The sequence below is a fragment of the Gekko japonicus genome, unplaced genomic scaffold (assembly GCF_001447785.1).
Source record: "Gekko japonicus isolate JY-2015 unplaced genomic scaffold, Gekko_japonicus_V1.1 scaffold604, whole genome shotgun sequence".
NCBI classification, from domain to species: Eukaryota; Metazoa; Chordata; class Lepidosauria; order Squamata; family Gekkonidae; genus Gekko; species Gekko japonicus.
The window spans coordinates 541,388-604,337 of NW_015175374.1; the positions used below are offsets into that span (position 1 = coordinate 541,388).

The following is a 62,950-nucleotide window of genomic DNA, read 5'->3' on the forward strand; positions in this document are numbered from 1 at the left end:
AGGGCCAACAACAGGGCACAGAGGCCAAGGCCTTCCTAAAAACATAAGAGCACTGCTGGATCAGACCAGTGGTCCATCTAGTCCAGCATCCTGTCTCACACAGAGGCCAGCCAGTTTCTCTGGAGGGCCAGCAACAGGGCATAGAGGTCGAGGACTTCCTAAAAACATAAGAAGAACCCTGCCAGATCAGACCAGTGGTCCATCTAGTCCAGCATCCTGTCTTCTCACACAGTGGCCAGTCAGTTCCTCTGGAGGGCCAGCAACAGGGCAACCAGAAAGCAAAGCAAGCTAATCTTGCCAAAGGTCACACTAGTCACTAGCATGGTTGCAATTCTCAAATTTATCATCAAGAACCAATGAGTCAGAGGGAACGCATCCAATTCTTACATGCCTGAAGGACCAAGCTTTGCTAGTATTGTACAGGCTAAAAATGATGATTATGTTAGGAAGTCATTAAGACTACCAAATTAAACCGCTGTTCCTGCAATTTGTGGGGACAGAGATGTAAAATTTCTGGAAATGTTGAAGCCACGGGGGGGGGGGGACGTTTTAAGTTAGTTACCAGTTGGAGCCCATTTGTACTCATCAAGGTACAGAAGCAGAAATGTCTTGCTGACCAGCTGATAACTATTCAGAATGCCATTCCTAGCGCTACAGGAAACACAAGACCTTTCTCATCTCCTTAATCACGAACCAAAGCTTCGAAAACCTAAGCACAGCCTTATAAACAAGAGCATCTGGAGACAGACTCAGGGCACTTTTTAACCCACTTGGTTTCTAAGCCTTCATAACACACAGTCATTTTTTCAGTTCTTCTACTAGGAAAGTTCTATTGACGGGTTAGAAGCAAAGCTTAGATTCCAAGAGTCTTAAACTCAGGCCCGTAGCTACAGTGGGGCATTTCGGGGCCCTGCCCCCTTGATTAAAAGTTCTGTCCCACAAATAGCTGTGCCAGAAACCTTATTTTTTAGCAGAGCCCCCCCCCCCCGGCCACCTGCTACTGGCAGTGGCCAGGGTAACAGTGCCACAGCTTCCCCTCGGCCTTCTATTTCCCTCCCACTGTGGAATGTGGGGGAGGGCATCACGGGACCGGAAAAAGACAGCTCACAGGGCATTTAAATGCCTTTTGAGTTCCCTTCCACAGGGTATGAAAGCTTAGAAGGGCACTCAAGAGCGGCACCTTCAGTACATCTCCAACAATCCCCCCCTTTCTGATAGCCCAGTCCTGCTGCAGACCACCTAGGCCGTGGCCAGTCTTCCAGAAGCATTCCCCAGAGCCTTTGGGAAACATGCGAACCTAGGTGGTATACAGCAGAACTGGGCTAGCAGAAAGGGGGATTGTTGGAGATGTACTGAAGGTACCACTTCTTGAGTGCCCTTCTATGCGTTCTTGCCCCGTGGAAGGGAACTCAAGAAAGGCATTTAAATATGCCTTCTGAAGGCAATTATAGGTCCTCTGAAACGTTTTTCCTAGGAACTCCGATACTGAACATAAAACATGCATTACCACCTTCTGATTTACGTATATCTTATAGCTGAGTAGGCATATGTATATCTCATTATTGCATATGTATGCATACATATGGGCACCATGGTGACTCAGAGATTAAGATCCTGAGCTGCGGACTGGACTCTGATTTACGTATATCTTATAGCTGAGTAGGCATATGTATATCTCATTATTGCATATGTATGCATACATATGGGCACCATGGTGACTCAGAGATTAAGATGTTGAGCTGCGGACTGGAAGGTCTGTAGTTCAGCAGTTCAAGACCCAAGTGCCGCATGACAGAGTGAGCTCCCATCTCTGGCCCCAACTCCTGCCAACCTAGCAGTTCAAAAGCAAGAAATTTCAAACAGGTACCACTTCAGTGGGAAAGTAACAGTGTTATGTGCGTCTCAGCATTTAGTCATGCCGGCCACATGACCACAGACACATCTTCGGACAACCCTGGTTCTTCGGCTTGGAAACGGAGATGAGCACCGCCACCTAGAATCAGATTCGACTAGCTTTCGAGCAACGGAAAGCTTTACCGTTACCTATGCATATATAACTGACTAGGACTTGTTATTCTATGTTATTCTATGAGCAACAAGCAAGTTGGATGATAACACCAGACACTATATAGTCCTGTAAAATATTCAAAAGTGGGTGGAGTTGGCTTTTACCAGTTTCAAGGAAAGCAGTCAAATCTTTATTAAGGGACACACCGTACCAAGAGGGGATTCACATTTTTACTACTTCCTATGACAATTACTGCAACTAATGACAGTTAATTGTGCGCACAGTTTTCCAGTTCTGTAATCCTAGTTCTGAAGAAGTACCTGAAGAAGGGAGCCGTGACTCAGGAAAGCTCCTCCCCTGCCACAGATGTTGTTAGTCTTTCAGGTGCTCCTGGACTCTGGCTCTCTTCTACTGCTACAGATGGACAAACACGGCTACCCATCTTGATATGGTCCTGACACAATGCTTTATTGGACATCTCTGCTGTCTGAACTGATTTTTACATTTTGTAATCCGCCCAGAGTCTCAGCAAGAAAGATGGGCTAATAGGTAGACTACAGCAGGAGCAGTTAATATGCTCTTATCGGTTTACCCAAGCCCAGAGTCTTAGAACTGAATCCTTGTTTCCTTTTGAGTCCATCTTTGTCATTCACAGGGCTTCCTTCCCACAGTGTTCTCTGCTCATTGAAAGATGCTGGTCTTGCATTAGGGGAAGCTCCACGAACCAGAAGACCATACTCCACAGGGAAGGACTTGCCCCAGTATCTAACTCAAACAGAAGGAAGGTTGAGGATTCAAACCCAAGTTTCACATGAATTGGTCCATGATACGCTACTGGTACCTGTGGAAAAATAAGCTTCAGTCTACTTATTTTATTGGAATATGCCTGGGCCACCTTCTGCAGAGGACCTGCTTAAGACAATTTACAAAGTAAAACATACATCATACTGCGTTTGCTTACATCATTACCATGTCCATCTCTTCCCCTTACACTTTCTTCGTACTGTCAAATTTTAAATTACAGGCACCTCATGGTAGTGACCAATGTGGAGTCTTGTAAGCAAAAATTCTACTTTGTGAGCTACTGGCATTAAAGCTGTGAGTGAGCAATTTGGCCACAGCATAAATTAGTTTGTTCTGGAGCCAGCCTTCCCGAGCTAGGACAAAAATGTGTGAGCCGGAGGCTAAAAAAAATGTGAGCTAGCTCACACTAACCCAGCTTAGAGGGAACACTGGTAGTGACCTGCCTTTGATACACTGTAAACTACCATGTATATGAATGGTATCACATGAGTAATCCTGATAATAGTTCTCAAACAATTGAATTAACGGACTCTGGGCATAAAGTAGCATTTATTTATTTACGCTGCCTTCTAATCTGCCTTTCTCGCTGGGACTCAAGGCGGGTTAGGCAGAGGGAGTCAAAACAATCATCCAGATGGCACAATGAACAAAGAAATAGGATTTGGGTTGTAGAACCAACCAGACGTCTGAAAAACCGAAATGACGCATAAGTGTTCGCGTGACTAGCGATACGACTAGTAAAAACCAGAGGACCTTAAAGAAATGTAATCCATCTTTTCCCAGAATTCTTGAGATGCTTGCTTCAGATCGATCAATGATCATTCTACTGCACTATTACCACAGGGAAAGGCCCAGCTGGCAGTGGAGTTAAAAATAACCTCCCCCCCCCCGCCCCACCGCATACCCACAGCCTCATTACAGTTCTGCATTCAACAAAGTGCAAAAAGGAAAGACCGCGCTGTCTTTCAGCATCCCACAGCTAATGACAGCAGAGCAGTTTCCAGTACACAAATACTTTCGTCCGTCTTTCACAAGTGTGGCATGACGACAGCACACGGCTACCTGCAATTCTACCCCTTGTTTGTGTAAGCCACCCAACAGCATGCAAAGTGCAGTGGTGACCAATTCCAAAGCAACAGAGACCTATCTGCAGCTGAGACAAAACAGGAAATGTCTGCCCGGATTAAAAAACCATTCCCTTAAAATGTCCTAACATCCATATTTAGCTTAATAAACGTTTGACAGGATACAGCCCACTATTCTGAGGCATGCGTGTTTTAAATAGACAAATAAAAGCAGGCTCTGGGGGTAGAAGACAGAGCAATACAGACGCAATCACTCTAGGCCAGCTCACTGTGATCCGTGTATTGCTTTGAAGCACTCCTCTCGACAGCAGATTTTCCTTACCTTTTCACAGGCTCCCACCGCCAGTTTCCCTAGAAACAACACCAAGTAGTCATCCTACACTAAACCTGAAACGCTCCCATCAGCGACTGCACGGGAAAGCCAATCGACGCAGAACAAGACAGATTTCAAATCCGCCTTTCGTCAGCCCCCCGCAAAATAGGATCGGCTCTGCCACGGCGAAGGCAGAACACTGATTACATCACTCAAATCGGAAAAGCAACTTGGAGAGTTTCTTCTTCGCACGTTGCCTTTATTCCCGTTCAATAAGACCAAAAGCTCTCTCGACCCTTTCCGAAGCTAAAAGTTCATCCCTTCAGCTGCATGACGAACCAAGGCCTACCAAGACGAGTGGCTTAGAAATGTGGGCAAAGCTTGGGCTGCATTTCCCTCCCCTCTCCCCATACACTGCAGACTGACATTTTGGGAATGCGTGTCCCACCAAATTCCGCACAGCCGCTTGCTTTCCTGCATCAATCAGATACTCAAGTTAAGTGCCAGCACTTCCCCAAACGCTTCACACAGCAGTAAAGGGGTGATGAGGGGAAAGGGATCTTCCTTCCTGATGATGCCTGATCTCCATGAGAGTGAAGGAAAGTTAAATGGCCTGCTATATGTTGACTACAGGCATATGTTCTTGTTTCCTGAAGATCACACCACAGGCTCTCTTCACAGGGGTGTTCAAGTACCTCCAAACCTGAAATGGTAACATAGAGGGAAACTCGGGAGGGGCTGTGGCTCAGTGGCAGACCAACTGCTTGACATGCAGAAGGTCCCAGGTTCAATCCCCAACACCTCCAGTTAAAGGACCCGGCAGGAGGTGATGTGAAAAACCTCTACCTGAGACCCCGGAGAGTTGCTGCCAGCATGAGTGCACAGCACTGACCTTGATGGACCAATAGTCTGATTCAGTGAGAGCCAGTTTGGTGTAGTGGTTAAGTGTGCAGACTCTAATCTGGGAGAACTGGGTTTGATTCCCCACTCCTCCACTTGCAGCTGCTGGATGACCTTGGGCAAGCCATAGTTCTGGCACAGCTGTCCTTGAAAGAGCAGTTCTTGAAAGAGCTCTCTCGGCCCCACTTGAGCTGAGCCTTATCCACCTACTTTGAAAGTACCAGCCTCCTGCTGCCGTGGCCAATCAAGATGGGCCCAACTAATTAGAGCCATGGGCCAGTTGCAAGGATTTGCTCTTCAGTGTCATCAACTGCTGTAGCTAAACAACAGAGCTCGTGGACTGAACTATACAAGTGTGATCTGTTGCCCCAGAAAGGGCCCTGGATCGGGAGAAATGCTTTTGAGACCCTGGACCCCTGACTTCTCAGGCCTTGAGATCCTGGAGAATGTGGGAGAGCCAAGTTGTAATACTAAAAACGGAGAGATTAAGACCATTCTCTGGATGCTACTACACAAAGGAATAGAGAGGTTTTGCCCCCACACATCTTGACATTACTTCGGGCGGGGGGTTGGCTTCCTGTGGACTCATCAAAATTCTGGAAAAAGGCCCAGCTCTCACCCTCACACCTGCTTCCTCTCCCCTCCTCTGGGTACACTGAATACCATAGAGGGCGGTTATCAACTTGGGCTACCCAAGGGAGGCTACATCCAGCAGTACTGGGATGGCTTCCACTAGGGATCATCTGATTTGCTCGCTGTTGCTTATCCTGCAATGCCTGTGTAATTCTGTAGGCCATCTAGTTGCTCACAGCCCACTAGTCCCCCAAATTCAATATTGCAAATTGTTCTCTCCGTCTCCATACGTTTCCCTGCTTTTTCCTCTGCTATTCCTATATGTCCAATAAAGCTTAAAACTCAAGTATTGTTCAAGCACAGGCCAAAGGTCCCCTTGCCCTGGGAAACCTGGAGATGCCTTTGCGGTGGACCATTTCCCACCTACCCCTAGGTTTCCAGGGTAACAGACCATGACAGACAACACCCTATGGGGTAGCTACCAAGCACCTCAGAGAAGACATATACCTGTGTAGATTTTCTTTTTTTAAAGAGACGACTAATTTCAAAATGCAGAGGTAATTTCTTCAAGCACACGTTGAATAATGTAGCTTGAGTGCAGCGGCAATATTTCATGCTTGTAAAGAGGCAGGCGTGAGTGCCCAAATAACGTTAACAAGCAGAACTATGCCAAAGATAATTATTCGGCGCTTAGTCAAGACACCAAAGTCTAAAAAGGAACAGACGACAGATAAAAAGGATCTTGAAACACAGTGAGAAAGATTGACACCTTAAACTTAAAACCCATTTACTGGAAAGTAAACTCCTTCTGTATCTTCGGGACTTTTTAACAAGTACATGTGCTTACATTTGAGGCATAATTAGGCAAAAAAATCCTCCATGTACTAGTTAACTGTCCTAGATAATGCTGAAAGGTTTCAAAACAAAAGAAATTTAGGAAGAACAGAGTCTCTTTGATCAGACACCTCAACCAAATCCCCACCCCATTTCAGTTACATGTGGCAGGACTCCAGTTTAGCCAACCAAAACCAAAATAACTTGAAGCCAACACCAAATTCCACCTTTAGTACAAATGTGAGCTGTACTTTTACTTAGTTTTCTTCCCTTTAATTGGGGGTGAGATTTGTTTAAAAAAAAACAACCCACAGAACTTCTGGTTTCTTATTTTGAGCAAGTACCAGCTACTGAAAGCAGCATAAGCAGAAAAACTTGTTACGTATGCTGTCTATACTGGTAGACAGCTGAATTAAATTGCTATTTTTTCTTTAAAATGGCTCAAATGCTTAATTGCAGTAGGAACCAAATCCAGTCAACTACAAAAACAGCAGTGGATAAAGAAATGGCGCATCACAGAAATCTACAAAAGGCAGAAACAAGAAGTGCTAAAAATTGCTATTGCTGAAAAACATCTACTTCTGAAACGTCATCACTTGAGGAAAATCAATGTGTATCGTATCATGGCAGTCAATCTCTCTCAGTAATGAAGTGCATATAGCACTTATGCACAGTTCAAAGCTACTAACTTAATTTCAGATGCAGACGTACAGTAACAATGTAGAGTAACTCAAATTTGAAATTTAACCTAGATGTGAAAAAATTGCTGGTTCTCAGTAAATACAAAATGGCTCCTATTAGAACTACGATGCAACTGAAGAGCCAATAACTGAATCTATCTTTTACACCAAGCCACATAGCAACCTTATAAGACTTCTCACCTCCCCCCCACACACACACACAAAAAAGGGGGCCTAGACTACCAGTGCAATAGGGCAATGCCATAAAACGCAGCATCATGTGGTTGCATAAGAGAAGGTATTTTCACATTGCTGGCAGATGTACAGTCTCACTTAGAGCTAAAGGAGTCCGTACTCGTGAATCTGAGAGTTCATTCACAATCTTTCCCCCTTGAAGGTCAAGGTTGCACCTAGATGCTTGCCTAAATTTATAAACCAATTACAGGCCTATCTGTATCATTATCTGTATGGTAAATTGCTGCTATTCACAGGCGTTACCGACTGCTTCAATCCAATCTTAGCTATACCTATCACTCAGTACTTAAGCATCTGGACTCCAAATAACCCTTCCTGGCAACTAGCAAACCCCCCCCCCTTACCTATATGTAATGCTTCCAATCGATTTGAAGAAGTGTGCATGCCCACGAAAGCTTATGCCCAGAATTAAACTTTGCTGATCTTAAAGGTGCCACTGGACTCAAGCTGTGTTCTTAGGCCTATCCATAGCAATGCAGCAGTCTGAACAACTGATCTTTATGAAGAATACACAGAACAGGAAACAGAGAAACCAAATACGAATATCAAATGTAGACAGATGAGGGAGAAAGAGTCTTCAGAACTCTTCCAGCTTCCAAGTGAATTGACCCCCCACCCCCAGAACCAACGTTATATAAAAATCAATCCAAACATACAGCAAAGGCCCCCACCGAATAATGGTGTTGCCCTGACCAGGCTGGCCCAATCTCATCACATCTTGGAACCTAAACAGGGCCGCACTGGTGAGTTATTTGGATGGGAGACCATCAAGGAAGTCCAGGGTTGCTCTGCAGAGGCAGGCAAGGGCAAACTACCTCTGAATGTCTCTTGCCCTGAAAACCTTACAAAGTTGCCATAAATTGGGTGGGACTTGAAGGCACTTTCTGTCACCACTAGGACTGGGATTACAGAATAGGAAAACGGTGCCAACAAAAAACTGTCTAAGACCTTAAAAACCTCTCGTGAGTGGCAGTCAAATCAGTTGCAGGCATTTTATGGCTTTCCGTTCCTTCCGGCAGGCCAGAGTTAAAATCAAATGTTGACTGAACTTTGTTTCCTGAGAGCTGCTTCAGGTATTAGTTTTTTTTCTGCCCTAAGTCAAAATTGCTTTACAGATAAGAGGACAGACTCAAAGGTTGGGGATGGATGTTCTGATAACTCTGCCTAGCAACGGAGTAAACTATAGGAAGAAGATGCTGACAAAACCAGGAGTTGAAGTCAGCGGACATCAATTAAGTGACAGACAGAAGTGCAGAAAAGACTACTTGTACTGTACACACCAATAATCTTATTAATTAACAAGATGCAATTCATGAAGTTAAAAAACCATGTTATCACTTGCACGTCAGCTTTAATGGCCAGGAGGGGGAAAGTGTTATTGCTTATTTTAGAAGCAATAACACTTATTTTAAGCAATGTGCGTTTAACATCTTGGAGGAAATAAACCACATCAGAAACAACCTATTTGACACTGTGTGACCCCCAAGCAGTACATGCTTCTGCAACGGGGCCACCTTGTAAAAAAATAGTTTCCTCCACCCTCTTTAATACTAGTTTAATAATTCACTACGCTACTGAATAGTTAAAAAGACGGCAGCCTATAGTTTACACTCCACAGCTATTCAGAGCTGAAGGCAACAGTAAAGCAGGATAGGAAATTACTGTTCTTCAGACTGACAAAAATACACAGCAAAAGTATTATATGCTACCTTGTTATACTGAATGTAAAGCAAACTTTAATAAAGAGCGAAACAGACAAACATATAAAGCTGCCTTATATCCAGGTTTGTAGCCACGTGGGGGGGGAGCTAATCTGGGGGGCAATGCCCCCCCACAGATGAGTGCTGCCCCCTTGGACAATAAAAAAATCCAGGGATTAAAAAAAAATTAAACAAATATTTAAAACATGTAAGACACATGTGGGTGCTCCAAAATGACCCCAGGCACAGTCAGGAAGCTTCAGTCTTATTTTTCTTTTTTCCAGGCCGAAAAATAAATAAGTTTTAAAAATGCAATAAAATAGCAAAATGCAAGCGAGAGAGAGTCGGCGATCCCCCCCCCCCAAGCTTAGACAGTAAAGCAGCCTGGAATCGAGTCTCTCCAATCAAAAGGACTAGAGGAGGACTAAAAGGTCACAGCAGAGCCGGAGGAGCAGCAGAAGTGGCTCATTTCCCCATGTCTCACCAACCAAAATTTTCTGGCCACACCCCTGCTTATATTGAATCAGACCATTAGTCTGTTTCACCCACTATTTCTTACTCTGACTGGTGGCAACTCTTCTGAGGCCCCAGGCGAGTCTGCAGGTAGAGATCCTACTTAGCCAGAGATGTCTGGAGTTGAACTTGGGCCTTTGATATGCAGAGATCGCCCTCCGTCACTAAACTGGCCCACTCCATTTGGCTTGCTGCCACTTTGCAGAAATTAAATGAAACCATTTTCAAGACTAAAGGAAACTAATGGCTCAGTTTTGAGTCTAAGCTAAAAACGAATACCTAAGGCTGCAAACGGCATACTAACCACTGACTGTTGGGGTTGCCAACAACCTGGAGACAAAATGTCATTCCCCTTTCATAGAAACTTTCTGTGGCAACTAAGCCTCCGTTAAAGGGGCAGGGCGTTCCTTTTGTCCAGGTTGCTGGCAACCTTACTGACCAGTTCGTGGTTAAAAAGCATAAAATGACATTGCCACATGCAATAGGCAATGCACCAAAGAGACACTGTGCCCTTGAATGAGCTTCAGTGTTAACACTCACATAAAACACTCCACTCACAGAAGGAGTAGCTAAGCAAGAAGTGAAAATAAATACAGACCACTATTTAACAGAAACAGGCTACACTTGCATCCCGCCACCCTCTGCTCGATCTCTCTCTCCCCTTCCTCCCCAAGAGTGCGGATCCTCCTCCAGTAAGAAGGACTGTTACTCCGGATCAGGGGTCCCCAACACGGTACCCGTGGAAGCCACTGAGACCGCCGATACCCTCCATGGTGCCCCCATAAGGCTCCTATGGCGCTCTTATGAACTCGTAAGTGATAAAAACCTGAACTGTGCTAGCTATGCGCAAAAGGGACTGAACTGTAAGGTGACTCCAAGTGATCCCAGGTATAGACACACGCCCAGAAGAAGGAAGCCTTCCTGTGAGATGATGTGCCTATGGTTCCTGTATGTTACCAACCCTCCTCCCTGCAGTAAGATGGACCAGTTCCCTAGCCATGTATAGCACTGAAAAGCCAGGCAGTTACCATGCCAGGGCAGAAGACAGGGGACTCGAATTCCATGAAGAATCCTCTTCCTTGCACGTAGGCAGCATTATCTTCCCCCACCTAATACATCACCTAGTCGAAACTACAGCCGTAAGACAACCAGGGAACAATGGCTCTGGTCGCATGAGTCATACTCCCATCAGGTGCCACTGTCGAGACTAGTTTTTCATTAGGTCCAACATTGTCCACCCCCTTAGACCTTCGACCCCAGTGCCAGTCAGCATGTTTTTGGGGACAGACCAGCAGGAGGTGTGCCAAGAGAGGTGGCCAAGCCTAGCCCACCATCTCGCTCTCTTGCATTCTCTCTCTCTCTACCCCCCCCACCCTTGCCTTAAGCTTCCGACTCCTGGTTGCACAGCCAGAGTCTCCTCGTGCCTCTGCTGGTTCAGGACACAATCCCCCCCCCAAACACCCCATAGTCCCCCTTCTTTTTCTGAGGTTTGCTCCTTCTGACTGCGGACAGGTAAAGTATTGCCCATCAACAGAACACCCTGCTAATGCGAATGTGCTATTCTCTTCTATTCCCTAGATGCTGTATAATTGCGTGTGAGCTTGTGGTTTTGTATGTTTGAGATACCTTCAGTAAACAAAACCATCTTATACTGACGTCAGTCTCAGCGTCTATTTTTGGTGTGTCTGGAAGAAGCGGGACCCCTGTATACATAGGTGCTTGCTCCCTTATTCGCCTATTGCCTTGTGTAAGATCATAATTCCCCATAATTTGCGGCAATTTGGCTAACAGAATGGGTTTTTTTAGAAAATGGGTGAGGCCAGCTGCTTTGGAAGCAGTTGCCACCACAGCACAAGGATTTTCACTGTATGACTGAAAGTAAACTGTGTATATGCAATATGATATTTTTTAAAAACATGTTCATTTTAAAAAGGGAGCATGTTAAGCAGAGTTTCTGCCTCAAATGTTGAAGAGTTACTATGAGGGTTATGCATAAGCTCAGTCCCTGACATTCTGAGGCTGGCTCCGGCCGTCTGTGCCTGCACCCACCAAACTGCCTCAGAATTCTGAAGGTGCCCACAGGCTCCAAAAAGGTTAGAGACCCCGCTCCGGAGCTTAGAATCATAGAAGAGAATCATAGAGTTGGAAGGGACCTCCAGGGTCATCTAGTCCAACCCCCTGCACAAGGCAGGAAATTCACAAATACCTCTCCCCCCACACACACCCAGTGACCCCTGCTCCATGCCCAGAAGATGGCAAAAAACCCAAAACAAAACCCTCCAGGATCCCTGACCAAACGTGCCTGGAGAAAATTGCTTCCTGACCCTAAAGCAGCGATTGGTATTTCCCTGGGCATGTAAGAAAGAGCCATGAGAACTCAGCTAAGCAGACTGGCAGGATACTACCTTTTTTAGTTCTTGTGGAGCGTCTTAGCATTGCGTCTAGCGGACTTCCAGTGCCTCCAGGCAGCAAAAAGAATGCATACTCCCTTCTCAAAGAATTCGCATTCTGATCACACTTCACCGATCGGGATACTCTGGCAGAGAAGTTAAAAAGGTACTCCCTTGTCCATTCTGGCTGGGATCCAAAGAGTTACTTTAGACGCACTCAAGGGCTTACGTATGCCCGGTGGATTTCTCCCTTTGGAACAGTTCGCCACCACGACATATTAGAAAATTGCTTTCTGGGTTCCCCTCCATTTCTAAAGCAGATTGGCATGCACTATGTGAGGCTGCTATTCAGTACCACCGCCTTAAAATTCGACTATGGGTTGGTAGGATGCCAGCGTTGATGCGTAGATGGCTGAATTGGAAACCACGGGGCTGAATTATTCAGGCAAACTACTGAGTCTGCTCACTACAGTTTACTGCAATGCCCGAACAGAGCTGCAGTTAATTCAGCAGAAATCGAAACAGAGCTATTACCCAGAACCGTTACACACATTTGTGTTTGTTACCCATATTCTAACGATGCTATATTCTGTGGGAGGCTCAGATGTCAAAAATGCTCCTGTATTTTCAGTCTGGGGCTCAGACTAGGGCAGCATTATTCAATGTGCATCTATATGCACCTACAAGTGCCTAGAAACAGAAGCAGGCTTCAGGGGACCTGCGTTGAACTGGTTCAAATCATCCCTCATGGGTCGGACTTAAAGGGTTGCTACTGGAAACCAGCCGTCATCCGTGTGGGACCTTATCTTGTGGGGCTGCACAGGGTGCAATTCTATTCCCCATGCTTTCTAATCTCTATGTAAAGCCCTTAGGATAAATCATTTGCCGTCTGGGGTTGGTTGTCATCAGTATGCTGATGATACTCAGCTCTCGATATCCTTATCCAAATCTCCTGGTGATGCAGTAAAGCAGGGGTGTTAAACACGCAGCCTGGGGGCCAGATCAGGCCCCTGGAGGACTTCTATCAGGCCCGCAGTGGAACTGGCCATCTCCTGCTTCCAGCGCTGCTGCTGCATCATAGCTTGCTTCACCAGACTCTTATAATCATTCAGCCATTTCATGTTTTAACCTGGGTCCTAGACTCAGAACTCTGAGCATGAGATTTCTGTGGTGAATGTCGACAAATCAAAAGTAAGTTTGCAGCTTACAGATACACACCTGAACAGCATACTCAGGATTGCAACAGCACAGGCATTTTGATGCAACAATTCAGAATAAGAGGTGTCAGTTAACAGATACTGTTAAATAAACAAAATATTGCAAGAGTGCTAATGTTTTAAGCATGTTTTTAGTTTAAGTAAAAAAACACCTTTGTGTTTGTGTCCTTTATAAAGTTTATATCTCCGCTACCTGGCATTACATTTTATGACACATATGGCTCGGCCCAAAAAGGTCTCATTTATGTCAGATCTGGCCCTCATAACAAATGAGTTCGACACCCCTGCAATAGAGGGTCCTGAATCGCTGCCTGGCTGCAGTGGTTAACTGGCTAAAAGTCAACAAAACAGAAACTAAACCCTGAAAAGACAGAGGTAATGCTGGTTGGAAAGGCGGAGGCCTTGAAGGACATTGTTCTCTCCACTTTTGATGGAGTTCAGCTGACCCTTGCTGACTCAATTAAGAACCTTGGGGTCATACTGGATCCAGCTTTAATACTGGAGAAGCAAGTTAACGTAACTCAGACTAGCCCATAAAATGGTCCCGTACTTTGATAGGCCTCATTTGGCCACCTGGATCCATGCGACAGTAACATCGAGACTAGACTACTGTAACGCGCTGTACATTTGGTCTCCCAAAAAAATCAATTTGGAAACTCCTACTGGTCCAGAACGCCGCAGCTAAACTATTAGTGGCGACTAGACGAAGCATAAATATTACTCCCATTCCACAAACCCTCCATTGGTTGCCCATTCATTACTGAGCTCAGTCTACTGAGCCAGTTTGGTGTAGAGGTTAGGAGCACAGACTCTAATCTGGGAGAACCGGGTTTGATTCCCCACTCTTCCACATGCAGCTGCTGGTGTGACCTTGGGCCCGTTACAAGTTCTTTCAAAGCTGTTCTCTCACGAGCAGTTCTCAAAAGTGCTCTCTCAGCCTCACCGGGTGTCGGTTGTGGGGAGGGGAAGGGAAATGGACTATAAGCCGCTCTAAGACTCCTTCGGGTAGTGAAAGAGGGTATAAATCCAATCTCTTCTTTTCTTCTCCCTTCTTCTTTAAGGTATTGGCATCACATATAAAGCTCTTCATGATCTTGTCCCCTCCTGTTTATGGGACCACTTATCTCTCTATGCTCCACCACAACAACGCCACTTGTATCAGCAGGGGCATCTGCAGGTGCCGACCTGCAAATGGGTAAAATCAAGAGCTGCCTGTACACTTGCTTTCTCCATTATGGCTCCCGCCTTGTGGAACGGTCTCCCCGAAGAGGTCAGGAAAGCTCCCGCTCACCTGGCCTTCCACGAACTATGCAAAACTGAACTATGCAAGAGGGTTTTTCAGAGCAGGTAATAAGGCTGCACAGCACAAAATGGTTGTGGTCTTTACTGCCGTATATAGCATATTTCAAGTAGGATCCTTTTATGTAATTTCTGTCCAGCTTAATGTGGCATGTTAATACTTATACTATCCTCCCGCTCTTTCTGGCGATTCCAGTCTTCTAATATCCTAATGCATTAGCTACTGAATATCCCATTTTGTTGTTTTTTGGGTTTTTTTAAGTACCCGAAGGTACACCTTTATTGTTTTCTTATATACCTACACACAGACATAAACAACTACAACAAACAACATATAGGCCAAGAGACTTATTACAATTTGTTACTACATCTACATCATCGCTTCATTGTTCTCTATCATTTGTTAATATTCTCTAGCTCCATTATTATATATTGCTACACACTCCAATGTTAATTCTGCCATATCAGCTTAATCTTTAAGTCCATTCACATTGTACCAATCATATAGTCTCTTCCAGATTTTTTGAAATGTCCATTTCTTTGTACCTCTCATTTCCATGGTTAATTTGTCCATTTCCACCGCTTCTAATAGTTTATTAATATATTCTTGTTTAGTTGGTGTTTCTTGGGTCTTTTGTTGATTGTACTGACTCACTATGTGTAATCCGCCTTGAGTCCAGGTGAGAAAGGTGGACTACAAGACAACGTAAATAAAACAAAATATGTCAGCCTTGCCTTTTGGACTTCTACCCAAAGGCTGGGCCTAGACACCTGCATGGTGGCTCCGTCACCACAGAAGGTGCCACGTTTACATGTCGAGGATTTTTTCCACCCTGCATGGCACACAGCAGCCAGGACTGAGGCAACAAGGCCAACTGGGAACACCAAAGAAAAATGAGGGGAAACAGCTGTGGGGGAGAGGCAATTGTTTAGCAAGGAGCTACAGAAGGTCTACTGATAACTCTAGCTCATTTGTGGCATCCTTACAACCATTATAAGAACCGCTACCCCGGAACCCTGTCACTCCAGCTCTGGAGTTACTGGGCAAGGTTGCTCAGGTCACAAAGGAAGCAACAACCGCCACATGACGAAGCAAGCCTTACCCAGAAAACAATCCCAAGACTTCTGAAGGCTCAACATGGTCTTTCTTGAACAGCCAAGTTCTACACAGTCCTTTAAAAGCCAACTTAAGCAGAGTTGGCAGTTTTAGTAGTCCACTGCAGCAATGCCTGCTTCAGTTCCTTCCCCCTCGTTCTACGCCATCTTCAACTGAACTCCACTACCAACTTGATTGATTCGTTACCTTGAAAGCTATCTCTGTGATGGCATGTTAAATTTATCTCTGCCTTTCAACACCGAGCAGCAGTCAACGCCATCTTTGCAGCGGAATGTCGATGTCACTGTTGATATCCAGTCCTGTCCTCTCTGCTCTGTGGCGCGAGCAGAAACTGTAAGCAGAATGCTTCCCTTGTAATTAAAACTGATTTAACACGGAACTATCTGGCATAGGAGTATTTCGTTGCTCTTAATACTGCTCTTCAGAAAAAACAACATATTTTGCAAGAACCGAAGATCTCTAAAAGTTACGCAAGGAAGCTTTCAGAGGAATGCAAAACCCAGCGGCCCAAATACATTTTACACTCAACCTCTGAAGGGCACAATGTTTCTTTATTTATCACACAATGTTTATTTATTTGTCACTTTTCTCACTGAGACTCAAAGCAGATTAAACCGTGTAAATTGATACAGTCAGCATGATGAGGCATCTAATAAGGGACGGACTGAGATTACAGAAATCTGAACAAGCATACCATTTTGGACATGACACAAGGACACAGGTACAGTGAAGAAGAAGAGGATGAGATTGGATTTATACCCCACCCTTCACCACCTGAAGGAGTCTCAGAGCGGCTTACAATCTCCTTTCCCTTCGCCTCCTCACAACAGACACCCTGTGAGGTAGCTGGGGCTGAGGGAGCTCTCTCGAGGACCACCCTTGAGAGAACAGCTCTGAGAGACCTTGTGACTGACCCACGGTCATACCAGCAGCTGCATGTGGAGGAGTGGGGAATCAAACCCAGTTCTCCCAGATTAGAGTCCGTGCTCCTAGCCACTACACCAAACTGCAGAAAAATGGTCCTACATCAAGTAGAAAATAGCTCAGTGACAACGGGATAATATATGCAGCAAAAAGGTAATATGTCCTGTACTCAGTCCACTGTTCCCCTTCCCTTTATAAACGGCCTTCCTGAATAATTCTGGTATAGTATATTTTTATACACCCCTAGTACCTGGTCTGTAACACTGTCAACAACAGGATGAAAAGACAGGCGAAATGAAGTACAATAGAATCCTGTACTCATCCGATAGATCTCCCCGACCCAAAAATGACCCACTTGGAGGGGGGTGGAATTGGGGGACATGGGTCAACTGGAGAAGATCTGCTTGAACTTTTCCCCTTTCCAGGCACTTCGGAAAACCCAGAGCTTACCAGAGACGCATGCCCAACAGCAAGAGCCAAAGGCATCTTGGTCTTCACCAGTTTGTAGTGGTTAAGTGTGCAGACTCTAATCTGGGAGAACCAGGTTTGATTCCTTGCTCCTCCACATGCAGCTGCTGGATGACCTTTGACGAGCCATAGTTTTGTCAGAGCTGTTCTTGAAAGAGCAGTCCTCAAAAGAGCTCTCTCAGCCTCACCTACCTCACAGGGTGTCTGTGGTGGGGAGGGGAAGGGAAAGGAGTTTGTAAACCGCTCTGAGACTCCGAGTGAAGGGCGGGGTATAAATCCAATCTCTTCTTCACCTCACTGCCAGTGGCCTTCAATGGCACCAACTCAGCCACAGGATCAAGACAACATAGCGTAAGACACACTCTTGTCTGCATGCTATGAGCGGAGGGAGAGCCTTTGTGTGATGTTTGTCCCTCTTCCCAAAACTTACCAACCCCTGTTCTTTTGAGGCTAATAGATGCAGGTCAGTACAGTGGCTCTGAATAAGTGAGCAGTGAGTCACAAAAGCTCCTCCCCTGCCACAAATGTTGTTAGTCTTTAAGGTGCTACTGGAATCTTGCTCTTTTCTACGGCTACATTTTTCTTCTCCATGAACATGCCTGTACCCGTAATGAAATGTAATAAGTGCGCGTATACACATATTCATGGACGGTCATAGAGGAAGAACTATAAACAGCAATGTCAAAGAGATACAAGACGATACTCTAGTCGGCTGAGGATGCATTTCATGAGTTACGTGAGGTTGCCTGTTAAATAAAAGCTTATGGCACCATATGTCTTTAGACTAAGGTACCACGAGATATGCACACCCCCTTTTTTTTGGTTAATTCCAGTTTCATGAGAATCCAACAAGTCAAGGCAACATTTTAAGAAACTGATCTCAGTGCTCATATCCCATGGTGCTGATATGAAACACAGACAGTTGGTATAAAAGATACAGCTGCTGATATTCAGGCGTTAACTCTGTTTAAATAGGCATAAATAAAACTTACCCAAGTAGCATGACGTAATGTTGAACTTAATCAGTAAGCAATTACACAGCTCTCTACCTAGATAAATACTTAGTAACGTATCTTACCTTAAAATTTGGTTCCACGATTATTTTACTCTGCCTAAATTTTGGGCTAAACTCTCTCTAGAAGCTAAAATGGCCAAACTGAGGCGATCATACTTTGGTCACATCATGAGAAGACAAGAGAATCACTGGAAAAGACAATAATGCCAGGAAAAGTTGAAGGAAGCAGGAAAAGAGGAAGACCTAACGTGATGGACTGATTGTGTCAAAGATAGGATGTTTTGGAGAACATTAATTCATAGGGTTACCATAAGTCAGAAGCAACCCGATGGCACTCAACACAAACATATTTTGTCCACTACCTATAATGACACAGAACACCTATACTGTACCTTCCAACAGCACGCATCCAATAGGCTCCAGTGGGGTATACAGACAAAAACATCAAGTTCAGCTATTAACGGCACTTGGTCCTCAGCAAGGTATATTGCAGTATTGCATGTCAACTTTTTATTATTATCAGGTATTTATTGCTGTGTTGTTATTTCTGAATAGGCAAAAGCAGACATCCAAAATCTGCCCAACACACTTTGGGAGTTAAAGCAATAAACGTTGCAACGGAGAACTTAACGAGAGTACAGTAGGACGTACAGCATACGGTGAAGTAATATAAAGATTTAAAGCCTTTGAGGTCTTTCCTTCTAATAAATTACACTTCCAGCCGAAATTTATTGACTAATGGGACCAATTCCAAAAACATACCAGGGAAGGAAAGCCCCGCAAACACAGTACTCCATTCAGCAAAGAAATCCACAGCCTCTAACCAATTAAAATTCTTCCAGTTCACGGTCTCATCTTTTGAACAAATGATCATAAGATTATAATCCCTGTGGTTTCTGAGCCATCACATGTTCAAACATGAGGTGTGAAGGGGGAAAAACAGAAATTAATTTATTTCTACAGTAAGTATGGTATGATCCCATAAATGTTATGTGTCGGCATAATTCCCCTGCAAGCAAAACAAAATTCTCAGATATTGTGCCCATCATATCTCACTGGGGAATGTTCTCTCTTCACCCTCACTATGAGGTGGCTTTCTTCTCTTAACCAGCTTACTTCATGCACAAATACTGTACCACTTTATGGGGTAAAAGGCAATAAAGGAATTGAGGGGAGGGACATGTGGTCATGTTAAATGGCGGTGGCAGAAAATGAAGTCAACTACCAGCCAGTGTTCCCTCTAAGCTGAGTTAGTGTGAGCTAGCTCACAGTTTGTTAGCTCCAGAGCAAACTAATTCATGCAGCAGCCGAATCGCTTGTTCACAACTTTAATGCCAGTAGGTTACAAAGCAGAATTTTTGCTCACGAGACTCCATAGCTCACAGGGAGCATTGGTCACAGCTGATTTATGGTGACCCTATAGGGTTTTCAAGCCAAGGGACGTTCAGAGGTGGTTTTGCCATTGCCTGACTCCACATCATGACCCTGGTATTCCTTGGAGATCTCCTGTCCAAATACTAGCCGGGGCCAACCCTGCTTAGCTTCCAATGTGGGACTAGCCAGGCCTATCCTGGTCTATGTTAAATACCTTTACAGAACTATGGTGTTTGGAAACTGAACAGTCACTTCAGAATTATTTAACATGAGATCCTTTCACTGTTCAAATAAAACCACAGTTTAGTTTCTTTTTTTCCAATCTAGCGTTATTTTTAAATTAATTTTGTTTGGGAAACCATCAGGTACCAGTTCACATTCAAACCGAGTGATAGTCTTATTCTCATTAAACAGAAATTAAATATGAACTGGGGGATTACTCAAACATACATCATATCCTAAAGCATAAACACCAGACGGTAAACAAATGGCAAATTAGCCTATAAGCCATTATGAAACATTCTGGATTCAATCCTATACAAGCAACAGAATGCTACCCAGTAAACGTGGGTCTCTTTCACAGCAGTTCGTCATGTGCCACAAGCAGGCTTGCTGTTTGAAGAAAAACAAGCCTATATCCCCCTGGGGCTCACAGAATGAATTCCACGAGCAATGTCCCCTCTAAGCTGTGGAGTTTTGTGAGCAAAAATCTTACTTTGTGAGCTACTGGCATTAAAGTTGTGAGCGAGCAATTTGGCTACTGGATAAATTAGTTTGCTCTGGAGCCATCCTTCCTGGGCAAGGACAAAAATGTGTGAGCCGGAGGCTAAAAAACTGTGAGCTAGCTCACACCAACTCGGCTTAGAGGGAACACTGTCCACGAGTATCATTCATACACCCCAAAGAAAAGCTTGTATCCAAACATACGTACTTCTAACATTGCTGTTCTGCAGCAATGCTCAGGTTGTCTACAAAATAATGGCACAGTGGGAGAAGTCCCTCAGTTTTACAAGCAGCAACACAGGAACCCCAGACCGTTCCTAAAATTCTCTAAGCTACAAAAAGAAATCTGGCTGTAAATTTGGTGCAAGAGCTGTTTATAGACAAACCTAAAGGGAGGAGCACTGTATATGAAACAGCAGCAACCGTTTCGTTTTCTAGAGCTCTTGCGTCGATCCTCAGAGTGAGAACTGCTACTTGGACAGTTTCTAAGAAAGAAAGCATACTACTGAAAATGTAGATGCATGAATCAGGTATGCACTTTCATCCCTTCTGTATTATGCATGCTACCTACAGTCTTTTATTGTGGAATTAACTCAGTGGTAAAGACTCATGATTTACAATAGGTAAAGGTTTCCCTTGCTCGAAAGCCAGTCGAATCCGACTCTAGGGATGCGGTGCTCATCTCCGTTTCCAAGCCGAAGAGCCAGCGCTGTCCAAAGATGTTTCCGTGGTCATGTGGCCGACATGACTAAATGCCGAGGCACACAGAACGCTGTTACCTTCCCACCGAAGTGGTACCTATTTATCTACTTGCAATTTCTTGCTTTCTAACTGCTAGGTTGGCAGGAGCTGGGACCAGAGACGGGAACTCACTCCGTCATGCAGCACTCGGGTCTCGAACTGCCAAACTACCAACCTTCAGGTCTGCAGTTCAGCGTCTTAACCACCACCTTTCTATTCAGTGCTATTTAACTAGTCCCCAGAGGGAGTCCTGGTGCAATGGTCTCTGTCAATACCTCAAGACAGTCTTTGCAAAATGCATTCAGATCTGAAATTCCTACTTTGAATGTGGCAAAACTAATTACGGGACCATTTTATCTTAAGTAAAATCACATGTCAATCATGCCAAACGTATTCAACTACCAAAAAACATATCAAGCACTCTCAGTAGAATATTTAACAGAAAGGGAAATACTCCCTAACAACATTATCGAGATTTGAGATTCTTTCGAAAGATACTGTTTGATTATATGTAAACAATTATACTGTATTGTTAGAAGCAAGAATTGTCAAAACTATAGGAAGAATAATGTGGAATTCATATATATATGTACGTAGAAAATAAAATAAAAATTGTTAATGGAGGGAAAAGATCTGAAATTCCTCGTCTTGTCTCTGCTCAAAATCCAATACATTCAAAGCCCTAACATGGTGCCATTTGATCCTCTCTGTGGTTTTCACGATTCAGTGTAGACTTCACTACTGTAGTAAGCACAGTTCCTCTGCTATTACCTAGCCACCCAGATCTGCAAGGTGTTTTACTACACTGCCAAAGGCAACACAAAACTGATAATGCTATGGCACTGAATAAGCCAAACGAAGGAAATCAGCAGCAGCCCAGGGTGGTGGAATATCATATTGTAGATGGTTCCGTCGGTGTGTTTTTTGCATTTATGTTATAAGTGACCTTGAGTTTTCAGATGCAGCAGAAAAGTAGGGTGTGAATCTCTAAATAAGTACACATTTCTCTGTATGTTGGCTCGAGAAATATGCTAGGTTAGAAGAAAGCATGGCAACACAACAGGAAGACTATTTATTTATTTATTTATTTTATTTATACCCCGCCCTCCCTGCGCGCGGGCTTGGTCTACTGATCTGGGCAGTGAAGAATAGTACCAGCAGCAACAGTTTGTAAACGGATCTAACCTAATGAGCAGCTCTCAAACATTCTCATTGTCAAGGGGGAAACAGATGGATATTCCCATGCAAAATTGGAAGTCTTTTGCAACTTCCTTTTTCTCCAAGAGAACAGATTCTTATTCAAGAGCAAGACAGGGGACAGAAAATCTATAGCTATTAAATACTGTGCCTCGGCTGTGAGGATCCAAGATGAATGTGCGTGCCATCAAACAACTGTACAACCTTCTCCGCAGGCACATTTGCTCCTCCAGTTCCAAAACCTGTACAGATGAGAATTTCGGAGAGGTATCATCAGTAGCACTTCCCCTCACCCTGTCCACTTCTTGTTCAAATTAAAATCCTTTATGGGTAGGAAGACGGTTGGTCAGAGAAAACCGATGAGGTTGAGAGACTCACTGCATGACAAACAGGGCAATCCTATGCTGAATTACTCCAGTCTAAATCCACTGAAGTAAATAAGCTTAGACTGGGTAACTCTGTATAGGAGTGTACTGTAAGAGCCTTGGGTGGTGGTGGGGGGAGCAGTGATATTACCTAATAGTGCCTCAGCAATCACTCATCCACCCCCATGTGGGTATATCTCATGGAAAAACAAGGCACTAGCTTAATCAGATTTAAGCAGCAATCCCAAATTCCAATACGATTTGGAGGATAATAGCAATGAAGGGATGACCTAAACCCCCCCCCAAAAAAAACAAATATATACACGACAGCTCTTGCAAAAGCCCGGATGTAGGAAAACACATAGCTGAAGGAATCCAAACTCCTCCCTTTTATGGATTGGAGGAGCACACACAGTTCTAAGCTCAGCTTCCTACAAAACTGACATAATTTAGCCGGCAGTCTGACAGGACCAGAAAAAACATTGCTGAAATTAACTATGCACGAGACTTATATTTATCAGTTTGTATATATTTCTCTAGAGCTGTGGGGATACTGAAATATATATATGTGATCCAAAATGTATATTTACAGCTTGGGATGGACACAAACTGAACCACGAAGCAAAATTCGTCATGAATTTTGCCCTGTTCATGGTTCGCAAACCAACCTTCATGATGGGTCTACAAGCATGAACTTCCATGAACTTTTAAAGCAGTTCATTGCAGTCCCTTTCAATGGGGTTTGTGGAACTATGAACGGACATGGACCACATTTTTCTGATTCATGGCCATCCCTATTTACAGCACAATAAAAGACAGGGGAATAAAGGCAAAGGTTTTCAAATCACAGTTGTGGCACTATCCCCAGATGGTCCAACAGCGTATTGCAGAATTCTTCAGCACCCTAAGAACCCAATCCTATACACTAGAGCGCACAGAAGCAGGGTAGTGCTTGCCTTATTGCCTTTGTGAACCTACTAATTACTACAAGGAAAGGGCTGTGGCTCAATGGTAGAGCATCTGCTTGGCTTGCAGAATATCCCAGGTCCAATACCCATCATCTCCAGGTAGAGGACCTGGCAGTAGGTGATGTAAAAGACCTGTCTGAGACCCTGGAGAGCAGCTGCCAGTCTGAGTAGACAACACTGACTTTGATGGACCGATGGTCTGATTCAGTATAAGGCGCTTTCATGTGTTCATAAGTGCAAGCTGAAGCGTCAAACTACAACCAGGAATGTTAGGGTTCAAATCCCAATTCTACCACGGCGTTCACCAAATGAACTCAGACCAGACATTCTCTTTCAGCCAAACATGCCTCAGGGGACTGTAGGGACGATAAAAAAGGGAGAGGAGACCACATATGCTACTGAGAGTTCCTTGGGAAATGGACGAGCACATCTTTTGTAGGAGGGGAGGGGTTACCTCCATGCCACTCTGGGCCTCAGAGGCTCTGCAAAAACAGTAAGACATCATTTGATGCATTTGCAAAGATACTTCTGCAGAGATGGGCCCCACTGGGCCAGCTCAACCATGCAGCCACAATGTCCTCCAAAGCACTCCCTCTGCCTCCAAATTGCAGGGCTGTGTTGCTGACAGGAACAAGGGCTTGGCCTTCTCCCTTGGGGAAAAAAATAACAGGACCCTGCTCACATTACAATTCGGAGGCGGATAGCATTATAGTGCAGCCTCTTCCTTGTTTTGTGCCATCAAGTCAGAACTGATTTAGGGTGACCCCGTAAAGTTCTCAAGGCAAGGGACGTTCAGAGGTGGTTTGCCACTGCCTGGCTCCGTGTCACACCCCTGATATCCCTTGGAGGTCTCCCATCCAAATACTAGCCAGGACCGACCCCTGCTTAGCTTCTGAGATCTGATGAGACCAGGCTACCCGGGTCAGGGCTCTTCCCTTTACCACGCAGGTAACTTGGGAAGCTCCAGGCCAAGCAAGAACACACAGACACTCAGCAAGTGCTCCCCAGCACTGTCTTTCCCACGAACTACCTTGGCAAGCAGCTGCAAAGAAACCACAAAGAAGAGTCCTTAGATGGATTGGTAAGACAGTGACTACAGGACGTGGTGTAGCGATGTTAATGGTAAAGTTCACAAAATGGTGCAAGAGGTTAATACTACAGTTCAGTAGAATGCCAGGACCGGGACACCAGCTTGCATCCATGCCAGGTTACATACAGAATATATTTATTTTATTCGGTTTATATCCCGCCCTCCCCACATAATTTAAGAGTGCTTTAATAAGATTAACACTGTGCACAACGCGACAGAACAAAACCTCTCCTCAGATATTTAAGGGCCTCTTGCTACAGGCAGCTCTAATGTCCCAAGCTTCCAATGTAATACTCCTCCCCCCATATCCACCTGATGCACCCATAATAGCCTCATACAGACTTCCTCACAAGCACTTATCCCCCCCCCTCGCCAATCTCCCTCATCCTTCCAAAACAGACATACGCCCTTCAGGTCCTCACATTCAGAGACGTGGTTGTCCAGCCACAGGAAGGCTACAGCTAGCGGAAACCACTGGCGAATCACAGAGCATGTGGCAGTTTCACTTCAGAGGAGAAAAGATTTTAAAAAGCAGGAAAATGGGACACAAACTTGGAGAGGTGCAAGCAGTGGGTTAGTGGCATCCATTACTTAGCCGGAACATAATTTGAAGTGGCCATATTCTTTGTTCAGGAATTCATTATGAGATGCTTAATCAGAACATTTAATCATAAAGACTTTCACAAAAGACCAGGAGGTCTAAAAGAAGGTTCACAGTGCATAATCTCTTCATGTTTTACCAACGCTGGAACAGGGGGAATAATTCACAGCACATCAGTAATAGGAAAAAACGAGAGAGAAGCATATGCAGAAGTATGTGTAGCCTTATATTCCTCTCCCCAAAGGAAACTGTATTTAACAATCTACATAAGGTTTTTAATACCAAGTGGCAGATTTTCCCCATCAATTGATATTGCCTAAACAATCCCACAAATTCTTTGGAAAGCTTTTCAAAGGCACATCAACCTTACACAAAGATACCCACTTCAGAGGACATAAAAGGTTTCAAGGTTGAAAAATGACGTGGATTTCTATGCATTCCCTGACCTCCAGTCCATTGAGTCAAATAATTAATCTGCTAGGGTAAAGAGAAGAAATTCCTTTGTCCTCTAGGACCTCTATTACTTACAGTATAAAACAGCTCTGCCAGGATCCAGATGCAATACAATATCATCAAGGGAGGGCCATCCATTCCAATTAAAATCATTGTAAACATCTGGTCTTTCCATCACTTCAAGAGAAGCATTTTATGTAACCACAGTAGACAGCTCATGCCCCACTGTAGAGTTCTATGAACCAAAAAGGGTGTTTCTTTAAAACCATAATCAAAAAGTCTAAAACATACATGTTTAAATGCTAGTGTAGATATTTTTAATATACAGGGACTGTCACATGCAATGCAAGTGAAATTCAGTGAATGATCAGCAAGCTCACAAAAATTGCTTTAAAGACAGCCAGCTAAAACTCCCCTTTTGTCCAGGGGTACAATGTTAATCCATTTTAGATCTTATGTAAACCTCTGTGAAAACAGCTTTATCCTCAGATTGCTTGTCACTGCCCTGAGAACTGGAGACACTATCCATCTAGCAAATCCTAAAGGAGATACTTTAAACCAAACAGAGACAGACAACACTAACCTAAACATTTTCATGCCCCCCCCAACCTGATTAAACCTCTGATTGTCCTACAATAAAAATGCAGTATCCTAAAACAACTGATGACAGAGAAGATCCCTCTGAATTTCAGAAATCTGACACAAATATGGCAAAACTACTCAGGCTTTACTCCTAAGTAAAATGTAATTGGTTACCCTAATCTGCATGAAGGAAAAACAACAGCAACGGAGTATCGGCACCAATATCCAACACTTAGTGAAAAGATATTTAGAGTATCATTCTGAACCAAAGGCAACAACTGCATACTCAACCCTTACAGCATAGTAGGGAGAGAACAAACTATATAGCCCGGGTGCATAATGCCATATGACTTGCAAGTTAGTAAAATCTTCAGGGGACACCTTAATATAGCTCTTACTCATCACTTTGAATATTTACACACTCCTGAGAAGCAATTACTTGAGGGAATAAGATTACAACCTAATTACTGCATGTCCGCATGCGTGCACACACACAAATGCTGAACTTTCATTTATCTCCCAAAAGAGGTACATACTGAAAGTCCAATCTTATATTAAGGAATCAGTTTTCTAAGTTTTGTACACAGATGTAATTATGGCAGCCTCTTACTTCTAACTTCTGGAGCATCCACAGAGTTACGCGCATACCAGCTGTGTCAGTTTAGTGACGACATCCCTTCCCTCTGTGTGCATACACACACATAACTTACTTCTGAAGGCAAATATCACTGCACACTGTAAAAGCACTGCCATCTGTAGAGATAGAGGTGTTCACTGCTCTTATCAGCGAATGCATTCCCTTTGCGCTCAAAAGCTAATAAATTGCGAAAGGGTGCCAAGGGCCAAACTCAGAAAGCAAAAATCAGTCAGGAGAGGGATTTGGTTTCATTTGGAAAGAGAGTTCTAAGCATCTCATTAAATGGAGAATCAGATCAACAAAGATCAGCACAAAGCACCAACAGAAAGAAGGAATTTGGGGAAGGGCGGGGGAGGCAGTGTGCTACTACTGCTGCAACCGAAAGGATGCAGCCAGATGGCTCATGTCTCTTACGAGAAAAGAGAGGCTTTTTTGTCAAGCATTTCCATCAAAAGGGGCAGCTTCGTTTAATCTTGAAACCAAGTAAGAACCCCAATGACAGCAGTCACCTGTTTTTGATGGGTTGGGGGTGAGCAGCACCTCTAAGGCAAACAGCACCAGGGACTATAGCGAAAGAACCAAATACATATGAAAGCTAAACACTCCCAGGACCAAAACCCTTGGGACAAAAAGGAGCCATCCTCTCCAGCTCTCCTCCCCCCCCCCCCCCCCCGGTATATGAAGGCGGTGGTAAGAAAGGCTACTGTCTGTCTATCCTGTAATGAGGGACACATTCACCAAATAAGGCCGCCAGCTCCAGGTTAGAAAATTCTTGGGAGATTTGGATGTCAGAGTCCAGGGATGTGGGGTTTGGGGAGGAAAAGTACCTCAGCAGGGTGTGACACCCTCAAAAGCAACCACTTTCTCTAGGGGAACTGAACTCTGTTCCCTGGAGACCAGCTGTTCTTCCAGGAGGTCTCCAGACCCCACCTGGAGGCTGGCAGCCCTATCACCAAAAGGGCTGGAGGACAGCTCGTCCTACACCCTGGAGAAGGAAGGAAGGGGTGGAAAGCAAACAGGTGAGGAGAGAGGAAGGAAGGCAAATAGATGTGGAGGGAGAAGAGGAAGGAAGGAAGGAAATAAGGAAGGAAGGAAGGAAATAAGGAAGGAAGGAAGACAAATAGATGGGGAGAGAGAAGAGGAAGGAGAGAGATAGAAAGAAAGCAAATAGATGGAAAGGAGGAGGTAGAAATAAAGCAAATAGATGGGGAGACAAAGGAAAATAGATGGGGAGAGAGGAGAGGAAGGAGAGAGATAGAAAGAAAGCAAATAGATGGAAAGGGGGAGGTAGAAATAAAGCAAATAGATGGGGAGACGAAGGAAAATAGATGGGGAGAGAGGAGAGGAAGGAGAGAGGTGGAAAAAAGCAAATAAATGGGGGGAGGGAAAGGGTGGGGAGAGAAAGAGGTGGAAAGAAAGCAAATAGATGGGGAGAGAGGAAGGAAGGAAGGCAAACAGATGGAGAGAGGAAGGAAGGAGAGAGACAGAAAGAAAGCAAATAGATGGAAGGGGGGAGATAGAAAGAAGCAAATATATGGGGAGAGGAGAGGAAGGAAAATAGATGGGGAGAGAGAAGAGGAAGGAGAGAGGTGGAAAAAAACAAATGAATGGGGAGGGAGGAAAAGAGGTGAAAAGCAAGCAAATAGATGGGGAGAGAGGAGCGGAGCAGAGAAAGAGGATCGGGGGTGCAACGCGTGGGCGCCCGAGGGAGGACAGAGCCACCTCACCCCAGGACGCCTAAAAGAGCAAACCTTAAGACACACGGCCCAAGAATTTCGCCTACAACGCTGCTACCTTTTCTCTCCATTCACCACATCCAGTCCGAAGAGCTCTGGTGAGCTCGAAGGCTTGCACGGAGCTCCCCCCCCGCCGTGGTCCTTGCGCTATGAGTCCCGCATAAGGTCGCAGCCCCGCAGATTTTTCGGGCTGTTTCTCAACAGAAAGGGAGATCCACGAGAGTGGGGGATCCACCGGCGAGCGGGTGCCAAAGGAGAAGAGGGCGAGGAAGCGAAAGCCAGGGGAGGCCAGAAGCGGGGGGGGGGGGGCGCGCTATCTTTGCACCACCACCCCATATGCACAGAACCAAAAAGGGGGGAGAAGAGGCAATTCAGCCCCCCTCCCCAAAAACACCCCCCACAGCTCTTCCTGTATCCCCACCGAGCGCTCACCTCAGTCGCCTCCCCCCGCCGGAGCCCCCGCCACCATCGCTGCTGCCGGCGCCTCCTTCAGCCGCTTCTTCCGACTGGTGCCTCCGGCCCCCTGTCAGCAGCCCCCGACGCAACAAGGCGCCCGCCCATTGGCTACCGGCCCGCCCCCAAGAAGCGCCGCTTTCATTGGCTTTCCCGCCTGCCCACTCAGCGCGCGTGCTCGAAGCTCGCGGGGCCGCCTGACAGGGAAAAGGGGCGGGGCCTGAAATGCCGAGGGGGCGGGGCTTCTGGGCTCGGAAGGGGCCGCTCGGCTTACCTCAGTGCTCGGAGGAACCTTTTGGGGCCGGGTTCGGTTTCCTCGTCGGGAGGTACGGGCACAAGACCGGCTTCCTGTTTCCGGTCGATCTCTGCGTTTGGTGAAGGGTCATTGGTCTGTCAGGTACGCGGGGTTGCAAATCAGTGTCTGTGTTTGCACGTTCATTGGCGTTGCGTGTCTTTTTCTTCTCTCCTGCCTCGTTCGTGCGGGGTTAAGTGTTGGTTTTCACGTGTTAGGAAGGAATGCTCGTTTCCTGCTCTGACCCACGTGCATAAATCGTGGCTTGTCTGTAGTGGTTCTTTAGTCTTTTCTTGAATTCAGTGTCTGTGTGTTAAAAGTGCCGTCATGTCGTAGCCGGCCTATAGTGACCGCTCATGGGGTGTACAAGACAAGAGATGTTCAGAGGTGGCTTGCTTCTGTATAACAGCCCTGGAATTCCTTGCTGGTCTCCCATCCAAATACTGACCAGGACTGAATAACTTGGAGTTGGAAGGGTCTTCCAGAGTCATCTAGTGTAACCCTGCTTAGCTTCAAAGATCAGGCAAGGAGCTTAAGATCAAGGATGTTTTAGTGGCATATGGAGCCCTTGTTTGCAGGAATACACATGCAGCTGCCTTTATACTGAATTAGACCATTGGTCCATCAAGGTCAGTATTGTCTACTCAGACTGGCAGTGGCTTTCCAGGGTCTCAGGCAGAAGTCTTTCACATCACCTACTGAGATGCTGGGGTTTGAACCTGGGATCTTCAGCATGCCAAGCAGATGCTCTACCCCTGAGCCATAATAATTCATTAGGGGACAGGCTGTGGCTCATTAGAAGAACTTCTGCTTTGCAGAAGGTCCCAGGCTCAATCTCCAGTTGAAAGTACCAGGCACTACCGTAGTTAATGTGGTAGACCTCTACCCTGAAGAGCCACTGCCGGTCTGAGTAGATGATGCTTGATGGGACCTGTGGTCTGATTCAGTATAAGGCAGCTTCATGTATTACTGGGGGGAAAAAATGGGGCAACCTGGTGTATGCAGTTCTGCTTGGTTAGGTGATAGGGCAGGGTACAATTGAACTTACGCAGTTTGTAAAATGTATTTATAACCAGTGTTCCCTCTAAGCTGAGTTAGTGTGAGCTAGCTCACAGTTTCTTAGCCTCCGGCTCACACATTTTTGTCCTAGCTCAGGAAGGATGGCTCCAGAACAAACTAACTTATGCCGGAGCCAAATTGCTCGCTCACAACTTTAACGCAAGTAGCTCACAAAGTAGAATTTTTGCTCACAAGACTCCACAGCTTAGAGGGAACATTGTTTATAACCCTGCCTTTCTGTTAAAAAGTAGCATTCATAATAGTCATCAAGGTAGAATAGTAACACAGCACACATTTGTAGGGAATTATTTTATTTTTGGCTGTGTTCAGCATGCTGAAAAAGCTATCTATTTATTATTGTTTGGTGTAGTGGTGAAGTGCATGGACTCTAACCTGGGAGAACCAGGTTTGATTCCCCACTCCTCCACTTGTACCTGGCTGGATGACCTTGGGCAAGCCGTAGTTCTGATAAGAGCTGTTCCTGAAAAAGAGCAGTTTCTGTCAAGAGCTCTCTCAGCCCCACCTACCTCACAGGGTGTCTGGGGTGGGGAGGGGAGTGGAGTGGAAAGGAGTTTGTAAGCCGCTCTGAGACACCTTTGGGTAGTGAAGGGTGGGGTATAAATCCAATCTCTTCTTCTTCTTCCACAAATCTCCAAATGCTGTACTAAATAAACCTGTTTTACAGCTCTTCTGGAAAGCTAAAGGTGGGTGTTTTCCCTGTGTCTTTGGGAAGGCTTCTCCAGTCCATCGGAGTGGTTACAGAATGAGACCACCAACAAGGGTATATATATCTGTGAGAAGGATCTGCTGTGATAAATGGAGTTGCTGCTTGAGTTCCTACAGGTTGCCACATTACAGTGGGGGAAGGAGGAGAAAATGGCTTTTTAAGGGAAATCGGATGTTTGGTCAGCTTAAACACAAACATAGAGCAATACGTGCTCCGGTGCAGGAATAAGGAATCGTATCACTTCTGGAAGCAGTTAAAGGGAAGAAGGCTGCAGTTTATTAAGCGTGTGCATACTGTTGCTCCCTAGAGTTACCAAGGCACATTAGAAAGAAAGCCTTCCACTTCTAACATTCATATAGGTTACAGGATACATATTGATGTTAAATGAATTTAGTTTCTGTTGTGTTCCAACGGAGACAATTGAACGGAGCAGGCTGTCTCCCGAACAGCCGGAGCTTCGCTCCCAGAAACAATAGGCACAGAGGATCCGAGGAGCAGCCTATTGGCTAATCCGGATCCTGAAGGAAGCTTACCAAATGAAGGTTAATGTAAATAAGCCAATCATGAGTGTGTGGGGGGGGGTGTTAGTTTGGGTGCATTTAAGCAGCCCTCGGGCTTGCCCTTGTATCTCAAGTTCTTGAAATCACTAAGCAAAGTATGAGCTGAAATCACTCAACGTTGCGTCAGTCTCAGTACTTATAGTTTCCATTCGCAAAATTTGGGGTGGAGAGTGAAATGTTGCTCATCATTCGTATCACAGTTGTAGCTATACAGTAATTGGATTAGCACTGATAGCACTATCTGTGGAAGAATCTGAATTAATAGACATTTGCTGTAGGATTTTCATAGGCTCTTGTTTCAAAACTGAGATTAACGCTTAAACAGCCTTGTGTCTCGTATGTCTCTGCTGTGGAGGCTCATGTTGATTACATCTAGTTCAGATGGGCCAGAAATGAGGCTGTGTAAGGGGTGGATGGGGGGTGGACATGTGCCCACGTTGCAATTTAGTCTCTGTCAAAGTTTCCCAGGTTGTGAAATTGGGAATCATTTTTCTAAAACTTTAAGAGAATGATTGGTTGCAGTATTGGTTTCTGACTTGAACATGGGAAAAGTAATTAGTAATATAGGTAATTGCAATAGTTTGGTCTTCCATGGGCATCAATGAAAATTGAGTTTGATGTAAAATGAAATGCAGAAAGCTGTATTTATTTACTGTTTCCTTTTTAACCAGCTGTCTGTACATGTATACTTACTACCAGGGGTCATTTTGTAGAAAAAGAGGGGCAGGAGCTCATTAGCATAACTTATTAGCATAACTTATTTGCATATGCCACGCCCCCTGACATCACTGGAAGTGTGTCAGAAGGCAACACCCACCGCTCAGGCTCCACTGGACTTTTTTGGATTGCTAGCTATTGGGGGGGGGGGGACGTGCAGATCTGTCCTCGCAGAGGAGGGAGAGCTTGTGCCTGAATAAAACCTGGTCTTAAAGGTGCCACTGGACTGTTTTGGACTGGGGGGGGGGGCTCTACAACTTACCAGGCTGCTTCTTGCTCTGACTGAGGGCTGCTGAAAGCAGGGGGTGGGGCTTGTTGCATGTACCCGCCCCTCGGCTCTTTACTGCCAGAGCTCCGCTCCTGCAGGAAATGACCCCTGGTTACTACTGAATAACTTGAACAGGAATAATAAAGACTTTTTCTTGTGAGGTGAAGGGATTAGACTTTTGCAAAGAGAGGATAATAATTTAAAAATTGTTTATGCTGCTACCTTAATGTTGTTGACTCAGGTTTCTTACTTGTCTATGCAGGTAAAGCTTTTCCATGCGTTTTTTCTTTGAAATGTTGCATCATTCACAAAACCAGTGGAAACTGCTATGAATTCTGCATTCTATTCACTGGAATATTCTGTACACAAACTGTAACAGGGCGTTTATATTTTCATTTTTCCCAGAATGCAAAAAAAAGTCAAGGTCATGGGGTCTGTTTTTTCCTGGAATTATTTTCCAGAGTTTCAACTAGCATCGTATTTACAATCTAAACAAATCAGAGAATGAAGAGAATTAAAGCTGATTAACTTCCCAGGGAATTTTCTTTTTAAAAGAAAACATAATTAAACAAAATGCACAAATATCTATTATATTAGGGATGACGTTTTAAAAGCTGGAAATCCACAAAAGAATGTGTGTCCTTCCGTTTTGGAACTCACTGATGGCCCTGTTACACTTCCTGCCTCTTTTTATCTATATACGGCCACTGGACCTCATTCACGGAGAGAAGGAAATCAGTACTGTCAAAATCCTAATCACACCCACTCAGTTCTCCATTTCATCCCGATCATGTCCTGCAGCCCCTGCTCTGAAAGCTCTGGATATGGGGTGAGGGCAGATCGAAGTGATACGAGTGAAGCCGAATCCAGCCAATCCAGCCAATAATTTCAGGTGCCTGGTTATCATCATTAGCAGAGGGGAGGATAGAGACCCCTGTTCGTAATGGCCCAGATGTTCATAGTCACCTTGGAAGACATGGACTCAGGAGTCTTTCCTGCATCTGAGGTCCCAGGAAGCAACGTGACCTGGGGCAATATGCTGTAGTGTTTAAGAGCGCACGGACTCTGGGAGAACCGGGTTTGATTCCCCACTCTTCCACATGCAGCTGCTGGGTGACCTCGGGCAAGCCACAGTTCTCTCAGAGCTATTCTCTTACTAGCAGTTCTCAGAGCTCTCTCAGCTTCACCAACCTCACAGGGTGTCTGTTATGGGAAGGGGAAGGGAAGGAGATTGTAAGCCGCTCTGAGACTCCTAGTGAAGGGCAGGGTATAAATCCAATCTCTTCTTGTTCTTACCAGCTCTGTGTAGTGAGAAGGCAAAGAGCCTTAGAATACATTCCTATCCAGAGTTACTCTGGTCTGAGCCTACTGAAATCCATGCACTTAGTCTGGAGTAACACTGCATAAGGTTGCATTAGTAGCTTATATCAGATGTGGATCTGGCCGACACGACTCGAGGCCCCTGTCCAGATAGTCCTTCAGGACTACTAGAAACTCCTACTGGACCTCCTCATAGTGCCGTGCCACCAGTCAGTGGTGCACACACATGCCGGAAGCGGCCTTATACTGAATCCAAGTCAGGTTTGTCTACTCAGACTGGCAGCAGCTCTCCAGGGTCTCAGGCAGAGGTCTTTCGTATCACCTACTTCCTGGTCCTCTTAACTAGGAATGCCAGGGATTGAACCTGGGACCTTCTGCATGCCAAGCTGATGCTGTACCACTGAGCCACAGCCCCTCCCCAATGTGGAACGCCGCAGTCCTCGTACGCTAAGCATTCAGCAGCTGCCCTGCCTTTGGGTCTTGATTTTTATCCGACAGAATTTAAACATCACAGGCCCATCTGCCTCGTGTCTGCCTTTATATATTGTGTTGTCTCTGAACCTGTGTATGCTTTGGAGTCATGAAAAAAAAAGACATACTCAGGATTTGGAAGCCACACAGACTCTCTTCGCCCACACAAATTGGCTGCTCTGCGTGTACTTTTGGTTCAGAGGAACAGCCTGTGTAAAGTGGCCCTTAGAAGCTCCCTGTTCTGTTCAGTCACAATATCCTAACAATGAAAACCCATTTAATGAAATAATCAGTGTCCCTGCAGAGCTGATGACAACTTTCCAGCGAAGGATCTTTTGGCACGGAATCGGTACCCCGGGGTTTGCGCTGATTTCCTATCATCATCTGATGACGTCAGTTTGGACAAAGTCTTTAATGGTTTAGCCCTCAGTGACTTTAGACACACACCCCCATAGCAGCTTAACTGCCTTTGAGGTTGCCTTAAGATACTTTTAATAAGGTAATCTATATGGCAGGTTCAGATCTCCAGGATGTGCAGGAAAGCATTCTGTGTATGGGTTCGCAGTAGCTTTTGGAAATACCCAGGTCTATGAAGCAAAGACTTGTTGAGTTAGCACAAGAATTGCCTTGCTGAGTCAGACCCACTTCATTTATAGCCCGACGTCTCCCCCAACAGGGACGCAAGGCAGCTTGCATCGTTCTCCACTCTTCCATTTAATCTTTACAACAACCCTGTGAGGTAGACCAGGCAAAGAGTACATGACGGGCCCAAGGTCAACCAGCAAGCCCATAGCCAGGATTTTGCAGCTTGTGGGGCAAATTGTTTTCTGGTGGGGCTGAAGTTCTCAGTGCAAAAAGAAAAGCCATGTAGCCAATAGAAATATGTTACCAGGATAGATCTCTAAACTGGAAGCAGTCAACCACTTTAGGTGACAGTTCTCAGCTGCTGCAAGTTAATCACTTCTGCCAGCCTAAGCAGCAAATCTGAGAAAAAGCTGGCAGGTGGGGGTGATGACTTCTATAGTCAAGAAAGCTAACAGTTAGGCAGAAACACTCTCTTAAAGGAGACCAGTTTCTTGACACAAAGTTAGAAGGGGTCCTAGAGGTCACCTACTCCAACCTCCCTTGCTCAGTGCGGGAATTAGTCAACGGCAGCTCCCCACTCTGCTTAAAGGAGCGCACACCTTTTAAAAAAGTTTTAAAGTGATCGGGGGGAAGCATTTACAGGGGAAATTCTTGTGGGGCTGTGCCTTTAAGAAAGGGGGCAGAGCCCCCCAAAGCCCCACCATAGCTACAGGCCTGTCAACCAGTGAGCTTCTGTGGCTGTGCGGGGATCCCAATATTGGTCTCTCCATCCTAGTCTGCTACTCTAACCGCTGCACCACCCTGGTTGATTCTCACAACTTTGTGAATTCAAATGCTGCTAACCCCCCCCCCCCCAAACAGTAGCATGTTGGCTGGAGTATATTTACATTGGGGTTGGAGGTGGGAGCAGGATCTTGAGAATGCAGCTCCTTCGGCTGGTACTGCCTATTTTCTTTCCAGGTCCGTCCTGGAATGAATGTTGGTTTGGTAGAATCACTAGAGATCGAAGTCCAAAGGCCAGAGTACAATAGCAGTGACTCTTCCAGCCTTCCTCCAAGGTATTTACATAACCCGTAGCTTGGTGACAAAGGGGACTAGAGGATTAGAAGGTACGCTTGTAGGTATTGAAGTTTTGAGTCCAGTGGCACAAAGTGTAATTCTGGGTATCAGCTTTCATGGGCATGCACACTTCTTCAGATACACTGAAATGCAAAACATTGAAATACAGTGAATTGAAACTTCAGTGTATCTGAAGAAGTGTGCATGCCCACGAAAGCTGATACACAGCATTAAACTGTGTTGATCTTAAAGGTGCCACCGGACTCAAATTTCGTCCTGTCGCTTCAGACCAAGGCGGCTACCCACCTGAGTCTATCTTTATAGCTTGTACATATTGTGAGCACCAATTGGAGCACTTTGTTCTGTTCTTGTAATCTCTAACATGGATAACTCAGCGGCGCCTGGACTCCTGCTGGGGGGAAAGACAGCAGGGGAAATGTTTGCTGCTTCTTTTGTACGGCAGCATAAAACGTCATCCTGTATTCAGACACAAAAAACCACTTACACAAGCATTAGAAAGCTTGTCAGACTTCTGAATGCCAAACGGCCGTCTGCGGCTTATTAAAGTTCCCCTTGCAAATACGGATCCCGACCTGTCAAAAGAACAGGCAGACGTTAGTTTGCCTTACTTTGAGTCGTGTGGTTCCAGGGCCCCCTGGTCCCTCAGTGGCTTTCCCGCGCGCTTCTCTTTGCTGCCGACGAGTGGAGATGCTCAAGTCCGTAGGCCCTCTTTTATATTAATCAATTCTTTTATGTACAGATCTGGAGGATGACTAATGCGAGTCAGAACATCTTGTTCGCAGCCAGTTTGCTTCATGATTTTGCACAGCAGCCCCTTTGCTTGGATTTCGGTCCTGGAAAGGCGAAATCAATTGTGACTAATAAAATATGGAAATGCAGCCCAATCACCAAGTGGCACTGCTGAATAGATAATGTATCTGGGAAACGGTGGCTTTCTTCTCTCCTTGGTCTGAAATCTGTTCCGAGAGACAGAAAAAAAAAATTTTTTGAGGGAGGGGTGTAATGCAGAAGCCATTTCCCTCGGCTCTGTTTCTGCCTCTAGCATAACCCCCCCAACCAAAACCAAGGCAAGACTATGCAGATACAGCAACAGGTTTAATTCTCAATGGCTCCTGTTTTATTGAGACAAAGTAATATAGGACATATTTCCCCGGACTCTGTGTCTGGCTCTAGCATCGGGGTCCCAAACGTGCCCAGGAGTACTATGGCACCTGCCAACGCCTTTCTGGCACCCAGCAAATGTATTAGTAAAGGTAAAGGTTTCCCTCGCTCGAAATCCAGTTGAACCGAACTCTAGGGATGCGGTGCTCATCTCCGTTTCCAAGCCAAAGAGCCAGTGCTGTCCAAAGACGTTTCCGTGGTCATGTGGCCGGCATGATTAGACGCCGAGGTGCACGGAACGCTGTTACCTTCCCACCGAAACGGTACCTGTTTATCTTCTTGCAATTTCTTGCTTTCGAACTGCTAGGTTGGCAGGAGCTGGAACTAGAGATGGGAGCTCACTCCATCATGCGGCACTCGGGTCTCGAACTGCTGAACTACCGACTTTCTGGTCTGCAGTTCAGGGTCTTAACCACTTGAGTGGGGCCAAAGTGGGGCTTTTGCCCAGCAAGGCTTCTTCTTCTTTTTAAATAACTTTATTTTAAAAACCGTATATACAAAATAACATACAACCTCTAGACAGTCACCAAAACAACATTTTCATATCTGTTGCTTGTCTGCAAGTAAACCAGAGATCTGTTGAAGAAATGACATATCTTGATACAATGTATTTTTGGGAAGTATATCTTTTTCAGTTATATATTGAACTACAGGAAACCATACTTCAACAGACTTAGTGGTGGAATTATTTACTTGGGTATAATTAACTGTCTCTGAGATTTTACTCATGATAAAGTAGTCCCAGAGTCAAGCTCGCCACTGTTCGATCGTAGGTATTTTTCTTATCTTTCCACATAGCTGCCAATGTAATTCTGGCTTCTGATTGACCACTGGAGATCTGATTGGCTGTGGAGATTTTTTTTAAAAGTTGCTTTGGTCACAGCTGCCACGACAGCACAAAGATCCTCACTGTAGGACTGAAGGTAAGCTGCGGCAGCCATTTTGTAGCTGGCTCCACCTCACATGGCAGCCATTTTGTGGCTGCACCCACGTTATGTCCGAATTCCAGATGTGCCCACAGGCTCAAAAAGGTTGGTTGGCAGCCCCTGCTCCAGTGTAACCAGAACGATCATTCCAAAACCAAGGCAAGACTTACCAGCTACAGTAACAGGCTTAATTCTCCATGGCTTTTGTTTTATAGAAGAAGAGGAGGAGGAGGTTGAATTTATACCCCACGCTTCACTCAGAGTCTCAAAGCGGCTTACAACATAAGAACATAAGAGAAGCCAATGTTGGATCAGACCAATGGCCCATCCAGTCGAACACTCTGTCACACAGTGGCCAAAAATACCAGGTGCCATCAGGAGGTCCACCAGTGGAACCAGAACACTAGAAGCCCTCCCACTGTTGCCCCCCCCCCCCAAGCACCAAGAATACAGTGCATCACTTGCCCCAGACATAAGAACATAAGAGAAGCCAATGTTGGATCAGGCCAATGGCCCATCCAGTCCAACACTCTGTCACACAATGGCCAAAAATACCAGGTGCTTACAATCTCCTTTCCCTTCTCCTACACACAACAGACACCCTGGGAGGTAGGTGGGGCCGAGAGACCTCTGAGAGGACAGCTCTGAGAAAACTTGCGACTCACCCAAGGTCACTCCAGCAGCTGCATGTGGAGGAGCGGGGAATCAAACCCGGTTCTCCCAGATCAGAGTCCACCACTCCTAACCACTACACCAAACTGGCTCTCTTTGGGACAAAGTAAACTGATTGGAGATAGGAAAACATCCCCCTCTCCTCAACAAACTGAGATCACTAGAGACAACACTCCCTTCTCCAACATCATCTCCAAGTTTACCTCTGTCTGGGTTTTTTTTTAGTATAAATGCATAGCTGTAATCAGTGCGGGTGGGGGACATACCTGGCTGCAGGTAAAGCTTTCCCTGCCCACAGATGAGTTTACCCTCCACTGGGCGAGACCACATGAGAGTCCTGTAACAGACAGCCCTATTCCAGCACTCTTGGTCTGCCTCATTGAGGGGCACCTTGCTAGGCTGTAGATGTTTAAAGAAACTCTGTCATGTATTTTACTCCTATACATCCTATTTATTGCGTTCTCCACTGTAGGACAGAGCAATAAAAGGAGGGGGGGTCCCTTCTTCCTGTTTTCTCTCTGCTCCACACCTGTGTCCCTTGCCTAGTCCAGCTGAAGAGAGCCACAGTAGAAATTTATCACTGGCTGGATCAGGTTGCACATCTCCGCTTCGTTGCTGTCCGTTGCATGCGCCTCCAAGAGCGTGTGCAGCTGAAAATAGTGTTGATTGACTGCAACAATGTGTGGATACACCTCCCATTCATTCCAGTCCTCCACACAGCAGCCCACCCTGCTACTGCAGGGCCAGTTTGGTGTAGTGGTTAGGAGTGCGGACTCCAGTCTGGGAGAACCAGGTTTGATTCCTCACTCCTCCACATGCAGCTGCTGGTGTGACCTTGGGTCAGTCACAAGTTCTTTCAGAGCTCTTCTCTCAAGGGCAGTCCTCGAAAGAGCTCTCTCAGCCCCACCTACCTTCTAGGGTGTCTGCTGTGGGGAGGGGAAGGGAAAGGAGATTGTAAGCCGCTCTGAGACTCCTTTTGGTAGTGAAGGGCAGGGTATAAATCCAATCTCTTCTCTCTGTCTTCTCTCTTCTTGAGCAACTCCTAGCAGGCCAAGGGGAGATGTGTTCTGCCTTTCCCATTTATTTTATAAAGATGACTGCCATATATCAATGAAAGACATTGTGAATGCTGCCTGGCTTTAATGCTGCCTGTCTTTCCTGTCTTTAATGCTGCCTGTCTTTCCTAGCAGCATGGGGCATGGCCACGAGCATGGCAACATTGATTTTCCGGACTACAAGCAGTGGAAGATAGAAGGGACTCCCCTTGAGGATGTGCAGAAGAGGTTGGCCCGGCGAGGTCTCAGGGATCCGTGGCTTCGGTAAGAGCTTGCCTAAATGCTGCCTTTCACTTGGTCTGATATGTTAGCGTAGCTTTTCTTTACTAGGCTAAAAGGTTGGAGAACCCATCAGAACTGTTGTTCAGATTTTCAGTTTGGGACTACAGTCCAGTAAGACGCTTAGGCACGCGCGTCAGGGTTTTCGATCTCAGCATCGGCAGTTCCTTCACCTGCGTCGGAGACAGCTTTTGAGGTCGCCTTACTTTCAAAATCAGCTTATCAAGAAACTTGCAGGGCAGTTGTCAGGAAGCCTGAGGACCTGCTGTGTGTGTGTGGCTTTTAAAAAATGTGTTTGGACGTGGCTCCTAGGAGCCGGACATTCAGTTCAGAGCATCACGGGTACCGTCTGCCATTTTGTGGTCGTATGGGACTGGGAGTTCACACTTCTTCCATCGCTGAATTCCTGCTTGAGGTCCAGTTTCCCCATAAAGGGGTGGCGAGGGCCTACGTTTCAACCTATGCGTTGACTTTCATAGCTCATGAGAAGCATCATGTCGTTTTCCTGGAAGGGACATTCTCAGGGCTTTTTTGGTAGAAAAAGCACAGCAGGAACTCATTAGCATAACAGGCCACACCCAACAGCAGAAATGTATTAGCATATTAGGCCACACCCCTGACAGAGCAGCTCATTAGCATATTATGCCACACCCCACATGTTACCAGAAGTGTGGTCATCCGGCCTCACACACCTTTTGCTTCTTATTCTGTTTACCTTGTTTGTTGTCAAAACCCAGGGCCTTTTTTTTGTAGCAGGAACTCCTTTGCATGTTAGGCCACACACCCCTAATGTGGCCAATCCTAATGAGTTCCTGCTGTTGGGTGTGGCCTATTATGCTAATGAGTTCCTGCTGGGCGTGGCCAACTTGGGAGCCAGCCGGAATTCCGTTCCTGTGCGTTCCTGCCCAAAAATAGCCCTGGACATTCTTATGTCCGCATTGAAGCCTATGGCCTGCACACTTTTTTTGGTTTCATAAAGTGTTCCACGGATTACTAAAGTAGGGGTTTTCCGTTACAGAATTACCTGTATGAGAGATTTCCCAGGCATGATAGTCCAAAGCTGTAGCAGTCAAGTATTTAACATCCAAAAAAATATGTGAAGTACCAAAGCGACTGACATCATAGGGCCAATGCAGATGTTCCCAGGCTGAGGGCAGTTCCTCTTGGGTTTCTTTGACTACCGGAAAGCCCTTTTCACTTAGCTTTTAGAGCCGGCACCTCACTAGACACCCCGATCCGGATGGCCCAGGCTAGCTTGATCTCATCAGATCTCAGAAGATAAGCAGGGTCAGCCCTGCTTAGTATTTGGATGGGAGCAGGGCTATTTTTGAGCAGGAACGCACAGGAACGGAGTTCCGGCTGGCTTCAGAGTTGGCCACACCCACTACAGCCAAAATCTCTGCATGCATGGCTACAGAGGGAAGGCCTGGAGAGTGCCCCCCCCCCCAGCGACTCCGAAGTGGGCAGGCCGGGGGGGGGCCCTGGAAGGATCGGGGAGGCATTTAAGGGCCAGCTTGCCTGGCATCCCGCAGCCGTGGGGCAACTGGGCAAGTCAAGGGAAGACATGGGGGTGTGGCCTAATATGCTAATGAACTGTGCTGTTGGGGTGTGGCCTATTATGCTAATGAGTTCCTGTTGGGCTTTTTCTACAAAAAGAGCCCTGGATGGGAAACCTCTCAGGAAGCCCAGGGTTGCTGCACAGGGGCGGGCAATGGCAAACCGCCTCTGTTCACCTCTTGCCTTGGAAACCCTATGGGGTCGCCATACATTGACTTTACACTACCACCCATGTAGAGACTCTCTATCGCCTCTGTTGGCGAAAGTTTGCTTCCAGTGATGAAATTGTTTAACTTACTCTGCAAATCCATGCATACTTTGAAAACTGGGTTTCAGAAATCTGCTTCCCATCCAGCTAGGGTTAACAGCTCTGGGTGGGGAAATTCCTGGAGATTTGGGGGTGGAGCCTGGGGAGGGCGGGGTTTGGGGATGGGAGGGACTTTAACAGGGTATAATGCCACAGAGTCCACCCTCAAAGCAACCATTTCCTCCAGGGGAAACTGATCTCTATATAGCCTGGATATGTAATAGCAGGAGATCTCCGACCCCACTTGGAGGTTGACAACCCTACATCCAGGAAGTCCCCCTCCCTTGAAGAACTGGGAACTCAGAGAGAAAGTAGAAGCTGCGCATAAGAGCAGCCATACTGAATTAGATCAGTTCGGTATAAGCTTTCAAGAGTCAAAGCTCCCTGTACCCCAGAAAGCTTGCTGGTCTGTAAGTTGCAACTGGACTCGAATGTAGCCATGAAACTTCAGTCCCAATAGGGCTCCCCTCAGCACTCTCTTTGTGGATCGGATCATCGGTCCATCTATTCCAGCCTCCTCCTTCGCACAGCAACCAGTCAGATGTCCCTAGGAGACCCACAAACAGGGAACCGAGGCCAAAGCCTCCTTCAGTTGCTGCCTCCCAGCGCGGGTATTCGGAGGGGTTACAGCTTCTGAACTTAGAAATCCCACTTTGTCGTCACGGTTAACAGCTACCGATGGACTTTTCTCCCATGTATTTATCTTAATACCCTCTTGTAAAGCCAGCTAACCCAACACTACATCCCATGGCAGTGAATTCTACAGGCCAGGCGCTCTTTGAAGGAATACTTCCTTTTGATTGTCCTCAGCCCATCAGCTTCACCGGGTGCCTGCAAGTTTTAGTATTATAAGAGGGGAAGAAAAACATTCTCTGTCCACTTCCTAGGCTTCCCAATTGCCCAGGCCTGACAGACAAGTCCCAGCCTCAATTGCCCGTCCTTAAGAAACTGAGGAGGAAAAAATGGCCCTCATAGCGATGCTCTAGGAATTTATGCTGATCTCTGTGGTCTTTACCATAGAGATATGGGAAAATACCTGCGGCTTCACCTGAAAATGACCTTGTATCCTGACCAAACTCCACTCTCTCTAGAGACCCCTCCCTCAAACCTCCCAGCATTTGCCTAGGCAGCACTAGGGTTGCCAGGTCTGGGTTGGAAAACACCTGGAGACTTTGGCATGGCACGATGCCATAGAGTCCCCCCTTCAAAGCAGCCATTTTCTCCAGGGGAGCTGATCTCTGTCAGCTGGAGATCAGTTGCAAAAGCAGACGATCCCCAGGCCCCACCTGGAGGCTGGCAACCCTAGGCAGCACTGGGGACCGATCCTCACCCCGTGCAAAATTGTATAGCCTTTATCATTCCCCCCCCCCCTTTGTGTCATCTTTCTCTAAACTAGAAAGCTCCACACTCGGTAGCCATGCTTCAAAAAGATGCTCCTCCAGCCCACTGGAAATGTTGATGGCCCCTTTGGATGCTTTTCCCCAGCACAGCTGTCTCCTTCTTGAGATAACAGCAGCCAGAACATCTTGGTTGCTAGAAGGGGAATGATTTTCCCCATGGGAGAGGCCCGAGCTGCCCAGAAACAACCTCCCCTCCCCCAAGTGCTTGAACTACTTCAGAAGTCCCCAGCCTTTTTGAGCTGGTGGGCCCCCTCTGCAATGCTGACATAGCGGGGTGGGCACAGCCCCAAAATGGCTGCCAAAGAAACCTGCTGCAGGAGGTGGAGCCAAACACAAAGTGGCCACTGCGGTTACACAGGGAGGATCCTTGTGTTGTGGCGGCAGCTGCTGCCGAAGCAAGGTTTTTAAAAGCCCGCACAGCTAATCAACTCTCCAGCGGCCAATTGGAAGTCTTGCTGGGCACCAGGAAAAGTGTCGGCGGGCACCGTGGCACTCACAGGTATCCCTTTGGGGACCCATGCACTCAGGCCCGTAGCCAGGATTTTGCGGCTTGTGGGGCAATTTTTTTTCCTGGTTGGGCTGAAGTTCTCAGTGCAGAAAGAAAAGCCATTTAGCCAATAGAAATCTGTTACTAGGCTAGATCTCTAACTTGCAAGCTGTCAACCACTTTAGTTGACCGTTCTCAGCTGCTGCAAGTTAATCACTTCTGCCAGCCTAAGCAAGAGTTCTGAGAACAAGCTGGTAGGTGGGGGTGATGACTTCTGTAGTCCAGAAAGCTAACACTTAGGCAGAAAAACTCTCTTAAAGGAAACCAGTTTCTTGACACAGAGTTAGAAGGGGTCCTAGAGGTCACCTACTCCAACCCCCTTGCTCATTGCTGGAATTAGTCAACTACGGCACCCCACTCTGCTTAAAGGATCGCAGGACTTTTAAAAAAGTTCTAAAATGATTGGAAAAAGCATTTACAAGAGAAATTCTTCTGGGGATGTGCCTTTAAGAAAGGTGACAGAGCCCCCCAAAGCCCCACCGTAGCTACTTAATTACAAAACTGTACTTAATTACAAAGTGCTGTATTTTAGGAGGCCTCCGAAGCAGCTTTCCTAGCTCTGCTCGGAGCAGGCAACAAAGAACATTCCTTTTTAGACCAATCCTGATCTCTTCCACAGCTACGATGGGGGGGGGATATGCCCTGTCTATTAAACGGTTCACTGACATTGGTGTAATGCTGCATAATGTTTTGTCCTCAGAGGCCCTGAGCGCCAGAGTCTTCTGCATCTGGTAATCCTAGCGGTACATTTCCCTATTAGAGCGCTGAGCAATCTGGCTCCCAAATATAACTTATTCATGTGTCTCTTCAAATCAATTGAATCCGTGGGGGAGCAGCCGGTCTTACGGCCCTGAAGTTCTGTATCTAAGATCACTCGCTTCTGCCACACCACGGCTGCCCGGCCACCTCTATAGAATTTGTTCATTGATTAGCAGAAACGTGGCACTGGAAAGGCGGCTAAGCTCCAGGTGGCCGTCTCCTAATGGAACTGTTTCTCCGATGGAATATTTTTCATCAGCAGGCAGTATCCTCCACATAGAGAAGCATAAGGCAGATTTCCATTACTCATAGACTTTATCAGTGGTGACATAATAGTGCCCTGATTTGCGTGGCCCAGGCTAAGATCTTCTCAGATCTTAGAAGCTAAGTGGGGTCAGACCTGATCCAGGTGGTCAGCCGTGTCGGTCTGAAGCAGTAGAGCAAATTGAGAGTCCAGAGTGGCACCTTTAAGACCAACATAGGTTTATTCAAGGTATGAGCTTCCGTGTGCATCCACACTTCTTCAGATACACTGGAATGGTAGGTAAGGTTCAGACTTGCAGGCAGGGGCTGAGCAGCAAATTAACATGTAACATAGAATCGTAGAGTTGGAAGGGACTTCCAGGGTCATCTAGTCCAACCCCCTGCACAATGCAGGAAATTCACAAATGCCTCCCCCACACACACCCCCAGTGACCCCTGCTGGAATAGATATCAACACTTTTCCTAGGTATTGTTCAGTGTTTTGGACTTCTGGTCCTTCCTCAGGAACAAAAAGCCACTACAGGAAGTCTCATTGCAATTTCTTAACAGGCAAACTTTATTCAGTTTCTATATGGGCCAGGTCTCCTAAGCTTTAGAAAGCACCTACCAAGGTTGCTATTATGTAAGTTGGACCAAACATGGGAGACATGGACCAGAAGTCCGAAACACTGAACAATACCTAGGAAAAGTGTTGATACCTATACCAGACTTCATTGTTTGCCCTTTGAGAAATTTCTATTCTGGACTTTGTTCTTTCCCTTTGGGATATTGTGGACTTTTGTATTTTCCTATGATGGATTACATGTGTTGAATTACCTTTGTGTTGAAGTCTCTTTTTGTTAACTTTGGTGCGGGTTTGTGCAGTACACAGTTGTTATTTGCTTTTTTGGGGGCCATTGTTTACCGAACACTGTTTTATTGTTGTTGCTGTTAACCCTACAGAGTTGCCATAAGTTGACTGTGACTTGGCACTTTCCAGTACCGCAGACTTGACAGTGGACTCCTAAATGGAGTCCCACCCTTTTAAGTCCATTGAAGTCAACAGGCTTGGAAACGTCAAGGTAGGTAGCCGCGTTAGTCTGTCTGCAGCAGCAGAAAACAGCAGAAGTCCAGGAGCACCTGAAAGACAGACAAAATTTCTGGCAGGGGAGGAGCTTTCCTGACTCACGGCTCACTTCTTCAAATACACTGCTTTGGACTGCACTCCCATTAGTCAGGTGTCTGTGCTTGTTATATGGCTAACATTAATGGAGTCTGAACGTCGGGTACCGAGTGAACTACATAGACCTCCCATCAGAAAGGATGCGGTAATGTCTGTGTTAAAAGTTTGACTTTGGACAGTCTGAACAAACGTTCCCCTGGCGGCCTTAAAACCTATGAAGAGCTGTGCTTTTAGAGACTGCTCCCGAGACTCAGCGATGGTAGAAGACAGATATGGGAAATTATAGGGTCGTATATTGTAAAGCGTTGTATAGGGAGCGCTGGGGATTCCCGCTAGAAACCACAGGCCATAAACAACGACGCATACATAAAATCCACAGTTCGGTGACGGAACACACAGAGGAGCTTTTCTACCCTCCAGAATCTCGCCCATTCATTTCTGCGAGTCACCAAATAAGCAGAGTTCACTGGCAGCATCCAAATGCTTATGCAGATTTCCAGGGTAGCTTGCAAACACAAAAACAAGTGTGTGTAAAGCATACCATGAAAAACACACTTCTCTTAGAATCACAGAGTTGGAAGGGACCTCTGGGGTCATCTAGCCCAACCCCCTGCACAATGCAGGAAATTCACAAATACCTCCCCCACACACACACAGGGACCCCTGCTCCATGCCCAGAAGATGGCAAAAAAACCTCCAGGGTCCCAGGCCAAACTGGCCGGGAGAAAAATTGCTTCCTGACCCCAAAGTGGCGATCAGCATTTCCCTTAATCTTAAAATGGCGTGTAAGAAAGGGCCACAAGAACTAAAAACAGTAACCAAAACAGAAGCCATAAGTTGTTTCCTATCGATAGGAGTCGGCAGCATAGGACAGGTGAAAGTCGTCTGCACACCTGAATGTTGTTTCCATCCTCTTTTGTGCAAGGGAGACTCCGCCAATCTCCCATGTGATCTCCACATTAAAATACAAGAAAAACAAGACAAGTCCATTCGACTCTATTGTAGCGGACCAGCTACCAAAAGAGCACCTCATAAGTCAATGTTCCCTCTAAATTTTCCCTCTACTGAGCGGAGCAGTTCACATCCTGAGCAGAATATAACTGCTGTAATCTTTAAGTGGCCATGCAAGACCCTGCACGGCTCCAAATTACCGCTGGGCGGGGCTTCCAGTGTTAATGACTGGCCGCTCACGTGCACAGCTTAGTGGGAACACTGCTCATAGTACCAGCTCAGATTAGAAAGAACTCTTTAAAAAGTCAGCAGTTCTGTCTTTTAATCTTTTTCTAAGCTGCTGTGTTACTTCGTATTTGAGCGGTTATAAGAACCGGTGTGTATATGTCAGCATACCGCAGCAATAACCCCCAAGTCAGCAGTGACTACAGTTAGCTACAATACAGTTGTCTGTTTGTTTGTTTAATTTGTATTCTGCCCTCCCCGCTGTGGCAAGCTCAGGGTGTCTTACAGAATATATATATATGTTAAAACAAGACATGTTAAAACACAGAAAATTGAATTAAAACCACAACATATAAATTTTAGGTATTAAGGAACATAAGTATTAATAAAAGATGGCGGCGTTCTCTCAGCATCCAGATGGTCAACTACCACCATAATCCGGGTTCTTGCCAGGCTGTTATTGAGTTAGTGCTGCGATGTTGAAAAGCAGCTCCTGATTGAAAGTCTAGTGAAAGAGCTCCATTTTACAGGCCCTGCGGAACTGTAAAAGGTCCCGCAGGGCCCTGATCTCCTCCTGGAGCTCATTCCACCAGTACGGGGCCGCCACAGAAAAGGCCCTGGCCCTCGTCGCAGCTACCCTGGCTTCTTTAGGGCCTGGGAGAGCCAGACAATTTTGGGACCCTGATCTTAGTGCTCTCTGGGGGACATACTTTACGCACTCCACTCCACAGCCTGTTAATCTAAAAAAGAATGTGCACTTCAGGCATATGAATCAGGGCCTTCTGCAGGTAAAGGTAAAGGTTCCCTTGCTCGAAAGCCAGTCGAATCTGACTCTAGGGTTGCGGTGCTCATCTCCGTTTCAAAGCCGAAGAGCCAGCGCTGTCCGAAGACGTTTCCGTGGTCATGTGGCCGGCATGACTAAACACCAAGGCGCACGGAATGCTGTTACCTTCCCACCGAAGTGGTCCCTATTTATCTACTTGCAATTTCTTGCTTTCGAACTGCTAGATTGGCAGGAGCTGGAACTAGAGACAGGAGCTCACCCTGTCTTGCGGCACCCGGGTCTTGAACTGCTGAACTACTGACCTTCCACAGCCTGCAGTTCAGCGTCTTAACCACTTGAGCCACCTCAGCTGCAAATGGGCAAAATCAGCAACTGCCCGTACAGGTGCCTTCTCCGTGGTGGCCCCCGCTTTGTAGAACGGTCTGCCTAAGGAGGTCAGGAAGGCTCCCCCTCTCCCGGCTTCCCACAAACTATGCAAACCTGAATTATTCAAGATGGTTCTATGCAGGCAATAGCGTAGCACTGTACAAAATGATTCACAAAATTACTTGGACAAATTACCAGGGACCGTGTGGTCTATACTACTTTGTACAGCTTGCCGTAAGTTGGAGCCCACTGTGTAATCTTGCATCATTTAATGTGTCATGTTAACACTTCCCCTGACCTGGACAGCCCAGGCAAGCCCAATCTTGTCAGATCTCGGAAGCCAAGTAGGGCCGACCCTGGCAAGTGCTCGGATGGGAGACCTCCAGAGAATACCAGGGCCAGGAGGCCGGAGGCAGGCAATGGCCAGCCACCTCTCTGAATGTCCCTTGCCTCCCAGCCCCACTAGGGGTCGCCAGAGGTCAGCCATGACTTCCAGGCACGCACACACACAGATACCAAAAAAAACATGTCATGTTAAATGCTTAATGCTTTGCTTCAGTTCTGGGGTTTTCCCCCCAGTGTTCCCTCTAAGCTGAGTTAACGTGAGCTAGCTCACAGCTTTTTAGCCTCCAGCTCACACATTTTTGTCTTAGCTCGAGAAGGCTGGCTCCAGAGCCAACTGATTTATGCAGTTGCCAAATGGCTCGCTAACAACTTTAATGCCAGGAGTTCACAAAGTAGAATTTTTTGCTCACAAGACTCCACAAGCTTAGAGGGAGCCCAGTTCCCATTTCATTGTTTACTGATTGTCCCATCCCGTTGATTTGTATTGACTCACTTTGCATAATCCATCTTGAGTCCCAGAGGAAAAGTCAGACTATAAATAACGCAAGTAAATAAATTTGAAACCCGGCGCTTTAACATATATGCAGTTTTCCGGGGCGGGGGGGGAGGTACGCATTGTTGGAAAAGCGGTACTGCGTGGGGTGTGCAAATGCATGTTGTCGCATTGATCTCACAGAAGGATAGGACTCGGAAGTGACAGCATTGACCATGATAGTCAGTTATCCTCAGAGCCCACGGTTTGAAACACCCGTGTTTGCAACGCAGCTTCAGGGCATTGGTTTGGACACGTACGCCGCCGGCGGGTGAAGTGGCAGGATCTGAAATCCTCATCCATCTTTTGTCTTTGGTTCCTCTCCAGCAATGAAGCGTGGAGGTACTACGGCGAATACGCCAAGCCCAACACTTTAATGGGAGCCCTCTTCAAAGGATTCAAATGGGGATTCGTGGCCTTCGTGGCCTCTCTTGCGGTGGAGTACGCATTCTTCCCTCCAAAGAAAGACGAGGGGCATCACTGAAGATCGGAACGCCCCTTCTTCCCCCCCCCCTCCTGTGTGTTCTGACGCGCGCATTAAAACATTTAGGAGACATAAATATTGGTGTGTTGTCGTTCTTCAAGGGGCAGGAGGGGTTGAGGTTCCGTCAGAAGAGTCTCTGGTGAACAGAGGGAGATTGGAACCGATGCTCTATTATTTCTGTTGCATTTTCTTGAACCCGAGCCCGGGAGAGGAACTAGAAGACTGATTTAGACCGGCCTCCTGCTTATGGTACTGCCCCGAAGTCTCTTGCCCCTGGTAGTAGAGCCAGTTTGGTGTAGTGGTGAAGTGCGCGGACTCTACTCTGGGAGAACCAGGTTTGATTCCCCACTCCTCCACATGCAGCTGCTGGATGACCTTGGGCGAGCCCTAGTTCTGGCACAGCTGTTCTTGACAAAGAGCAGTTTCTGTCAGAGCTCCCTCAGCCCCACCTACCTCACAGGGTGCCTGTTGTGGGGAGGGGAAGGGAGAGGCGTTTGTAAGCTGCTCTGAGACTCCTTTGGGTAGTAAAGGAAGGACGGGGTATAAATCCAATCTCCTCTTCTTCTTCTTATGAGCCCCAGAGAACTTTATGATTGGCAAATCAGCATCTTCTGGTGGTCTCCGGCCCCAGGGACATCCGTCTTGCCTCAACTAGGGCCAGGGCTTTTTCGGCCCTGGCCCCTACCTGGTGGAATGAGCTCCCATACGGGATAAAGGCCCTGCGGGACCTTTTACAGTTCCGCGGGGCCTGCAAGACGGGGCTCTTCCACCAGGCTTTTGGTTGAGGCCGCAGGTGTCCACACTCTTCTCGGGCCTCCCCTCCAGTGGATCAGATCCGTGTCGTCATTCGTAGCCCCAAATCTTAGTAGACTTTATCTGTTGAGGAGCTCAGGGTGGTGAATGACAGGAATACAAAGCATAAATACAAATATTCTATAGAACAGTGTGGCACTCTGGCATGACGCTCAGAGAAGCTGATAGTAGGTCCAGTAAGACTGGCACAATGCACTGCCTGGAGGAATAATTCCATCTTTCAGGCCCTGTGGAACCCAGACAGGTCCCTCAGGACAGGAGTCTCTTCAGACAGAGCATTCCACCAGGTTGGGCCCAGTGTTCCCTCTAAGCTGAGTTAGTGTGAGCTAGCTCACAGTTTTTTAGCCTCTGGCTCACAGATTTTTGTCTTGGCTCAGGAAGGACGGCTCCAGAGCAAACTAATTTATGCAGTAGCCAACTCACTTGCTCACAACTTTAATGCCAGTAGCTCACAAAGTAGAATTTTTTGCTCACAGGACTCTACAGCTTAGCGGGAACATTGGCCATGATCGGAAAAGCCCTTCTCGGAGTTAAACGAGCAACCTGAGGGTCAGGCCCCGCTGGAAATCTGCATGAAGTGGAACTCAAGCACTGCGGGGGGTTGTAATGGAAGAGGCAGTTAAGCTATGGCAGTCCAAGATGGCCACTGTAACTTTGAAAACAAAATTGCCCTTCGGGTGTGCGGGGCCCTAGGTGTGGCTGCAAGATGAATGTTCTGCACAGTTGCTAGGACTTCCAACCCCAGAATGTAATTTTCCTAATTCTGCCCTCCTGTGGCAGCCACAAAAATGCCCCCTGAAGATCTGTTACTGGGGGGAGACACCCCAGAATTTCGGAGGGCATTTTGGGCTGCCGTGAGAGGTGAAAGACAAAAAAAAAAATCATGCTATTTGAGGTAGACACCCTCATGCCTGCGGACAAGATTCACCTGGATCCAATCCTGTTTGAACCGAAGCTGGACAGATTTTGTGCTAGTATTTGGCTGCTGCGTAGAGCTTTGTAAATACTAGAGGGAAAGCATGAAGTCTGAATCGGCCTTGAATCTCACTGAAGTTATTCAGGCTTGTGGGTCTCTTCTCTGCCTTACGTCTCTAATTTTGGTCTGTGAAAAATCCTCTCCAATTTTGTGAAATCCAAATGTCTTTTATCCTTTTCCTTTTTAGACCTTCATTGGTATGAAGGTAAAAGGTAAAGGTTCCCTTGCGCGAAAGCCAGTCGAATCCGACTCTAGGGTTGTGGTGCTCATCTCCGTTTCCAAGCCGAAGAGCCAGCGCTGTCCGAAGACGTTTCCGTGGCCATGTGGCCGGCATGACTAAATACCAAGGCGCACGGAACGCTGTTACCTTCCCACCGAAGTGGTGCCTATTTATCTACTTGCAATTTCTTGCTTTCAAACTGCTAGGTTGGCAGGAGCTAGAACTAGAGACGGGAGCTCACTCCGTCATGCGGCACACTCGGGCCTTGAACTGCTGAACTACCGACCTTCCACAGCCTGCATTTCAGCGTCTTAACCACTTGAGCCACCGCAGCTCCTACATTGGTATGAAATCTGGTGGTAAATTACAGTCAAGCATCAATACAAAGGTCTAATAGAAGATTAAAAACAGAGACATAAAACAGTTAATTAAGATGGTGACCAATAATACACATCAAGTATGTATTTAAATCGATGAAACTTCAGAAACCAATAGGAATAATAGGTGTCCAACAATTAAAATACAGTGATGAGTTTAGGCTTAATTTTATAAGCTTCTGCTGAAAATTGGGCAACAGGTGTAGTGATCTGAGGGTTGACATCTTCTAAAAAAAAAAATTAAAATGTTTTCCTTAACGTTTCCTCCTAATGCTGGAGGCATTTAGACAAGAATTGTTTACATTGTAGGTGCAAGGAGAGGACAGTCTAAAATAATATGAGAACGAATCAAGAGTATCTAATTCACATGGACAAAACCTATTTTGAGAAGGTATTTGCTTAAATCTACCTTTTATCTTTGAAGGAAGTTGGACTTGCTTTCAAGTGGAAAGCAGCTTTTTCATCCCCAAGGAACGTGAAGGCCATTAATTGGGTAAATACGTGTGTCTCACGGACTTGGCAAAGGCTGAAATATTTGATACCTGGGAATGTGACCTATTATAAATGTTGTACCAGGATGCCCAGTTCCCTGACAGCTCTCTGATTAAAATTTACCTTCTTTCCCACGATGGTAACAATTCCTAACCTAAACTGTCAGGGACAGGAGTATAGTCCAAGATGCTAATTCCTTTAGATGTAGCACTTTAAATTCAGTTTTCCTAGAGTACAGCTGATAAGGGGATGTCATACGAAGTACAATTTTGTATTTATCAGTCACTTAGAGGAGGAATTTGCAGGCCTGGATCAAAGCCACTTCTGTGAAGTCAGCTAAGAAGGATTTAGGGTACTTAGACATAATTATGTTGACGCACACTATCCATCTCTTGATGGGAATAACGTGGTTTAAGCAGGAGCCAGCACGGTATAATTATTAATGTGCCCAACTAGGTTCTCAAATTGCCACTTGCTCTGGATTCGAATCACCATTTGACTGTGGAAGCTCACTGGGTGGCCTTGGGCTAGTCATTCTCTCTCACCCTAATGGCACTGTGAGGATAAAATGGAGGACGGGAGAATGATTTGTCACTTTGGGTCCCCACTGGGGAGGAAAGCAGGGTAGGAATAACTAAAACACTGAAGAAGATGTTTGAACTATGTCAGGAACGACCATTGGACAATGGGGGCAGGTGCCCTGGGCCTAGGCCCGTAGCTGCAGTGGGGCATTTTGGGGGCCCGCCCCCTTCATTAAAAGCCCCACCCCACAAATAACCATGCCAGAAACCAGAAACATAACAGCCCTGCAGAGTAGGTCGGCCTGACAAAGTATGATGGGCACAATCAGCTTTCTGGCAGTCTGGGGGGGGGGGTTATCTTCCTGGTTCAACACACTAACCCATGGGTCCCCAACCTGGTTCCCTTGGGCGCCATGGCACCAACTGATAACTTTTTCAGAAAGTGGGTGGGGAGAGAGCCAGCTTGGTGTGGTGGTTAAGATTGGTGGACTCTAATCTGGAGAACCAGGTTTGATTCCCTGCTCCTCCACATGAAGCCAGCTGGTTGACCTTGTGTCAGTCACAGTTCTTTCAGAGGTCTCTCAGCCCCACCTACCTCAGAGGGTGTCTATTGTGGGGAGAGGAAGGGAAAGCGATTGTCAGCCGCTTTGAGACACATGAGGCCTGCTGGGTGACCTTGGGCCAGTCCCGGTCCTCCCAGGCCCCCCTCAGCCCCACCCGCCTCACAAGGTGCCTGTTGTGGGGAGGGGAAGGGAAGGCGATTGTCAGCCACTCTGAGACTCCTTGGGGTAGTGAAGAGTGGGGTATAAACCCAACTCTTCTTCTCTCACCCAGCACAGCTTCTGAATGGTCATTGGTGATCTGATGGGCTGTACAAACCAAAATAACAGACCAAAATTACGCTGTGGTGGCGGCGGCCACCAAAGCATTGGTTTTATTCTCTCACTTGTTGCCTCTTGTCTCCCCTGTACTTGGACCTCCTGGGGGGGGGCTCCACTTCCTGCAGCAGCCATATTGTGGCCGTGCTCACCAGTGTTCCCTCTAAGCTGAGTTAGTGCGAGCCAGCTCACAGTTTTTTAGCCTCCGGCTCACACAGTTTTGTCTTAGTTCAGGAAGGATAGCTCCAGAACAAAGTAATGTATGCAGTAGCCAAATTGTTTGCTCACAACTTTAATGCCGGTAGCTCACAAAGTAGAATTTTTGCTCACAAGACTTCACGGCTGCTCACCCCTCTGTGTCAGAGCTCCGAAGACGCCCCCGGGCTCAAAACGGTTGGGGACCCCTGCTCTAAACCAGGACACTACACCGTGTGATAAAGAGCTATGTCACATATTCTGAAGAACTATTTCATGTGTTACGCAAGACAAACTGAGACACGTCCCCCAGGGTGCACGCAACAGGGTGCTGCTGCGAATCCAGCATATGATGCAACTGGCTTTGCATATTAGTCCTATTCACACTTTTTAGATATAAAAGTAAAATATGACCCACTGTGCTTCAGCTGAATTTTGCCTTCTGGGTTCAGGAAATGCTTGTCTCTCGTTGATTTCAGCACGGAGAAAGTGCTAAAATCCTTACTCTGGAGGGAAAGTGGATTTGAAAGCGCTTGATTCAACAGGATTCTTGTTTTACTGAGAGTAAAAGCCCTGCAGACAGGCCCAAAGACCAGCCCAGAGGCTCTCAAATATTGGCTGTGCTCAGTGACCAGCCTTCATTTCCAGTAGCTGTACCGTTGCCAGCTCTGGGTGGGGAAATACCTGGAGATTTTGGGGGTGGAGCCTGGGGAGGGCGGGGTTTCGGGAGGGACCTCAGCAGGATATAATGCTGTGGAGTACATCCTCCAAAGCAGCCATTTTCTCCAGAGGAACTGAGAGAGCCAGTTTGGTGTAGTGGTTAGGAGCCTAGACTCTCTGGGAGAACAGGTTTGATTCCCCACTTCTCCACATGTACCTGCTGGTGTGACCTTGGTCAGTCACAGTTCTCTCAAAGCTGTTCTCTCAAGAGCAGTCCTCGAAAGAGCTCTCTCAGCCCCACCTACCTCACAGGGTGTCTGTTGTGGAGAGGGGAAGGGAAAGGAGATTGTAAGCCGCTCTGAGACTCCGAGTGAAAGGCGGGGTGTAAATCCAATCTCCTCCTCCTCCACCACCACCACCACCACCTCCTCCTCCTCCTCTTCTTCTTCGTCATCTGGAGATCAATTGTAATAGCCGACAGACGTACTGATGAGACTTTGACTTTCTGTTCCACAGAAGCGAAGTGAGTGTGTCCTTTTGTATGCAAGCCTGGCCAGTGGTGGTCCCTTTTGAACCACAACACACATTCAGAAACTCAGCATAAGATGGCCCCTGGCACTAGTTTGAAATAAGTACACTTTGCCTTTCTCTGTTCTAAAAAGGTTTCTCACCCCTGTGGTTGAGTACATATGATAATTTGACCAATTAATCAAATCAAGTGATTCTTTAATTGGATCAAATGAATTAGTATGGATAACTTTGCTTTCAGGGACTCACCCAAGGAGACCTGATCTCTCAGAGGTCAAGAAAGAGGAACTTCAAGTGGGTGTTGGACAGTTCAACTTCAGACAGTAAATATCTGAGAATCAGCCTTGGCTACTGGAAGCTTTCCCTGTTGGTCACCAGAATTAAATTATCTGAGGCCCTGATTTTAAAAGAAAAAAGTTATCTACAGCCCTAATGTGTTCTTATCAGTCAGGGTGTAATCCACCTTGGGGGGCTGTTAACCTCTTGGGGGGCTGGCCAGTTTGGTGTAGTGGTTAAGTGTGCAGACTCTAATCTGGGAGAACCGGGTTTGATTCCCCACTCCTCCACTTGCAGCTGCTGGATGACCTTGGGCAAGCCATAGTTCTGGTCAGAGCTGTTCTCTCAAGGTCCGTTCTGGAAAGAGCTCTCTCAGCCCCACCTGCTTCACAGGGTGTCTGCTGTGGGGAGGGGGAGGGAAAGGAGTTTGTAAGCCACTCTGAGACTCCAAGTGAAGGGCGGGGTATAAATCCAATCTCCTCTCCTCCTCCTCCCCCTCCTTCCCGAAAACGTGGCAAAGTGGTGTAAACGTTACTTCAACGAGTGTGTTTTTTAAATGTCCGAACAGCAAAGGGTAATTCCTCAGGTTTTCTTCTCCCCGTCTCGTGTGCTGGGAATGGATAAAAAGCATCTACCTTCCTTTCACCATCCTCCCTTGGAAATGAGGCTGTGAAATGAGAAACACGCCCAAGATGCCACAGTTAATCAGGGAGTCTTGTACAGGCCAGCCCCCCAACAAGACCCTGGAAACGAGATCTCTCATGAAAGAACAGCCCTGCTTCCGTGACGCGATTTCACCTGGCTTTTTGATAGCTTCTATAGGTACCGCTTACCTGGCAAAGCAGCACGGTTTATCAGCTTGAGCCTCTTCTGCGTATGATATTTTCCCCTTTCAAGCATTCTATTTTTATCTGCCGCTCTCTCCTAGACAACCAAAACAGGAACACCATGCTCAATGGCTCCTGAATACCAAGCTTCCATGCACTGCTCCAAGCTTCGGTATATAATTTGCATTGGGTTTCTTTGCCCTGGGGAGGCTGAGGCCAAGGTTAAACTACAGATGTGGCTCTTATCTCAAGCAGAAAATAAGCTACCGTTCTCTGTGTTGAATGGTGCACTTCCCTTTTGTTCTATTCTGTAGATTCATGATGACTTGAATGCTTTTCTTTTCCGGTTGTCTCGTGTCGAGAAAGGAAGAACATTCTGGAAAGTCACATACAGATTTCACTCAAGAAATTGTTTTGTGATTTCTGTCGATGTATACGGGCAGGGCTATTTTTGGGCAGGAACGCGCAGGAACGCACAGGAACGGAGTTCCGGCTGGCTTCAAAGTTGGCCACACCCAGCAGGAACTCATTAGCATAATAGGCCACACCCAACAGCAGAAACTCATTAGGATTGGCTACATTAGGGGTGTATGGCCTAACATGCAAAGGAGTTCCTGCTACGAAAAAGCCCTGGGTTTTGACAACAAACAAGGTAAACAGAATAAGAAGCGAAAGGTGGGTGTGGCTGGATGAGCACACTTCTGGTAACATGGGGGTGTGGCCTAATATGCCAATGAGCTGTGCTGTCCGGGGTGTGGCCTAATAGGCTAATGAGTTTCTGCTGTTGGGTGTGGCCAATTATGCTAATGAGTTCCTGCTGGGCTTTTTCTACAAAAAAAGCCCTGTATACGGGGATAGCACAGGCTAACCCAATGTCATCAGATCTCAGAAGCTAATCAGGGTCATCCTTGGCTGATATTCGGATGGGAGACCACCAAGGAATACCAGGGTCATGACACAGAGGCAGGCAATGACAAACCACCTCTGTTCTAGGACCAGTTTGGTGTAGTGGTTAAGAGCAGTGGACTCTAATCTGGAGAACCGGGTTTGATTCCCCACTCTTCCTCCACATGCAGCCAGCTGGGTGACCTTGGGCCAGCCACAGTTCTCTCAGAGCTGTTCTCTCAAGAGCCGTTCTCCCAGAGCTCTCTCAGCGCCACTACCTCACAGGGTGTCTGTTGTGGGGAGAGGAAGGGAAAGGAGACTGTAAGCCGCTCTGAGACTCCGAGTGAAAGGCGGGGTATAAATCCAACTCTTCTTCTTCCTCTCTTGCCTTGAAAACCCTATGGGGTTGCCATAAATCGGCTGTGACCTGATGGCAAACCCCCCCCAACAAATACCTAAAAATTAAGATAGGGGATGGATAAATGGATGAGGGCAGATAGATAATAGATTTGCCGCTTTTCCAGAGAAGCATAGGGTTGTTGACAGCTCCGGGTTTGGAAATACCTGAAGATTTGGGGGGTGGGGCCTGAAGCGGGTGGGGTCTGGAGAGGGACTTCAGTGCCATAAAGTCCACCTTCCTAAGCATCCATTATTCTCCAGGTGGACTGATCCCTTATCACCCGGGGATCAGTTGTAACTCTAGGACGTCTCCAGCCACCACCTGGAGGTTTGCAAACCACCAGAGAAATACTGTACAAATAAAGTATTAGACAACAAATTGCAGCGGTCATTTCGGGGGAAGTATTAGACAACAAATTGCAGAGGTCATTTCGGGGGAAGTATTAGACAACAAATTGCAGAGGTCATTTCGGGGGGGAACGCGGGGGAACACAGTTCCCCCGGATGAGGTATGGGGGGCGGGGCACATGATGAAGCCCCGCCCCCCGCTTCCGACCCTCATTCAGCCAGGAGGAGGCAGGGCCCGCAGGGGAAGAGGGAGGGTAAGTTGCTTCCTCCCTGCCTCTCCCCACCCCTGCCTGCCTGGGGCCAAGGAGGGCCTTCACGGGGCTTCCTTGCACTCCTGCCGGCCGGGACCGTTGGGGGCGGGGTGTGTGGCCTTATGACACATTTCCGGTGATGTCAGGGGGTGTGGCCTTATGACACACTTCCGGTGATGTCAGGGTGTGTGACATATGCTAATGAGTTATGCTAATGAGTTCCCCTAGCTCTTTTTCTACGAAATGACCCCTGACAAATTGTGTCCTTAAGGCTGTAGTCACACACACTAAACGATCCGTTTTCAATCTCAGTGCACTTTCAAACTGGATTTTGCCAGTTCACATAGTAAAAATCCACTTGGAAAGTGCACTGAAAGTGGATTTAAAGTGGATTGTTTAGTGTGTTTGACCGCAGCTTAAAATGACTTAATATTGTCTTTTACAGTCCTTTTTCACAGAAGTTATGGACCACTCCCCTTTTGTCTCTAAAGACAGTCACAAATGTGTTTTTATTGACTTTATTTACCCCTCCAACTTTCTCCCTAGCGGGGACCCAAAACAGCTTACATTATTCTCTCTTCCAACCTCCCAACAACCCTGTGAGGTAGACTAGATTGAGAGCGTGTGACTGACCCAAGGTCACCCAGAAGTTTCCATGGCGGACTGGGGACTCAAACCCGGGTCTCCCATACTGCAACACCACGCTGACTGTCTAATTGTCTCTCTGACAATGGGAGATCCAGCACAGCTTCACAAGATGGCAGTTGTTAACGCAGCCAATCACCGAATACGGAAGTTGAAGGGAGGCGGAGAGGGAATGTAGGTAGTCTCAAAAGCAAGAATTTACAAGAGCTGGTAGTGGACACTGACTAACCATGACCCAGAAAGTCCTTGGTTCTGAGCTACCAACATACTTTAAGGCCCTGACCTGGATAGCCCAGGTTAGCCTGATCCTGTTAGCTCTCGGGAGGTAAGCAGGGTCAGTCCTAGCTAGTCCTTGGATGGGCAACCCCCAAGGAATAGCAGGGTCATGACGCAGAGGCAGGCAATGGCAAACCACCTCTGAAATGTCACTTGCCTTAAAAAAACCCCAAGTCTGGCTCGTCACCTAGTGGTGTATAATGCTTAAAGAAGAGCTAGAACTTTGGGCTGCCAGACAACCTTCGGATCTCCTGGTTATACTATACACACTGCCATACGATAATTATTATTACCCAAAGTAAGCGACCAGCCTTAGCCGAGGTAATACTGGTCTACCTTACAGGGCTGCTATAAGGAATATTAAGAACGTATGTTAAGCCCTGTTTGTATTGGAGTGATTTCTAATGAGGGATGTAATCTTTATGACTGTGTGTGAGTAAAACCACCATGAGGGCTTTATGCGAAAAGGCATGGAAAGGAGTTTCTTAAATACTATCCAGAACACTGTCTTTTAAAAAATATTAACAGTGATGGCTGTGTTCAAGGATGCTTACTGAAGCAAGACAGATTTAGATAAAACAGATCACATTCTAAATGAAATGTTGGTATCCTTCTGAGTATACACAGAGTGTTCATCTTCAGGGTTTTTGAAGAAATCATTTGAAAATAGTGAAGATTTTAAACAGCACGTCCTGACTGTACTTCCTAGCTGGGATATCAAGGTCTGTGTCTGCAGCTGCTGCTATAGCAATGACCATCCTGCAAATTAAAGCAGCTCTCTATTAACAGAAACACGATAATTTTACAGCTCAGCTTCTGCAAACACCGCTAGCCACAGGGATTTACAGATCTCTGCATGTCGGGAAAAGAACACGACAACCGACGAGCCTAAAAATAGAACGGACGTCACTCAGAATCAAACTGCGTGCCCAAGCAGAAGGCTGACATAGGCTTATGTTATGTCGGTTATTATCTGTGGCTAGGGATTTATTCTACCTCTTTTTTTAGCTACAACCAGCTAATCCCCCTGGGTAAGTGGTCTACGATTTATTTTTACAAAACTTCTGCACACATACTGGATCCAATCTTCCTCTGGCCTAAGGAGTCCTCCTCCGATTTAAGGGACTCTTCCTACAAGGAATATAAAACATTTTATTAGGACGACCAACCCAAAGAAGTTTTCCTGCTCTCTGACCATGAGCTTTTCAGTCTTTCTCCAATGCTGGGCAGGCAACTTTCCTGCAATCGCTGGCATTTGGTCTATGGCTAAAATGAGATTTCTTCCCCAGCTGTTTCCTCTACTATCCAGAAGATCAGGGTTTCCCAACCTTCTTGAGCCTGCGAGCACGTCTGGAATTCTGACGTAGCATGGTAGGCACAGCCAGAAAATGGCCACCGCAGGAGGTGGAGCCAGCCACAAAACGGCCGCCACAGCTTGCCTTCAATCACTGCACGAAAATTCTAGTGTTGAAGTGGCAGCTGTTGCCAAAGCAATGTTTTTAAAAATCTGCAGAGCCAATCAAATCTCCCGTGGCTGATCAGAAGCCTTCCTGGGCAAAAGCCACACCTGGCTCCGCCCACTTTCTACAAAAACACGTGGTGGGCATCATGGCACCCACGGACCCCACACTGGGGACCCCGCAGTAGATGGTGCTGGTGTAATACCTGACTCCCATTCTCGTCAGAAGGAACAATTCTTTCAGTGAAACGAAACAATAAATATTAACGTTTATTTTTGTACTTTGAACTTCTCCAGTCTTTGAAGCTGAGAGATAATTTCTGTTTGGTGAAGAAATAAAGAAAATAATCTGGCTCCAACGTACGGAGAACCGGTTCCCATGATCCATAGCAGAGGTCCCCTACCATTCTGAGCCTGTGGGCACCTTTAGAATTCTGACACTGCGTGGTAGGGACAGGAATAGGCTTACCAAATCTCGCCAAATCGCGGTGGGGGATCCGCATGTCTTCGCAGAATCCGTGCCGCGGGGACAGCGACACGCGTTGCACTACCGTCGTCAGGACATGATGCTACGTGTCGCTCTGGTAACGGGGCTGTTTGGAGCCCCGTTGCCAGAGCAACGCGTTGTGTCAAATCCTGGCGACGGCAGGTGCAACGCATGTCGCCGTCCCCGCGGCACGGATTCTGCAAAGACATACAATCCCCCGCCGCGACTTGGCAACCCTAGGCAGGAACAAAATGACTGCCACAGGAAGAGGTGGTAGGATTGCCAAATATGTTTTGGCCGGGAGCGGGGGGCTCCCGGCCAGCGTCTGGAACATGCGCGCGCGCCGCGTGCGCATCACCCGGAAGTGACGTCGCACGCTGGGGGTGGGGTTTCCCCCGGGCCCCGATTCCGCGGGAGCGGAAAGCGGGGCTCGAAAGCGGGGGGAAATCCACCCCCCGGGGGCATTTGGCAGTCCTAAGAGGTGGAGCCAGTCACAAAATGGCTGCTGTGGCTTCCCTACATGCACATAGCGACGATCCTTGTGTAGAGGAGGCAGCTGCCAAAGCAACGTTTTAAAAAGTCTGCATAGTCTAGGGTTGCCAAGTCCAAATTAACTTACCTCGGGGGAGTCCCGCGCCGGAAGTGACATCATCACATCAGCACATTGGGGGCGGGGCCACTAGGATTCGAGGGAAAACCATAGAGTTTTCCCTCAAATCATAGAGCGTCCTGCCCCCAACATGGCCAACGTGATGATGTCACCTCTGGGTGACATCATCACACTGGGGACGTGTGCCGGAAGGGGGTGGAGTTCCCCCTGTGGCCCGATTTGCTGGCATCGGATAACGGGCCTCTCAGGCGGGGGTTTACTGGCCCCCCGAGGGGACTTGGCAAGCCTAGCACAGTCAATCAAATCTCCAATGGCCAATAAGAAGCCTTGCCAGGCAACTGCTCCACCTGGCCCTAACCACTGTCTAAAAACACCTGAGGTGCCAGGAAGGCGGCAGTGGGTACCATGGTGCCCATGGGCACCACATTGGGGACCCCTGAGCAGTGTTCCCTCTAAGCTGAGTTAGTGTGAGCTAGCTCACAGTTTTTTAGCCTCCAGCTCACACATTTTTGTCCTAGCTCAGGAAGGATGGCTCCAGAGCAAAATAATTTATGCAGTGGCCAAATCGCTCGCTCGCAACTTTAATGCCAGTAGCTCACAAAGTAGAAGTGTTGCTCACAAGACCCCACAGCTTAGAGGGAGCATTGCCCCTGAGCTACAGGAAGAAGCTCAGGTTGCCATATCAAGGATGTAATTGATACCCTAAGTACACAACAGATGTGGGCGGAAAGGTGAGATATAAACGTACGTAAATAAAATACGAAAATGGAGACGTTTTCCGCTGACGAGATCACTTAGCAACCAAATAGGAGTGAGAAGCATTCAGCTGTGCTAACACAACAGTTCCATAGGTCGAGGCAGGCGGGGTTAAGAGAAGGAAGGAAAGAGCCAGGCCAAACAAAAGGGAAGAGCCTGGTAATGTTGCTCTGTACTTGAGCGAAAATGTCATTGAGAGGA

At 46.6% G+C, this 62,950-nt stretch overlaps 1 protein-coding gene across 2 annotated transcripts; it reads left to right on the plus strand.

The window, feature by feature from the left end:
- Positions 1-29,258: 29,258 nt before the first annotated feature.
- Positions 29,259-49,946, plus strand: NDUFB3 (NADH:ubiquinone oxidoreductase subunit B3). Of its 2 annotated transcripts, none has more exons than XM_015425524.1 (3): positions 29,259-29,412; positions 40,041-40,172; positions 49,714-49,946. In XM_015425524.1, the coding sequence occupies exons 2-3, from the start codon at positions 40,045-40,047 to the stop codon at positions 49,868-49,870; spliced, it is 285 nt and encodes a 94-aa protein (XP_015281010.1). In that variant the 5' UTR covers positions 29,259-29,412; positions 40,041-40,044; the 3' UTR covers positions 49,871-49,946. The 2 variants fall into 2 exon arrangements, with proteins under 2 accessions (XP_015281010.1, XP_015281008.1); XM_015425522.1 differs by having other exon boundaries at positions 29,260-29,412; positions 40,044-40,172.
- Positions 49,947-62,950: the final 13,004 nt, after the last annotated feature.

Bases quoted from the DNA above. Each gene is read 5' to 3' on its own strand.
- NDUFB3 (XM_015425524.1), top strand. From the start codon at position 40,045: ATGGGGCATGGCCACGAGCATGGCAACATTGATTTTCCGGACTACAAG. The intron at 40,173-49,713 runs GTAAGAGCTTGC...GTTCCTCTCCAG, and splicing joins CTCAGGGATCCGTGGCTTCG to CAATGAAGCGTGGAGGTACT.